The sequence below is a fragment of the Gossypium hirsutum genome, chromosome D10 (genome assembly GCF_007990345.1).
Source record: "Gossypium hirsutum isolate 1008001.06 chromosome D10, Gossypium_hirsutum_v2.1, whole genome shotgun sequence".
NCBI classification, from domain to species: Eukaryota; Viridiplantae; Streptophyta; class Magnoliopsida; order Malvales; family Malvaceae; genus Gossypium; species Gossypium hirsutum.
The window spans coordinates 8835175-8904932 of NC_053446.1; the positions used below are offsets into that span (position 1 = coordinate 8835175).

Here is a 69758-nt window from a genome sequence, read left to right on the forward strand (position 1 = left end):
AAGGTTTTTTTATCCTTTTTTTCTTTTCCTTTTTATTCTGAAATAGTGAATGGTTTAACAGTTTTTTTTTCTGTCTTTTAATACGCCTGTAGAACGACGTCGTTTGTGGCCAGTTTTAGTGGCCTCAAAATGACGTCGTATAGCCCTGTGACCCGATGATCCAATTTGACCCAGGAAGGATCCGCGCGTTCTGACATTTTGGTTTATTTGCACTATGAGCCCTTCTTCATTTGGGAGTTGTTCGATTCAGTTTTCTTACCATTTTCTTAATTTGTACCGCATATTTAACTTTATTTTCATTTGGATCCAATTTTAAACGATGTTGTTTCACGTGATTGGCATTGAATATCCAATTTTATGTTTAATTACTGATTTGGTCCTACAATATTGAATTTGGTTTCGATTTAGTTTAATTTTGGTTTCCTTTTTCTGTTTTCTTATTTCATAACAATTTTTTTAAATATGATTAATTTTACATTAACATATTATCAATATCTTTTAGTATTACTTTCATATTTAACTTTAGGTAGCTTTTTAAAATTCATTATTATTATAATTTTAAAACATAAAAAATTTATTATTTAGTTTGTATTTTATATTTTAATTTCATTCTATACCAATATTTTGAAATCTATTTGATATTTGTTTAATTTTGTTTTCTCTGTATTATTATTCTAATTTTATTTAGGTTTTGGAACTTTGGCTTTAAAATTTGTAGATTATTATTTTCAATTCCAAAAAACGTTTCCTTCGTATTTTGTTTTGTCTTTAAAGTTTTTGGATAAATCTATTATTATATTCATATGTTTTTAAACATTAGTTTTTCTTTACTATTGGCTTAATATTGTTTACAAACCCCCTTTTTTATACTTTTATTTTCCAATTTGATACATTATTATTTATTTTATCACACTTAATATATTTTTAGAATTTGATATATTACTTTATATTTCTCAATAATGTATTTTAGAATATAGTCCCAAATTTTATTTTCACCATGATTTTCGTGATTGCCATATCTACATGAATAATTTATACGGAATTATTTTAATATATATCCATATTTATAAAATGTATTATATTTTGAAATTTATATTGTTTTATGTTTTAAATTTTTATTCATTTTATTATTATTTCAATTGGTTTACTTGCGATTAAATTATTTTTATACTTATTTTGGCTATTTGTAAGATGGATTATTAGTTTATTTGATTATCATTGTTAATGCATTATACGTTTGGATGTTCCACATTGTAGAATTAATTTGTTATTCATCATTTGCTTTGTATATTGTTAATCAATCATATTGTTTGTAAGAATTTCATTTCATTAAGATATTATAATCGTTTCATTTCAAAATTCAAAAAAGGGCTTGGTGTTAAATAATTCTCGAGAGAATTGTGCCCTAACTTACTGGGCTTCAATTCTTCTCGATGAATTTATATCATTGAGTATCTATTTTTTTTGGTAAAACCATACAATAGTTAAAATAAAGCTCCTAAGATTACAAAATGTTGGATCCTAACTTACTGGATGTGGCATTTTGTCGTCTCGTTTTTAAAATAAAGGCAATACCCGAAATTTGGAATCCTCGAGAGAATTGAGTCCTAACGTATTGGGTTTTAATTTTTCTCGTTGAATCTAAATAATCGAGGATGTGCTTTAATCAAAATAAATAAATAGCTCATTCTCGAGAATTCGATACGTGGTGTCCTAACGCATTGGGTATGGCGTATTGTTTTCTTGAGACGAGGATTTTTCTAACAAATAAAAATAAAGGCAATATTCGATATTTGAGAATTTGGTGAAATCGAACCCTAACTTACTGGATTTTGATATTCTCTTTTGGCCCAAATAATCAGATATCCTTTTCAAAATGCATAGTTTTTAAAAGTCAAATTTAACTTCAAAATAAAAGGATTGTATTTTAAAATCTTTTTAAAATCTCGACATTAAGACATTAGACAATTGATTCGGTACCAATTTTGGGCGTTACGAGGGTGCTAACCCTTTCTCGTGCGTAACCGACTCCTGAACCTGTTTTCTCAAAATTCGCAGACCTAAAATTATTTTCAAGGTGATTCGATCACATCATAATAAAGGATCGGTGGCGACTCCGTTTTCATTTTAAAAGTCGATACCCGTTTTTCAAACTCAAAAAAAAAAAAAAGTTTCGACACTCTTCTAATCATATTTCAAATCGACTTTCCCACTATGCTTCATTGCCTTTAGAAGAACTGTATATTGAGAGCATCAATACACGATGCTTTAAGTGGTGACATATCAAACAGGATGAACAATATTTTTTCATCGGATACGTCATTCTGTAACACCCTCATATCTGTAGCATCAATAGAAGGAAAATAGCCTCATATTGAAAAGTCCCCTGGATTTAACCCTTCCATGTATAAAGTCCTTGGAAGTAAGAAATAACTTTTGATTCATCATAGCTCCACTCATCCCCATTCCGCTTGAGGGCACTAATCCTATTACGACTTTTCTTAACCAAAGTACGACTGGTAGTATTTTGTATTTTGATCTCCATATGCTAGCCAATCACATCTTAATTTTTGCTTCCATAATAATTCCTCCTATATTCCAAAATCTCCTCCCATTCCATCTGCAGTTATTCTCTTCCACCCTTTGTACCCATTTGATTTTTGCTATTACATTTCCCTTTTGTTTGTTTGTTTGTTAATGTCCCCAAAAACATGCATGTTCCACATCTTGACATCGTTAATGAACCTCGCTACCATATTTCCGAAGATGATCAGACTTCTTTTCGGGAGATGATACACCTCTGTGTTTCGAAACTTCTTATCCAATTCCATATTTGCGATTCCAAGAACATGACTCTTTGAAATCCATGTCACGCAAGGAATTATCAAAAAGAAATTGTTTGAAAAAGGACATCCAACACAATGCCCCACCTTTCTTCTTAGTCGAGGATAAAAACATTTTAATAGGCCGTCAACAGCAACCACCTTGCATGCATTCCTACAAATTTATCCTTTTTATTTTGCGTTAAGGACTTTCGTAAAATCTTGGCATGACTATAAATTACCTAACTCTATGTTGACTCATTCCAACATAGTCGAATCCTTCTAGAGAAACCAATTGCCTCAATTTGATGAGAAAAATGGAATCCCACTCTCTCATTTCTAACAATGCAACATGATCAGACTTATGCTCTTTCAAATATTATTTTAGAATTCTATCAAAAAATGAGGGTGTCACACCTGCGCTAGTCGAAATTAGAGCTGAAAAAATAAATTTACACTCAGAAATTTATCCGTGTGGATCTAAGTTCAAGAAAGTTCGAACTCGTAACAGATCCGAGCCCAAGATCGATCTGACCGGAACCTGAGATAAATTTAATTAAAAATTCGAAAAAGTCCGATTTTATAGCTGAACAATCATAATAGACATTAATAATTAATATAATTTTATGTTATTGTTTAAAATATAAATAATTGATAATTCTTTTTTTTTGAAAATATATTCATAAGTACTGTATATTTACATTAAAATTTTATTAATAGACAAAGTAATTAATAATATTTTTTTATGTTAAATTATAAAGTGAAATAAAATTTTAAAAACATTAATTTAATATAAAATATTTTTAATACTATAATTATATATGTATAATAAATATATAAAATTAGTAATTATTAAAATCTATAAAATTAAAATTTAATGGTAATATAATAATATATTATTAATGTATTAGTGTTACTAATACATAAAATAATATTATTATATATAAATATTACTAAAAATATTAATACTTATATAAATAATATTACATGATATTATAATGTTTAATCATCAATGCATATTATATGATATGATGTAACATTCTATAATATAGTAGGAGGGCTAAGTTTTAAATGTACAAAAAGTATAGGGACTTAGAGTATATTTTAACTAGTATAATAATAAACAATAATATATAATAATAAGTAATATATAATGTACTACTATTATGTATAACTCTTATTATAATATAGATTATAATATATAGTATTACATGACATTACAATGTTTAATCATTTATGCATATATATATATAAACTATTAATATATAATATGATATAACATTATATAGTATAGTAGGATGACTAACTTTCTAATATACAAGAAGTATAGGGACTTAGACCATATTTAAACTCGTATAATAACAAACAATAATATAATGTACTACTATTATTAACTATTATTATAAAATATAATAAAAGAAATAGTAATTACATGATATTATAATGTTTAATCATTAATGCATATATAAACTATTAATATATTATATACTACATGATATGATATAGTATTATATAATAAAGTAAGAGAGCTAACTTTCAAATGTATGAAAAGTATAGAGACTTAGAACATATTTCAACCAGTATAATAATAAACAATAATAATTGATATATAATGTACTAATATTTTATATAACTATTATTATATTATAGATTACAATAAAAGTTATAGTATTACATGATATTATAATGTTTAATCATTTATGCATATATATAAACTATTAATATATTATATACCATATGATATGATATGATATAACATTATAGTAGAAGGGCTAACTTTCAAATTTACGAAAGTATAGGGGCTTCGAGCATATTTCAACTAGTATAATAATTAATATATAATGCACGACTATTATATTATAGAATATTATAAAAGATATAGTATTACATGATATTCTAAAGTTTAATCATTGATGCATGTATATAAACTATTAGTATATGATATGATATAGCATTATATAATATAGTAGGAGGGCTAATTTTCAAATGTAAGAAAAGTATAGTAACTTAGAGCATATTTCAACCAATATAATAAATGATAATAATTAATATATTATGTATTACTCTACTATTATAGTATGTGATATAGTATTATATAATGAAATAATATATTTTATAAGTATTAATATAATAACTATTATTATGTTATAGATTATAATAAAAGATATAACATCAATAATTATGTGTAATTTAGTATATTAAAATACATGTTTATAATTATAACTAATAATACATAAAATACTGTTATTTTTAAATTAGATTTTGAATTGGGCTTTAACTTTTACAAATTATATTTGGGTATTTGGTTTAATTTCTTTTTATTTTGGACTTGAGATTTGGGTTGTAATTAGTTTATTTTGAATTTGAGTTTGAGTAATAATGAGTATATCATTTGGATTTGGGCTTAGTATAATTTATTCGAGTTTTGGAATAAATATTTTAGAATATGAGTATTAGGTTTATAAATTTAATTAGAAAAATAAAAATTTATTCAGCTTTCAATATAATATAATAATGAACAATAAAAGATATTTTTGTTAATTCATATAATATCATAAAATAATAAAATTTACCTAAAATAAGCACTTTAATTATTTTATATAAAATAACTTTATTAAATATATATAATTTGTGCTTTTTATAAGACAAATTTGAATTGCGTTGTTATTGTATAAAAGTAAAATGAATTATTACATTCAAAATTCAAATATTTATAACTTATAAAATTCAAATTATCTGAATCCGCCAGAGCCTGCCCAACTCAATCTGAGCCTAAATTTGAAAAAATCTCAGTCCGACAGGGCATGAGTTCGAGAAAATCCGAGCTTGTAACAAATCTGAGCCCGAGAAAATCCAAGGTCAAGAAAGCCCGAGTTGATCCGAGCTTGAAAATATCTAGGTCCGAAGTAAGCCTAGTCCTACTATAAAAATATATAAAATTACTAGAGAAATAAATGTTTAGAATCAACCTAGACGCATGGTTGTCTTGATTCATTTGTATCTAGAAATAAATTTGTCCAAATTCATTGTGCACGTGAAATAAAAGAAATAAAATTTTAAAATTCAAGAAATATTCTAAAAATTTAAAAAATAATTTTTTTATAAAATGGAGTTTATTTTTAAAAGAAAATTGTATTGTTACTTTTGAAATTATAAAATATAAAATTATTAAAAAAAATTCAGAGTAAACCTGGACAAATGATTGTCTAGATTCATTATGAATGCAAAATAAAAAATAAATACAAATAAATTTCATATTTTTAAAATTTTTTTATTTTAAAAAAAATATTATTATTATTATTTTTATGACATGTGTCACCATTCTATTGACCGCTAGCTTAAAATCTAACTGTGCTAATGAAGTACAAATAAAAAAATACCAACTTGACTTACTGTTTCCAAGTTTATGTACTAGTTAGGTTAAAAGGAAAGCTTAAGTACTAAGTAGGTAGAAGTTGTCAAGTTAAAATACTTTTGTACATATTAACCCTTTTCATTAACATGATTTATTAATTCTAATTATTTGGACATTTATGATATTCCTAAGTACGTATAGTATAGTTGAGGGACCAATTCCTTTAAAAAAAAAAGCCTTTGAAATGTCAGTTTGAAAAACGAGGGAACTCAATCCACCAACTTAATTAATACATATAACTCATATACTTACAAGTGTGGTACCACTTAAAAGAATGTATCTATGCAAGTATTAGTTGAAATAAAAAATAAAAAAAATCGAACTGTTCTTTTTCGAAAGAACATAAATAAATTTAGATTTGTAGGATTGGAAAAGAAGCATATAAGTATATACTTAATTATTCGAGGATAGGAAATGTATATGTACATATAACGAGTGAAAGGCTAGCTCCCCACCTAAACATATGCTACCACACATTAATTTATATAAATCTATTTATTTCTGAAAAGACAACTCATAACTAACATCCAATATGGGTAGACAGATGCGACGATACGGATATTTGTCAATAATATGTAATAAAAAATGTAAACTTGTTTTTTTCAAAAAAACATAAAAAAAATACATTATTCTATATCAGGACGATATATCATTATTTGTTTGATATAATTTTGTGAATTTAATACGTATTTTGTCTGATATTTTGTTTCTGTTATGTTTGAGATTGCCTTCAATACTTTCAAAAACCTGACATATTGAATGGAATTAATAGGGAGAGAGAGCAAGTAAAATTTTCATTACCATCACACCACGTTTACATAACCCATTACAATATCATCCTCATTTATCACAATCTCTTTCTCCATGCTATAGCTTATCTACCAATGGACCTTTATTTCATGTATTCAAAGCTGCTGCCATGGCTACTTCTGCAAGCTTTTGTAAGTTCAACTTCACAACAGTATCCACAAACATCTTAGTATCCTCTTCAGTGTTCCCTTGAGGTATCTCCACCGAATAAGACTCCAAAACAATACTATATACCTCTCCTCCTCCTCCTCCTTCCTTAAACTCATGAACCGATGTCACAGCTCTATAATTATTCAGCCTATGATCTCCCCCCACAACCCTAAAGCTCAAAACATGCTCATCGTCATTTAATACCTCTAGTACTTCGGTGCTCGTCGACGCCGGTAAGCCCGAAATAACTGTAACATCTCTCACACTTCCAACTCTTCCGTCTCCTTTCATCGTGCAACTCTTGATAAAGTGCTTGTACTTATTAGGGTTTTCGAAATCGCGAACGAATAGCCATATAAAACTTAGGGGAACGTTGATACGTTGTGTAAGTAAAGATGTGCATGTGTTTGAGGATGAAGGAAAGGTATGGTAGGTTTGGATGATGGACTCGAGCTTGGAGATTTCTTCTTCAGTTAGATTATTATTGGAACAGGTGATAAGACTAGGGTTCATGGCATGGGGTTGTGTTGCTTTGGGTGCTGAGCTTGGTTTGGGTTTTTTCTTGGAGAAGAAATTGTCGGTGATGAGGGATGATGGAAAAGAGTGAATTTCGGAGGATTTATTCTAATTCTTGTATGGTATAATCTCCCATTTCATCATGTATATATATTATAATGTATCAGAACATTTTTGTTGGAATGTTAAAAGATTAAATTATATATTTTTATGGAAGTTTAAATATAATTTTAGGATTAAATAAAAAAATTATCATTTTTGAAGGTTAAACTATAATTTTACCATTATTTACTCAGAATTTTATGAACTTTAAAAGAGTTAAAGTTGAAATTTTATATTTTAAGGAGGTCAAGGCACTTGCTTGCCCCCTTTGCCTTCGTCCCTACCTATACATACATAATTTATTGGTTGCATATGAATTTATACATGGTCACAATCTTAAATACAAACTCATAAATTGTTTTATTTTTTAATTATTCAATACATTAACAAAATTGGTTTAAAAGATGAATCCGATATGTTTAGACTTCAAATCTTAATATTTACAATATTTTTTTATATTTTATGGAAAAAAAAGTAAAAAAATTGTTGCTAAAAAAAATTCAAGAAAATCTTTAGGGTGAATGACAGCCACGAATTTCAAGTATATAAGGTTTTTCCATTTCTTCATTGAACAAATTTAAATGGGTGTTGAAAGAACATGGTATAGATTACATGAATTTGAGAAAGGTATTTCGGTTACTTCAAGTATTTTCCTAAAATTTCCATACCAACTTGGTTGTATTGTTTACATGATTTTTTTCTTGAAATGGCATGTAAACTTTAAGCAAAAATGTATAATGGAGAGTGACCAAGTTCATCTATTAGTATAATCCCATTATTAAGAACTAATCAATGACGTATCTCTGTCTTTGAAAATGATTATTCCAATTGGTTTGCGAGGTGAGAGCAATTACAACTAAAAATAGCTTCAACTTGACATAATTCTAATACAAGAAGGGGAAGCAATTAAGCAAGTGGGCATTTCATAAATGTAGAGTTGGGTGTTAGAACAATTTTGTCTCTCTTTATGTGACTCTCGTACATGGGAAAAATCTATTAAATCAAGTTGACTAAATGTATGTCACAAGTTTATTTAATGGTCTTGATGCCCCATAGCATCTTTGAATAATGGTGTGGACTTTCATTTCCTTTAATTATATATAATTATGTACTAGTAATAAAGTTATATGCAGATGATTTGCCAAAAAAATATACACATACTAAGTTGTGCTTTGTTAGACTAGTACAATGACAAACCACTTTCTCACCTCTTTTTTCTTTCTTTCTTTCTTTCAGCCCTATATAGATGTATATTATATATGCATCTCATGAGCTTATTTCGCATCCCACTACTCTCGCAGGTCAACGTCTTTTACTAAGAAAGATTATCGCACTAGCTACAAAAACATCTGCGAACTCAAGATCTCTTAATTTAAAGATTTCTTTGTTTCATACCATTGCCTTTCACATAGTATGTATGTCTTGAGATATGGAGGACAAAATCTCGAGACATGATCCTGTATCTGAAGATATTTGAATTCAATAATTCTAGTTTAGCTTTAGGGAAGATAAGTCTCGAGACAACAAGGCCTCTATCGATTCATTGGCCCAATTATTGGGCAGTTGATTCCTAATTTTTGTATTTTGGTCACTCAAGTGTTGTTTTAAGGGCTTGACTGAGTTTGATATTTGTTTGAAATGATCCATAGATGTTTGAATTGAATATTTTCATGCTTTTAACTCGTTAAATATGTTTTGATTGTTTGATTGAATATTTGAGTCACTTTAATGACAGAAGTGACATTCGTTATGTGATCGTGCTTTCAAACCGAGTAAGAAGTGTTGCAAGGGGGCCAAGACACTCACTCTCTCTCTCTCAAGTCCTTGCAGGTAACTCACACTCTGACCATCCTACCATCTCTACGGCTGAGTGAAGCGTCATGATGAGTCACCACAACCTCCACCTCTTTGTATATTATAAATAATTACTTGTTTATTTTGAATATATATTATACATATGCAAAAGTTGAGGATGTAAAATACCTTCTCCGTTGGAAAAACCATATTTTGGTCATAATCTTGAAGTTTCACATGTACGGTAATGTTAGCCTTTGATCAATTTGCTAACTTTCAACATCAAATTTTAATAAATATGAATATGTGTATATTTATATTTAGAGAAGTACTATAGTTGACATATTAGAGGTGTTGAAGTCTACTTGTGACAGGCTATTAGATTGGGGTAGAACAACGCTTTAGGTGGGCTGCAAGATAAAGAAACAAGTTAGCAGGTATCAGAGTTGTTACTCCGAAGCATCCTCTGAAGTCTGGTGTCTTAAGTTAGTTAAAGTCTTGAAGAAAATGGAAAACAAGAATTATGTTAAGAATTGGGATTAGTCATACTTTATTCGATTCCATGGCTTTTGGTATTTATAAGTTTTTGTGAAGCTACTCAAGCTTCTGCCTACATCTAACTATCAATTTTTATTTGCCCATTTGTTTATTTCGTATGTTTAGTGGTGTTAACCCTTATTCATTTTGCGGAGTAGTTGAGCTAGCGATGCTCTGTATAAGCTTCAAGACGCAAGCTTGAGACAGAGAACCCATATAAAGCTTTTATGCCTTATCCCAGTTTGTCTAGGTCAAGTATTTTGGGCCGAATTGCTCCTTGTTAAGCAACATTGTATTTGGACTTAAACCCATTTTATTTATAATTTAACATTTGTCTAGCTTAAGTTGTTTTGCTCCTTGATTATCAACATTATATATGGGGACTTAGTTAGCTCTACCATATATTTCATAAGGTGGGTTCGAATCCCACCAAGCTTTTGTAAGTGCTCACATTGTCTCGTGGTGAGTGATTGTACATTCATATACAGTGCGCTCCCTCCGTAAATCATATATAATTCTCCATGGAGAGAGATAAAACTTTCTATCATTGAGGGATTAGGTCGACATTCTCGAGGATGACACTTCAAAGACTTCTCCAAGAGGAGTCAATCCGCTCAACAAATCTCTTCAAACTTACGGGTTTGGGTATACTTTCATCTAGAAATATTGAAATTCCGATCCTATGCGAGTGATCATCTAACAGTGGCTTTCACCACCAAGTTTTTAAAAGAAGTTTGAATGGTCAACGAAGAAAAAATGAGACCAAAACACAAATGCAACTTGCATTGTTGCATTTAGACTCGACCCTCCACCCGATTAAGTCACTCAGACATGTACAATTCAATTCCAGGGCATTTAAAAATGAAAACACCCAATGGAGTTGAAACCTCAGAGTAGAAAATTTGGACTATTTATAGCAAGTAGTCATAAACATGGCTTAAATTAATCAGAACGCGTTTGACGAGAATAAACAAAAGGTTTATGATTAATCGAGCTTTTAACCAATAACGAATTCATTTAAGTAGATTTATTTAAATCAAATATACCCACCACGCTCCTCGTCTCCATTTCCATTTATGATGACTATAAATTAGACTCATCCTTGTTCTTCATCCCGTTCATTAATCACTCTTCCTCTCTTTCGATGCAATTTTCCTTAGATCAATCTACCATAAACTATGGGTAATATTTTCTCTTTTGAATTAATGTGTTGTGATAAAATAACCAGCGGCTGCTGGGATTGTGTTGCCGGCCAAGCAATCTACACATACCAGCTTGAAGAAAGCCTTTCTGAGTTGAAGACAGCTTTGGACGAATTAAAGGAGCAAAGGGCCGATGTGATTAAGAAGGTTAACATTGCTGAACAGCAATGTCTGAAGCCACTAAACCAAGTTCAAGGATAGCTTTCAAGAACTGCAACTATGATAAACGAAGTTGATCAACGAATTATAGATGGTAAAAAAGAAATGAAGAACCTATGTATGGGAGGCTGTTGCTCCATGAATTACAGGTCTACCCTCAAATTTAGCAAAACGGTGGTCAAAAGACTCCACGATGTTAAGGTTTTAAAGAGAAAAGGAGCTTTGGAGGTGGTTGCTATGGAGGTACCCGCAGCTCTGGCGGTTGAAAGACAGTGCAACTCTTCCGTAGGCAAGGAATCTATGTTGAATAAGGTGTGGAGCATCCTTGAAGAAAAACATGCGAGGATTGTTGGTATATATGGGGTTGGTGGGGTTGGTAAGACCAGCATCTTGACTGAAATCAATAACAAGATCAGTGTTCCATCCAATGGATTTGATATGGTGATATGGGTAGTGGTGTCTAAAGGGTTTAGGATTGCAAAGGTTCAAGACGACATTGCAAAGAGGATAGGCCTTTTTGGTGGAATGTGGGGAGAAAAATCTGCTGAAGAGAAAGCTATGGATATCTTCAGAGTTCTAAGAGAGAAGAAATTTGTAGTGCTGATGGATGATGTATGGGAACGAGTTGATGTATTAAAGGTAGGGATACCTCTCCCAACCTATGAAAGTCGTTCCAAAATAATCTTTACAACTCGTTCTAATGAGGTGTGTGGCCAAATGAGGGCCCATAAGAAGATTGAAGTTCAATGTTTGACAGAAGAACAGGCTTGGGAATTGTTTGAACATGATGTTGGCAATGATATCCTTGATGGTCATCCAAACATTCGAGAATGTGGAGGATTGCCTCTTGCACTCATCACCATCGGTCGAGCCATGGCTTGCAAGAGAACACCTGAAGAATAGGAATATGCAATTCAAGTCTTGAAGAGATCAGCTAATTCCGTTTTTCCAGATATGGATGAAGAGGTATATCCACTTCTAAAATTCATTTTCGATTGTTTACCAAATGGCTCGGTTCGTTGTTACCTTTTATATTGTAGTTTATTCCCAGAAGATTATCGAATTCCGAAAGAAATTTTCATAGATTGCTGCATAGTAGAAGGGTTTATGGATGAATATGAAAGCATTAGTCAAGCTCGAAAGCAAGGCCATCAAATCATTGGTTCTCTTATTCATTCATGTTTATTGGAAGAAGCAAGTGACTCGACAGTAAAAATGCATGATGTAATTCGTGATATGTGTTTGTGGATAGCATGGAGGCTTTATGCACACAAGTGGAAGTCTTTTGTTCGAGCCGGATATGAATTGACTCAAGTGCCTGAGGTTGGAAAATCGAGAGGTATAAAAAGAATGTCATTGATGCAAAATAAGATTGAAGCTCTAAACGAACCACCTTACTGTCCTGATCTTCAAACTTTGTTTCTCAATCAAAACCAGTTAAAGGTGATCCACAATGACTTCTTCCAATTTATGTCTGGTCTAAAAATTCTATGTTTTAGAGCTAATAGAGGTATAAGAGAATTGCCGGTGGGAATCTCAAAACTTGTATATCTAGAGCATTTGGATCTATCATATACAGGTATAAGACAGCTACCAACTGAATTGACGGGTTTAGAAAAGCTGAAATGTTTGAAATTGGAGTACTTACTTGATGGCATCAGAATCCCAAGAGGGTTGATATCTGGGTTCTCAAAGCTGCAAATGTTGAAGATGATGGGTTCTTTTCTTTTCGACAAATCGGCTGCCAAAGATAACAATGAGTGCTTAGTAGAAGAAATGCAGAGCTTGAACCACCTGAATGAGTTGAGCATGTCAGTGACAAGTGCTTTTGCTCTTGAGAGATTAATGAGTGCTGAAATGTTGCATACCTGCACCGAACAGATTGGTCTTCACTCGTTCAGGGACTCAAAGCAACTGAATATTCTATCATTAGCAAACTTCAAGTGTCTAAATTACATACAGATTAGTAAATGTGAGAGTTTGGAAGAAGTGAAGACTGAGATGGACATAACAAGGGCAAAAGCACCTAACCAGACTCAAATCCCTGTGGTTGAACCTCAAATGTGCTTTCAAAGCCTTGTCAAGGTATACATATCAGGATGTTCAACATTGAGGGACATAACATGGTTGATTCTAGCTCAAAATCTGAGGCATTTTATAGTAATAGATTGCCATAAAATGGAAGAAATAATCAATGAGATAAAACTGAGTCAGATAGCAGAGATGGTATGAACTTTAAGCCCATTTGCAAAACTCAAATCTCTTTATTTACAGTATCTACCAGAATTGAAAAGCATTTACAAGGATGCTCTGCCATTCCCATGCATGAAAGACATTCATGTGTATGCATGCCCAAAGCCAACGAGACTTCCACTCAACTCCGACAGTGCAAAGAGAAACAAAATTAGAATTCATGGAAAGGAAAAGTGGTGGAAAGAGATGCATTGGGAGGATGAATCCACACGAAATGCTTTTCTTCCCTGTTTCATTGCAGAAGTAATCTTACATTCACCCTTGTTGTTCTTCGATTCGCTGCATGTTTGCTTTCAGAAAGTAACTTTCTTATCATTTTGTTTTGTTCTTGAAAAACATGTAGATTTGAAGCAAGGCAATCATTCATGCAGCTATCCTCTGACATGCTTAATATGGCTGACTGAAGACGAAGAACCCTCAGAAAGAACAATCACCTATTGTTCTAAGTCAGCAGATCGTGGAAGACTTTAGGCACTTCTTCTCACTAATAATTTTCTTTGCAGTTTCTGTTCTTATACACTTTATTAATTGACAAATGAACAGAACAATATGGGGCATTTTTTCAGAACATATTCCCCAGAATCTTAGGAAAGCCTGTAATAATTTTAAAAAAAAAAGTCGCAATAAGAATGCATAAAACTACTAATTTAGCAGCCTTTATGTACCTTCCTTCACAGCTTGTTGTGCCCACTTGATAGTTGACATTGCCAATGCATCCATTGGGTCAAGACATTTCTTAAGAAGTGGATCATCTCGTGGCAAAAGATCACAAATATCATTGGACGCAAGGATAACAGTGTTAACTGCCCTCACCAAGAGGACTTGGAGAGCGATTCTCAGCAGATTTTGTGCCCCTTCCATGTCTTTTCTATTTATAGCATCAATTGCAGGGATTACAGTGTGCTCCATGGTTGCTTTGTCTGGCAGCACAACCTCAAATCCCTGTATGCGTACATAAGGTTTAAAAACAGTGATACTGAAGATCTCCATGGTAAGTGAGAGAACACCTTACAAAGGTTTCGAAAACACTGATATTGAACCTTTTTGCGAGATTATTTATGATCAAAAACATAAAATGCGCTCATATCATGCCAAACATATAATCTAAACTAGTTAAGAGATACCTACAAGCTATGAAGGATAATATATATGTGTATTTATACGTGTATATATATATTTACATCCACTTAGACTTTCCCTCTTCCACGCCCTGGCAGCGGCCAAATTGCCTCAATCATGGAAACCAATAATAGATTGATCATTATTTAAAATCTTACAGGTGTTATATTCTTATCTGCATTTCTTAATATTTTGAAACTTTTAGTTGGCAAATTTATTACCTAAACTTTAGTCGGTGCCTTCAAAAACATTCCAAGCATATGAAGGTCAACCATAAAGGATCTCCTTAACAGACAAAATGTATTCTATTTTTTTTGAATATATAAATATATATATATTTGCATTTACCTAAATGCATGTACTATTTCTCAGGGCAAACAATCAGGAATGAATTTACCTCATTCTGCAGTTTCTCTTGGTAAAACCCTGCTTTTAAAGTCGCATCAGTGGCAAGTACCCCTATCCGCAAAGGGCTTCCAGCTTCTAGTGGCTTCAACTTGGCTTCCTTAAGCTCCCTGGAAACACACTCAGCCATGTGAAGGGAAGGAATAGAACATCCCTTAAACACTTCATCGTGCCATGAGTGTGAAATATGACAAGGCACTACAATGCACTGAGCTCCTGATTTCTCAAGGAAAACTCTTTTACTTAGTAAATTTTCAACAATCGGGCTATGATCAAATTGCGAACGTGCATTTCTACTGCAGAGAGAAGAAGAATTCCTCTCCAGGGATAAAAGCTCCCTATTCAACACTGGATCAGAGCAAAGAACAAAGGGCATGCAAGTCTCTTCATTTTCTTTACTCCAATGAACAAGTTTTCTAACGAAACTGAGAGTAGAATCAACAGATCCTCCTCCCATTATTCCCACAGTATTAGGATGACAAAGCAAGGACCCAGCACAGCTGCTTAAAGAAGCATTACTTGAACTAGAACTGTTCCTAGATTCAGGAAATTCCCCACTTTCATCAGTGTGTAAGATCACTGAGGACGGGGGCATAGCTAGAACCGGATTCAACACTCTCTTACAAACATTTCTCTGCCTAGTTACAGACACTGATAAGTGAGATCGGCAATTCAGTGACATTTGCAAGCTTGTATTAAACATCTCTACAGGTAAGGTATCAAATGAAACCTATATACAAGTATAAAACTCTAAATTCCAAAGGCAATATCAGCTTCTGGAAACTAAAACCCACATCTAAAATCTATTGAAATTTAGCAAAATATGCATACTTCACTTGAGAAGGCCATATAGAAACCATCACAGCTTCTGGTTCTCAAAACAAAATTCCCAGCTTTCAGAAACTGGTAAGCTGAAAACTATTGAAAAGATCACTTGTAGAATCTTATCCCACGATTTCTACCCTCTACAACCAAAACCCACTTACAGAACTAGCCAAAAGTCCACCGTTGATCAACCTTTATCATAAACTATAATCCCAACAAAGCAAAACAAGTTCCCAGCGACAGAAACTACACTAACAATGCAAATTCCAGACACAGAAGTAAAACCCAATTCCAAACTCAGTAAGGCTTCTCTGAATAAGCTTGAAGAGTTTAAAAATAAAGCAAACAAAAAAAAGCAAAAAACAACAAGGGTAAAAATGAAGACAGAAAAGCTTTCGAATTCTGAAGAATTTCTCGATATGCAGCAGTGGGTAGTGGGAAAGAATGTTGGTGCTTTTGAGAATATGGATCTGACTATCTCACATTTATTCTCAAAGTAGTGTTAATTTGTGGTTAAATATAAGGTGGGAATTTTTCTAGAGAAGAAGACAAAGTAATTAAGGATAAACATACGTTAGTCTTTGTCTGTTACCTGGTGTTTGTAGAAACCATTGTTATGGAAGGATGCGTCTCAAACTTACTCTTCTTAATTTTCCAACTCAAGACCTTGGATTCCATATTTCAAAGTGATTGAACCAAAATATTGAGTTTCATCATCTTGTTTTTTCTTTTATAGAAAAATGGAGCAGTTCCTAATACAATATAATTACAAGTATAGTGTTGATACAAACATGTTGGGCAAATTATATTTTAGAATCAACAAGGGTAAAATAGTAATATATTGCATAAATTATATTTTAGACTCACCGGCAGGTCGGGTACAATAGTAATATATATTGAAGTTTTAGACATCACATTATTAAAAAGAACAATCACGAATCCTGAACATAAATCGTAAAATGAACATAAATAATAATAATTGCAGTGCAGAATAAACCTATACAAAACACACCTGACACAGGTACAAATGATTAAATAGTTGATTTCTAGGTCAACAATTTAACACTAAAGTGGAACAATGTTACTTCAATTTAATAAAGGCATACCAATTGGTACACTAGCTCGAACACAGGGTTGATTCTATTGATGATGTGTGTGACATGTTATTTTCTCAGCTGCAACTTTTTGACAGAAACGCTGCAATTTTAGAGAACAAATGTTGATGAAGTTATCAAATACAACAATGAACATTAAATATAATAAATCCTTTTTGCTTTAATACAGAAAAGGAAAGAAGCTAATAAAAAATTGTACTAGGTCTCAAAGCTGCTCTGAAAATACATCTCTGATGTTTTCTTTCCCTTTTCCAATGGTGGGCTAATTGTTTGCTTTTTTGGTTTCAAAACAGTATACCACCAAATTTTGCAATATCGCAGTATCATACTCCACCGATGATTCCATCTACCTTTCACGACAATTTGACTCGCCTTGCTCTGGGACTATGGATTAGTTTTCTTACATCCTTTTTAATTGACAAAAAAGCACAAACAACAGCAAGTATCAAGGTTGGGTACATTTGAATAGATTTTGTGGGGAACATGTTATGAAATTGTCCCAGAACGATATCTCTGACAAGACTCCATATTATAAGCATTGTCCCAAACAGGCTCATTCTTGCACGCCTTGAGAGACCTATAAAAGCTCCCACCACAGACAAGTAGCTTCCGGCAAGAATCTGCAAAAAGAAGTTGGGATATTTCTGAAATCATTGAATCACCAAAAAGTTTCTATCTAATCACAGATGGATATGAGTCCTTTTGTGAGTAAATGTTTACCTCTAGGCGCTGGAGATCAGATACAGCAGTAGATTTCCTCAAAGCACTGATGTTATATAATTTCAGCAATTTGCTATACCTTGGAAGAGTCCTTCTTTTGATGATAGCATTGGCAACAGCCCCTGGATATAGAAGGACTTAACTACATATGTAGGGAAGAGTTCACTGGCCATCAACTGAGAGGTTGTTACCTCAATGGGTGTTTTGCACATTCCAAATCTACATGGTACCCTGCACAGCAGACCAAATCAATAATTTGGGTATATTCTGATTTCGATTTTGGGGATTTTGGCATATATTTAAGAAAGTGTTTAGCATTGCTTTTAATTATTAAAAAAAAAACACTTTTTTTACCGTAAAAGCAAATCTTAAACAAGGGGATTTTGCCATTTGAGGCCAAACCCATAAAATAGTGCTAGAATGCTAAAAATGGTGTTTTTATCAGCTGGAGGAGAGTTTAGTGGAACCATTGGTGCATTATTTTGTTCATGCACATAACTCATTTTGTCTTCCCTTCCCTCAGACATGTAGGAGTTAGCAAAGCAAGAAGAACAACAAAATATATGAAAAAGAACAAAGGAAGTTAAAATGACACAGTTCCTAGCAATAATGTTTAAGCAAAATAGCACAATTGTTGTGCTAAACTTTCCAGTTTATGAAATGTGGTGACTAGAAGAAAAGAGAGAAGCAACAGATGGCATGGAATATTCAGTTTCTTTGAAATACTATAAAAGACAAAAAGGAAGGCCATACAAACTGGAGAAGAAAAAGGGGGGAGGTGAAATGTAATAAGTACCTGAAAAGAGGGATTTGGAAGATAATAAGAAGGAAATACATAAAAGAAGCAATGAAGGAGATGAAGTTTGCCCATTCCTTTGAAGAAGCCATTGGAGAATGGAAACTTTAGAAGGTCCCCCACGCAATGGGAAGGAAAAAGAAGAGGAGCTGCAGAGAGGAAATAGGAGATCTTGAAAATGGAAGAAAGCAAATGAATATTACTGTGGTAAAACTTTCTATTTTGAGGGGTTAGAAATCATGAGGTCATTTTGTTCACACGTTTACATTCTAATTTTGTTCTACTTTGGTCTTAATTTCAGCTTCATAATATCCAACAAGTGTTTTTTTCTTGACTTAAAATTACGACTTAAAATAAAATATAAACATAAAAGATAATATAAATACGATGTAAATACAAAAAAATGAATTATTAAAATTTTAATTTATTTGTTTTTTATTTTTACTTTATTAGTAAAATTTGTAAATGTGCATTATTTTTATTTAATATGACTTAAATTTTATCTCACGAGCAAACACCTCTTTAATTAAACTACATAAAATAAAATTCTATAAAAACACATATTTATTAGAGGTTTTTTTATTTATTTTAAATTAAAACAATATATTTTAAAAAATTGTTCTCTTTTTTAAAAAAATCACCCCAAAGAAAAACCCTATTCCCTTCTGTATATATATATTTCTTTTCCACCTAGACAAATGTGTCAATTCAAATAATATCTATACCACCTAATCTCACAATTATAATAATGGATATCAGCGTCGTTCTAAATTTTAACGCCTGGCTATTTGTTTTAGTGTTGCCCCTCAAAATCATCATTTATGAATACAAGTTGCAGGGTTATGGCAAATGAGATTGGCACAATGGCTAGTGGCCATCCAGAATTAATTCCAGCTTGCTTAAAAAGTTTCGTAACCATGAATTATTGATCCACCTTAAGAAGAGAGTAACCCGGGAATGAGAATGGTGAAAGTAATATTAATTAAAAAAACTTAATAAGCTATTTGAGTCGAGCAATAAATATCAGATAACTCACAGTTCTATCACCTTGTCTTGGATGTTATGCAGCCTTCCAAGTCCCTTACATTGATCCTCTCTAGTTACTATTTAAACCAATTACCAGAAAATAATCTAGATACAATATAACCTAAAACTTTCTTCTCTTTCTTCTTGTTCAAGGTACATCAGTCTTGCCAAGAGCTAGAGTGCACATACAAAGAATGAAGAAACAGGTCTGGTATTAGGGTGCTGTAGTGGCTGCTGAATTAATATTAGTATGAAACGTCTTTATCCTAAGAAGAGGGAGAATGCATCATAGATATACCTCTTTCAGGTTCAGCCTGTCAGCTCCTCCATTAAGCCCTATTGATACAAGGAAAATAATTAGAAATCAATAAGGATATACAGTCCCTTCTCATGATACAAGTAAAGCTAACTAACTGGAAAATGCCACCCACCCGTGCAACGTATTGCTCGGCATCAGTTCGTTTGAGAAAGTGCATTGAGTGACGAGCAAAATTGGCAGATTTATCACTGAGAATTATTCCACTACCCAAATCTTCAAGCACCCTTACCTTGATGTAGGGATCTTTTGGAGGCACCATATCCTAACAAACCAAGCAGTTTAGCCATTGCAATCTAATTAACAGTGACAGATGCTTTATAATGCTTTCTGAGAGAATAAAATCTGTATGGTGGAAGACAGTCCGTTTCCTGTTTAACTACATTGCAATTACTTGCTTAAATACGGTTTAGACTTACCAGAATCTTTCATTATTGGAACAGTATATTTGTTAGTTGTAACATCAATAACTAAATAATATTCTAAAGGGTTCCCTTTGTAAATTTTAATCAAAGGTTTGCATTGAGATACCCCAGAGCTGTAAGTTCTTACATGTAAAGTGTTTAATTCATAAGAGAGACCTTACCACATTCACATCAAGGCTCAGTTGTGACATGTATGATTTCAAAGACTTAGAATGATCTTTGAAATACTGTTCTTCTGAGTCACTGAACTTTTCCTGAATTTCACCTGGAAGTTCATGAAGCAAACCTACTTTCCATGCCAACTCTCTTATAATTTCTGCTCGGTTGTACCTGTGTAAAAAAATAGTAGGTTATGGTAAGAAACCGCATCTCAACATGTAAACTAGGGAATGACATCATAAGGTGTGAGAAACTTACACATATGCCATTAGGCAACGCTTGTTGCGAATTAGAGAAAGGTGGTGAATGAGTGCTCCATAGTGGTCTGCATTTCTAGCCGTTTGGACTTCCAGTCCCTCCTCTTGCATTTTCCTATCATAACATAAATCATGTTAAGGAGCTGAATATTTGGGCAACGGAAATTCGCTACTAAACTCTAAACCCAACCATTCTCCCCAAAATGAAAATAAGAGGCATCTCAAAGAGTGCATTGTACGTTCTGCAGTGTCAGCGCAACCAAAAACTTTAGACAGAATATCTCATTGCAATCACTTTTCAACCTCAAGATCTGGTAAAAGTTCATATATACAACCTACTGGAATTAGTATGCATAGAATTGAGAATAAAGATAAAAGTCCACTAGTTAACACGAATGCTACATTAAAGTTTTAACTACCATCATATCCAAGATTATTTTCTTTTTTATTTAAAGAAATTTCCAGAATATAGAGAATTAAATCTATAGAAGGTGCTATGAGACACTTGGAGCATAGAGGTTAAATCAGATGCTGGTCGGTTGACTAAAGAATGGACAAGGCAGTACCACCTAAGTTCAGCGGATGTAATTACAAACTGAGGGGATTAGGAAGGACCAACAAAAACAAAAGGATAAAGAAGCAAAGTAGCAAAACGGAATTACCTTATCAATGACTGAAGTGCATTATGATGTTCATTGCATTCTTCAATCACTCGTTCAAACAGCTCATTCTGCATGATCACATCCCATACAACAATAAATAGGAAGAAAACACTCAGCATGAATAGAACTTTGACACAAACGTTAATTAAGAAAAAAAAAGAATCCCTCTAGCTGAAGGTTCAAGAACAGCGAGTATAATGAGTTAGTGCTTGAATACCAATAAAACTGGGGGCTGGCAGGCCCAGGGAAAGGCGGACAGGCAAATCAGGAAAAGAAAAGATGGATGCATTCCAACAAAAATTGACACTTTTCAAGGAAAATTGTCTTGAAAATTGATGAATACAAGAATTCTCTCACCATTTCACACAGCAAAAAGAAAATGTTCTCAAAATTATGCTGTTATTGACGTGCTAAAATCTTGGAATCTATACCGATCATGTAAAGAATATATCTAAAACTAAACTACTAAGAATTTTAAAGATCCAAAAACTTGATCCTCCAGAGTTAACGTCACTTTGAGAAATAAACAGCCGATTTTCAGAAATATTGTAATTTAGCCTATAACTTAAGCAAATAGTGCTATGAAAGACACCCAAATTCAAAGAAAAAAGCATGCCCATCAAGCAAATTTTCTATTCAACTTTGTTCGTTCAACCCTGAAGCATTTTAAATGTGCAATTAAAACTAATTTCAAATGTGCAATTAAAACTAATTTCAACAAAATAAAATGAGCAAGCCAAGAGCCTTACATTGAAAATCTTGAGATGCCCTTTTTCACCATCGGCAAACTCTTTCACCAGCTCGTACGCCTTTCTTCCGTGCATCTTTCAATTATATATTTTACCTTCAAAACCCAATTTTCTTTGAGACATTTCTCCGAACATGTAGCATAATTATTTTTTTAAAAATTTATATATAATAATAATAATAATAAAGCAAATGATTATGATTTAAGAACTACGCGAACAGAGAGAACAAAGAAACAGTAAAAAATGGGTTTCTGTGAAACTGAAAAATGAAGTTTTAAATACCTATTTTGGGTGTTTGGGAGAAGATAAAGTGAAAAAAAAAAAAACTAAGTTTTGTTTTGTTTGGATCTGAAAGTAGGGTGGAGAATTTGGCGGGTGATGTTTTAATTTTTAAATTTAGCGCCATTGAAGGGTTTTGGGCCAAGTATTCATACTTGGATCACTGTCCCTATAGTAGGCTTTATTCTGTCTCTGTCTTATTGAAAAATAAGACTGATATAAAGTTAATTTGTTCTTTGTTAAAATAAATAAATCATAAAATTGCACTTAATTTAAATGTTAATCCATAGTGTAATACTGTAATAGTAAAGGTAATGTTTTATTATCTTTATAATATTTAATTTCTTGGATATAAAGAAATGCATAAAGTAAATAAATATTAAACCATCATGATGAGAAAAGATAAAGTTATCAGTGTAAATTCATAATTGTACAAACAATATCCTTGATAGCATTCTTTGGCTAAAGAATGGATAATTGAACATGGTGGGAGTGTTGGCCTTATGAAATTTCAAGACACAAATAAATATGAAGTTTCACCACGTGATATACATTATTAGCATAGCTATGTTGAAAATTTGAAATTTAGGGATGACGTACAAGCCTATTATATTCGAGTCGTCCATGATATAACATCAAATCTTAAGTTCAATGAGACAAAGACAAAGTACATCGTCTGTATGTGATTGCTAGCATTATAAAATAATGTATAATATATCATCACAAGGTACCCATAATGGTAAAGGGAATGATGAGTATTATACTCTTAATTACATGAACATTCTTGATGAGATATACCTATGTGAGTGTAGCCACTTTTAGGAGTTTAAGGGTTTGACTCTAACATTACTCATGAAAAGAGGTTACAAACAGATGGCTATGATAGTGTTCCGAGATAATGTGCACTGACTGGTGTTAAAATCATTGTGTGAGATGTGTTTAGTTAATCAAATAAAATAGCTGGTTCAGAACATAGTTTATCATGCAACTTCGATTAACTTTAACATGTTTTCATTAAATTCAATCGTGATCAGGCACCTTCATTTATGCAATTGATTTCCAAGATTATCAAAATCTAAAATATTTTGGAAATTGAAGTAGGTCGTTAGAACATTTTCAAGATATATATTTATATAGTATTCCAGTAGCTCCAAATGAAAGGTTATAAGTAACCAAATCAAGAGTTATTACTATTCAGAAGTGATGAGTTATGTCTTTTGTTATTGTACTAGATTATTAACAAATAGTTATATGGTTATTCAAATAATATCTAATGAATAATTATGTTGTGGATGTGACTATCTAAGTAGACATTTATTGGATAGTTATGTCTCTAAAAAGAGACATTAGAATTTCTATAAATAAGAGACAAATGTCATTTGCAACACATGCTAAGACACATCCAAAAAAACTCCCCACCTTCTAATATTAAAAGATTATTTTATGAAGAACTGTTACAGAAATTCTTTATAGAATTTGTTACTCTTGCCTTCGCTCAATGCTCGATGAATTGTTTTTGTCAGTACAAAACATAGACAGTTATTAGGCTTCGGATTCATTTGTCAACCATTTTTGTAGGTAAAGTAAAAAAAAAAACTTTAAAAAATTGACATTCTAACGTACCTGAAACTATCTATCAATTAGTTTGTCATAAAATTATTTTTATTATCGCGCACCAATAACTTCTCATATAATTCAATCATGTGATTAAGAAAAGAAAACTTTGACCAATGGCTTCAACCTTCAAGAATGACATGCCCACTGAGTAAAGAAGTTTCAACACTGGAATGATGAGCTAAGAATAATAATAATTTGGTTAGAACCCAAATTTCAACGAATTACTCAAGTAAGTAAATTCATGCAACATTTTCTAATTGTAAAGGACAAAAGGCCAACAAGGTCTAGTTTGTTGTCATTATCAATGAGCCCTTTCCTTTTTCCTTTTGATTATTTGATCAATCATGGCACCACATATCATTAATTTTATTACAAAACATGCCTTTGTTTTAATAGATGATGAATGATGATAAGGAATCGCATTTTATAAAAATTTAAACTTTTGAGATTTATAATTATTTTTTCAATAATATTATTTTTATGGTTTAATCGTCACATCCTACACTTTTATATTTGATTTTATATGTTTAAATTTTTAAATTTATTTCATATCATATTTTTATGTAACATCATTCAAAATATATCATTATTTTACAAATTTAGATATTATAAAAATAAAAATTAAATCATATTTATATTATTTTTATAATATTTTAAAAATATGTATTGTAAATTAAAACTTCTTGCTTGTCAATTTTCAATTTTTTTTTATTCTTAATGGTCAATAAGGGTCTGTTTGATTGCCAGTAAAATGTTTTCCGTAAAATGATTTCTGAAAAATGTTTTACTTTTCTGTAAAATGATTTACTAGAAAATATTTTCTGCTGTTTGGCAGATTTCCTGAAAATATTTTCCGGAAAAGTTATTTTTACATATATTAATATATATTAATAAATTTTTATATTTTAAATTGTTTTTACATATATTGCAATGATTTATTTATAATAATACTCAATTATTAAGCTACAATATTAATCGTTATAAATTGAAAAAAACTAATATCAAATAAATTATTTGTAATTGTGTTAAAAAACAAGTATTGAATAATTAAAAAAACAAGTTACTAGAAAATCGATAAACAGAAGCAATTTTCTACCGGAAATGAAGGAAGGAATGAAGGAGGCGATAGAGAGGAGAGCACGGAAAATGTCTTACGGAAATTGAAAGGGTAAGACATTTTCCCTAAAATGTAACCCATTTTCCCTTGTTTTGGAGTTTATTTTCTAAATGGAAAATGTTTTCCGCCAATCAAACGCTGGAAAAGTTGGAAATGATTTTCCGGAAAATCAATTCCGTCAATCAAACAGATCCTAAATCTAGCACAATAAGTCAGGGATGAAGACAAAAAGAATTATGCAAAGACCAAATAAAATTAAAAAGGGTTAAATATAAAATTAGTACTCAAGTTTGTCCACTTCTCTCATATTGTTACATATGATTTTTTTTGTCCCAGATTGGTATCCGAACTTTTTTTCCATCCACTAGTTTGGTACCGGAGCCTAACGGCGTTAAGATATTGCTAGCCACTCACGTGCCACCACGTGTCAGACTCCCAAGACCCTTTTGACCCGTGTTGACCCGACTCATTTGAAAAAAAAAGAATTAAAAACATCATTTATTAAAATAACAAAAAAAACAACTAAATGTTTTCCATCAGTTACTGAATCAATTGGAACAAAAATCTTTTCGATTGTTTAAGAAACCTTTTGGATTATTCTTGAACATAAAAAAGCCATATTTGATTTTATTTTATTGACATTGAATCCTTTCACTAGTCCCGTTTCCATCCTTTAATATTTGTGTGAGAAAGCTTTTCGGTTCCATCTTTTAGTCATCTGAGAAACCCTTTCGATTACCCAACCATCTGAAAAATTCTTCACCATCTCACTGAAAGAAACATTGTTTCATCACCGATTAGTCAGCCTTTTCGATTAAGATTGTCCTATTTTCATCATTGATTACAGGTATTTGACTTAACCTTTCTAGATTTTTTTGCGTCATTGATTACTTAGCATAACTTTTTATTGATTGCATTACTTTTTTACCCATATAGAACGCATTTTTCATCATCGATGTGCTTTTTATTGTGTGTTTTTTTAAAATAGAAACTTTTTGTTTTTGACTTATTCTCAGAAAGTGGCAATTTTTTTATTGGGAATGTTCGGTTTTCTGGTTTAAAGAATATTTAACAATTTTTTCTTATTATAACAACTTTTTGTTTTTGTTTAGATATTTTATTCGTATTATAACTAATTTCTAATTTTTGTTTTCCGTTGGCATTCATGTGTATGCAAAGAAGTCCATACTGAAGTAATTTTTTTTAAGTTTAAACCGATTGAGGCTGAAAGGTCAGTCTGTTATGTATGTATATTATGTATGTTATGCATATTGCTTTTTATGTATGTCTGTTATGTATGTATATTATGTATGATATGCATATTACTGTCTATTTATGTCAGTTATGTATTTATGTCAGTTATGTATGTATATTATGTAGTATATTATTGTTTATGTATGTATGTTATGTTATGTTTATTACTGCTTATAATATGTATGTATATCATGTATGTATATTACAGTTTATATTATGTATGTGCAGTGTTTTATTATATCTTGGGATAAATGTGTGGTACATATACACTTGGCTGGAACTTTTGTCACAAACCCTTGTGTAGCCTACGTAGGAGGGGAAGTGCTGCAATGGGATTTTGAACTAGATTTCTTGTGTTCTTACACTTTGTGTGAGATGGTAGTGGAAGCTAGGTATAGAGCTATGAGGAAATTTGTATATTATGAGGGCGGGATAGATTTTAGTAAGGGACTTAGTGTTTGTTATGATAATTCATCATTCATAGCAATGATTAGTCATAGTAGAAAAATAGGGTCCATACATGTATATGTTGAACACGAGGTAGATATATACACCTAATGTTGTTGATGATACCATGTTGCTGCCTACCTCTAGAGAAAGAGAAGTAAATATTAGGGTTGGGAAACCAAATTGTAATGACGAATTAAGTTTTAATGAGAGAGTTAATGATGGGGCTGGGGAACCATTTACCGAGTTAAGTGGGGAATTTAATATGGGGCCAGAGTTGGGTGAAAGTATTGATGCATGTGCTGAGAGTGGGGAAAGTTCTAAAAGTAGTGGGACCATTGATGCAGACAACTTATTGGGCAGTGAAGGGGTTTTAGGGGCAGAATCCGAGGATGAAGAGGTGAAAAATATTAAGGCTTAGTATAGAAAATATAAACGCAAGAAAAAGAACCAAAGAGAAGGAGCAAATAAGGTTAACAGTGAGGGTCCAAATGTAGGTGAAGGTAGTGAAAAGGGAGAGAAAAATGGTGAGGTTTCAGATCCATTATGTGGGGGAAATGATTATGTCGATTCATCGAATTTGGGGTCTTATGGAAGTGATTCAGATGGTGAGGTAGCTTGTAGAAGAAACTGACATGTATGTTTCGATCCTAATAACTCAATCCCACATTTAGAGCTCGGTATGATGTTTAAAAGACTAGAAGAATTCAAGACTGCTTTAGCAAAGTATGTAGTAAAAAAAAGGTTTGATATTATTTATCTTAGGAATGAAAATGAGAGGACTAAGGCTAGTTGTAGGGAAGATGGGCGCCCTTTTAGAATATATGTTACTGTAGATAATAGTGATGAGTTTTACAAGATAAAAACTTTTATAGAAACCCACGGGTGCTCAATAACTTTTAAAAATAAAAGGGCATGTTACAAGTTTGTTGGAGAGCATTTTTTAAGTAAAATCAAAGTAATTCCAAAGCTGAAGTTAACTGAGATGCAGAAACTAGCCAAGGAAGAGTTGAAAGTTAATCTGAGTAGGGGACATGTAGCAGGGCTAGGAGATGGGCATTGGAGGAGATCAATGGAAGGGTAAGCTATGATATCTGGATATGACTATACAAATGCGGTTAGAAAGGCAGATTGGTGTATGAAATCTGGATAGTCCAAACCAAAATCAGGGACATTGGTCCTATCTATCAACCAATGTGCCAAACAATGAGAAACACTAGTGGCTCACAAAAACCTAAGGCATCCATAACAATACAACCATAGAAAGATAAATCTAAAGCACGATCATTAAACTTGTTTATAATAAAAGTTAACATCTCTAGAAAAACTTTTTTCAATGGCCTTTTGAGCAACACAAGACAAAGTAAGAGCCTAGCCAAATGAGCATCAAAAGCCTTACCAATCATGCTAGTGAAGCTGACAAGCACTATCCCCTCATGGTTGCAAAAAATGGCACCATAAGTAGCAGTTCTCGACTCCACATTCATGCCAGGTCAACATTGATTTTGACAACATCTTCACAAGCTAGAATCCATCAAGCAACGAACGAATGTTTAGGTAACATCAGTGCGAACAAAAGGTTATGCACCATAAAGTTATGGTGAAATGGGTTAAGCACATAAAACCACATCAGACATCACATCCTTGGATCACAGTCATATTCCTAGCCTCCCACAGTTGCCAAAAGAGCACTAGAAAGCTAGTAAACGCTTTTACATCCTCATCATAGTCAACTCTAGCCAATTGATCACACTGAAAAGGACAAAGAAAGCAAATCATTATTAATACTACAAAGGGTCAGAGCATCTCTCAATACAGAACAATCTCTAGAGCATGCAAAACATCCTCCTTGGGCACCCCACACCTAGGGCACCTAGGGCCTGCTCCAATAATAAACATGACACATCTTTCAGCCGTATGGTGAATTCTATGGCCAAGTCTCCATCCAAAAAGTCGAATCTTGGAAAGAGTTCCCAACCTTTAAATTTCCTTCCAAAAAACCTTATGGGGGGCCATCCCTAGGGAATTTAGGAGCAATCAATTATAGCCCAGTTTAGCGGAATAGACATTATTCAGTGCATGTCCCCATGCCAAAACATCACCAGTTAAGGCATCTCTTGTAGGAAGCTAGGCAATCTGGTTGGCTATATCATCATCCTACAGAGACTGAATTAAAGGAAAATTCAATTGATAGGGTAATAAGAGGAATTTTCGAACCGATTAAGATTGGTGACATCCTCAGAGATCACAATGGTTTGTGGTTAATTATCTTCTCAAAATATATTAGTGTATCAAATCTAGCTTATGCAGAGGTGCTTGCTAAAAAGGAAGTCTACTTTACATTATTTATTTAAAAGTGGGTTGCCTTTCACAAGTTGTTGAGAATTAGTCTTCCCCAGCTAGAGCGTCTAACACATTCAAAGATATGACTATGGCATGCCATAGATTTGGTGAAGGCAACTAGTGGATGATAAAATTGACTCCAAGAGAAGACAATGATGTTTTTAGTAGACTAGCTAAGGTTGGGATTAAAAGAGGTTCGAATATGTTAAGTGTATGTGGTTAATGTGTGTTTCTTTTCTTATGTTGTTGGTTTTATGATATTGATATAATATTGCTTGGGGGTTTTGTATTGAAAGTCAATTATGGGATGCAAATGACAATATGTTTGTATGTTTGTACCTCTACTTTAGTTTGTCTTAATGAAATTTTACCTTTTTAAAAAAAGGAAAAGCATATAAACTAAAAATTATCAAATTGGAGAATAAATAAAAAATTTATAAATTAAGTATTGTATGAGACTAATAGTAGAACTAGACCTAACGAAATTAATTACTATTGTTTAGGTCAAAATAGAAATTTTAAAATTTTAAAAAAGTATAGAAAGTAAAATTGGCCAAATTAGATTATAGGAAATAAATTTACAACTTACACATAAAACATGGAATAATAACAAAATTTGTCTTCCCTTTTTTATTTTTGTATTTTTGTCCCGTTTATAAAAATATATATTGATTTTAGAGGATGGATGAAAGTGTGGCCTATAAAATTAGGTATTTTTGTAACACCCTTTACTCGATCTTGTAATATATCCGAATAAGGAATGTTACATTAAAAATTTTCACAACATTCAGGCATTTAATTTACTATTATTGAACTCGATTTCAACATTTGAAATTCAATTTTATCTTTGATATCAAAATTTATACATATATCTACCATCCATGCTTATTTCATAGCCTTAAGATTTAATTTAAATTATTCTTACTAATTCATCACAAATTTATATACACAACTCAAACAAATATTCTAAATCCCATACAAATCATAATCATTCTAACTCACAAATTTCAATAATTTGTTATCGTGTTTGATGGGACAGTTTATGTCCCTTGTTTGTGTTCACTTGGGTATTAATGGAGGCCAACTGTTTTATTAAAAAAAACAAACAAACTTACCAATTTCAAATTTCTATTATTTAATTTAGTGTATATTTATTTACCAAATATTTCATGGAATCAAGTATATAATTATTATATCCATATTTATACTTGAATGTTTTAAAATTTACAAAACGGTCCCAATGCTTAAGATTTTACAATCTTTTACAAAATAGTCCCTAAAATTCAAATTTTGTAATTTTTATGATTTAGTCTCTAAAATCCCAAATTTAAAAAATTTTATGATTCAACCCCTAAAAATCCTATTTCTTATTTTACAATTCAATCTTCAAACTCAAGTTTTGTCAAAATTGAGCACTTTATTCATGAAATTTGCAATTCTTTACATATATCAATCCTCTCAAATCTATTTAATATAATTAATCAAACTTCAATTCATCCTTGATTTACTAAATATTCTATTTAAGTTCCAACTTTCCTTATTCCAAATAATCATCATATATTCTTTTTCATACAATAATAATTTCTTTGAATAATATAACCATTCGTGATACTTAATAAATTTAACAACCATGCTTATTCTGAATTACGAACATAAAATCATCCATCATTCTTTCCAGACTTTTAACACAATATTTCCATTAATAATAACATACAAATTAAATCCACAAATATACATCAAATTATACACTTGAGCTGTTACATAATAATAATTTAAACAACTTACCTTAATTTCTTCACGTACCCATGCTTTTTTCCACTTCTAACATCCATCCATAGTTGATTTCCAATGATAAATAGCACTTGCATTTTTTTTTTGGATTTAAAATCTTACTTTATTTTCATAGAAATTTTTTTAAAAAAAATTAGGATAGAAAATATTTTTAATAAAAAAGGACCAAATTGAATAAAATAAAAATAATGATCTCTTCTTTTATATAAGGAAGAGAATGATTTTTCTTCTATCTCCTAGATATTTATTTATTTATCACTTATCATTTAATCAATTAAACTAATAGTTATGATATAATAATTAAACTTTAATTCAATGACTCGTATTTGTCTTTCATTTTAATTAAATATTCAAAAACAGTTTTTTATAGTAAAAAGATCAAAATGCACTTTTAACTATTTTAAATTTGAAACATAAGGGTAATTTCGTCATCTCACCTTTTTATAAAATAATTTTTTTTGTAACATAATCTACAATTTTTTCTTTTTCTTTCAATTTCATCCATTTATTTTATCAACCAATAAAAATTCAACAAATTTCAGTCTAACCACTACTCCTACTTAACATTATGTCCTTTGATAATATCTAACCATGGTAAAATTGCAAGTTAGGTCTCTTCTCTATAAATTTATAAAATTACACTTTAATCCTTAAACTTTTCATTTTATTTAATTTAGTCCATGCCTCGATTTTCCAATTCCACATCTCAATATATTTCCTTGTCACATCCATAAAAAACATTTATTCAATCACACCTTTTCTTCATATGATAAATTTACACTTTTAGTCCTCAAATTTTCACACAGGCTCAGTTTAATCCTTACTCAAATTTTTAATTTATTAATAACTCTTACTTTCTCATAAATTTTATTATTAATGACATCGAGATTTTTAAGGTGTTACAATTTTCTTCACTTATAATTTAGTTCATACAATGATCTTTAAGTAATAGCTTTAATAGATATCAAATTTTGCCAATGAAACATTAGCTTAATAGCAAAGTTGAGGCCATAAAAATTTTAAAGTTTTAGGTTCGAGTCTTACATGATGTAAATGAGTGAATTTTCTTAATTAGTAACAATTAGTTAATCAATGTAAAAACATTATATTCAAATTTGGACTTCATTTAAAAAAAGAAAAAGAAAAAAGAGGAGGCTTTTATTGAGCTTGACCATGATAAGGCCATGTAAATGCAAATACAAGTGTTGGAAAAAAGGTGAGCAAATGAACTGGCTGGAGCCAGCATGCACATGGACCCCCTCTTATTCATCAAGGTCAATCCATTCCCACCTCTTTTCTAACTTGCTTATTTTTGTCACCACCTTATTTATTTCTACTTCTATCTCCTTCAATATTTTCAACATGGCAGTTGCTGACTTTTTACCATCTATAATGTATGATAAAATAAGACTGATATGCTTCTAGTTAAAAAATGTATTCTTTTTTATAAGAATGTAAATGAGACATTGATCCCAGCAAAAATTTTCATACTTTTCTCCTCCCTTAAAGCAGCTTAAAAGATTTGTAAAACATAAACTATTGGTGGCCTAACACCTCCATCACCTTCAAACGTCATTGCCTCGTTTTATCTTTTACTTCTCTCACTTACAACTTTGGTTATACAAAAAAAGGTTGTGGATTTTAATTTAGATCCAACTGCGGGTGTTAGCGGTAGGAAGAGGCAAGAGTAGCCATAGTTTTGTAGTTTATACTTTAGATGAGGTTTAGTGTTTTCTTTAACAATCATCACTAAATTTATTATTATCAGAATTGAAAGAAGAAGAAGAAGAAGAAGGCGGTGCGGTGCGGTGGAGTCATCAAAAAAATTGAAACATAATTGGTTGATTTGTTGTGTACTTTACCCAATATTTTAAAATTATTTTTTGGATAAATTATTTAAATAAAAATAAATACTTTATATAGTACATATAATAATTTGTATTAAAATATTTAAAATGAAATTTTCAAGTAAAAATTATCCTTTTTTCCCAAAATAAATTACCTACACATAAATTTTAATTATTTATGTAAAACAACATACTAAATTTTTGGTTAAAATATGCTATAAGTTTTTGTATTTTTAAGAAATTAGGAATTCAATCCCTGTACTATTATTTCATGAAATTTAGTCCCTCTAGTTTTAAAATTTTAAAATTCAGGTCCAACTGTTAAAATTTTACTAGATATATATATCATTTGATATTTTCTTAAATATTGAATAAATACATGAAAGTTAATAGTAAAAAAAATATGTAGTCGACAATGCTAATATAAGTTTGTCTCCTTAAGTCGTATTTCTGGATCCGCCATTACTTCATAGCCATGTAATTAAAAAAAATGATTTGTACGTAACTTGAATTTTACAAAAAAAATAGTGTTAATAGTTAGACCCGAATTTTGAAATTTGAAAAGTAGAAGGACTAAATTACATGAAATACAAGTACATGGACTAAATTCCTAATTTTTAAAAAGTATAAGGACTTGTGGCACATTTTAACCTAAATTTTTAGAATCAGTATAAAATTTTATTACTTGTGGCAATGTATTCTTTTTATTCTACAAACATCTTTAAAAAATTGTCATATGTCTCTTATTTTTAAAATATTTATTTATTTTAATATTTTATTATATCCTTATAGTACACTTGTTAACCCCTAACTCTACTTGTGGAATTTAAAAACTCCATTAACAGTGTACATTATCCCTACAAATTAAATTAAAATTTAAAACTTAATTAAGAAGTAAAAAAGTAAATTAAATTTAAAATCAAAATACATTATTCCCACGTAACATTTATCACTACCAAATTAAATATTTATTTAAATAAAGAGAAATTATTTAGTACACTATCAGTAGAGTTTTTAAACTTCACAAGTAGGGTTAAGGGATTAATAAGTGTCCTATAGAAGTATAGTAAAATATTAAAAAAAATTTAAAATAAAGATACACATATCATTTTTTTTAAGGTTGATTGTGGAATAAAAAAGTACACTCTGAGTTAAGGATGACAATGGAGCGAGGTAGGGGTGGATGTGGCAAAATCCACCACCGCTCCATAATTGGTACACTTTGCTCCACCATTTGTCTCGTTTCACTGTGGATGTATAATTTTGAAATTCACTACCACCTCCATAGATGTGGGATGTATCCATCTTGGTTCGCTTCAATTTAATTTTTACTATTTTTTAATATTTTTAAAGTCAAATAAATATTTAAACATAATTCTTCCAAAAAATTTGAACATAAAACATATGAATTTTTTATAATACATTATTACCATTTTAATACTCATATACATATACAGAATAAAATGGTAATTTTATATAATGAAGTGGGGCAAGGTGGGGCAAGCAATTACCATAACTAGGGGTGTAGCTAAGGGGGGTTGGCAGGGTTGACCTCACTAAAATGAAAATTTTTTATTTAGGCCTTTTAACATTTATAAAATTTTAAATTAGTAAAAGTAAAATTACACTTTGGCTCCCCTAAAGATGATAAAAATTTGATTTAATCCTATAAAAATTATAAAGATATAGACTATTCAAATGGTAAAATTGTATTTTTATTATTGTAAAAATTATATTAATTTTGCCCACACTAAATTTTTTTTTGGCTTCGCCCCTAACCATAACCATTCTATACCTATTCACTAAAATAAAAAAATCTACCCCGTCCCACCACATCTACTTTTCAAAAAATAGGAAGCGAACCGATTTAAAATCCGTAAGATAATTTAAGTTTGATCATCCTTAGCATGACCTTAAACTCAAATATAGAAAAACCAATAATCATCATATGAAATTGATTGATAAGTCACTTGTTTTATTTTCTTTTCGTTTGAAATTATTAATAAAATTAATAAAAACAATAATCAAATTTATGAGGTAATGATAATTTTTTGTTTCATTTTTTTACAACATAAATCAAGTGATATGAGTCTTATCCACATCTAAATTATTAAATATATAATAAATTTGGTTTGCACAATCCATTCTGACCACATCTGGTTCCTCTTTTATTTTCTACAAATGCATTCTTTCATGTTTTAATTATTTCACTCTTTTTTTAACACAAAATTATTAAGATTGGACAACAAAATAAATTATTTCAATACCCAAGGTAATTTCAATTTATATATACTAAAGATCATTTTATAGCCCATGATTTCTTCTATTTTTAGTTCCTGATCTGTACTTACTACTTTTTGAATTAAAATATATTTTAATTTAAATAATGTATTTCTATAACAAACAAGTAAATAAATAAATGTAAAGGAGAAATTTATATTTCTTTCTTATAATTGAATAAATAAATTTAGGGTAAACTACATTGTTCCTAAATTTTGTTTAAAATTAGGTTTCAATCACACAACTTTCTAAAGTTACATAATAGTCATTAATATTACCAAATTATTACATTTTTTTCACTTGACTATTAACTTCCATTAAAAAATATATATCATTGCACCGTTAATAGCTAATTTGGCCTCTAAGCTATAGTTAAAAAAACATTTTGATATTTTTAAAAATTTCTTAATAATAATTGTAAGCAAATAAATATACATCTTTAAAATAAATAAAATCTCGTATAAAAATCAATTACAGCAAGGAAAAAACTAAGAATTTTGTAGTTAATTTTTCCACATCCAATGCCATAAAAATTAGTCTTTGATTCTTGAGACAAAATCAATCTATTAACTAGACTTACAAAAAATAAATGATGGGTTCAGAAAAGAAATAGGGTACTTTGTATTATAAATTAAAAGAAAAAAATCTCAAATTTCAAAAAATTTAAACTTACCAAAAAAAACCCCAAACAATGTCATAGAACATTTTCCCACTTGCCCTATTCTTTTTTAATCTTTTCTCTTTTTTTTTCATAATTATTAGAAAAATTAGACAGACGGGCCATTGGCGGTAGAAATTTTTACGATTCTTGTAACACTCCAAACCCGACCTAGACATTATGGTCAGATTATAAATGTTACAATACTATCCAAAAATTTGATCATTCAATTTCAAACAAATTCTTCTTTAAAACTTTTTAACTTTGATAAAAAGTGTTTGTCACAATAACGTATGGGTGTGTTTTGAAATATCAGCTTATAAAATTAGTTTATTGAAACCATTTTGCCTTAATTCCTTGTTTTGTAAACCATGTTCCCATTAAATATTTCCAGCGGAAAATCTCCTAGAGCTATTATTTTGGAAAATCATTTAATTTAATAATTTGTCCAATTGGTTAAGTTATCATTAATCATGCCAACTTTGGTAAAAACGATCAACTAATAAATTTTTAGCAAAACCCAAAGTAAACGTCCGGAAAAACAAATAGTTAAAAGTCCGTAATGTCTGAAATAAAGTTTCAAAACAAAACTAAAGTTCAAATGACCAAATCGAGATCCGAGATCACTGCCAAATCCTAAGTCTAAAGGTTACCTAAAAAATTGTAAATTAACAGAGTGAGCTAAGGAGCCCAGTGTGTGCCTTAGCCCACAACAAAATTCATATGAGATCAGGCTTATTTATCAGAATAACATATCAGAATGTCCATATACTCATAATTATATGACAAAACAGAACATAATAATCCTACCCCCATCCGCTACACTCCGTCCAACCAATCACAACAAATAAGACTATATGAGCCCATCCATCCGTCACACCATATTGTGGTCATATGCCACTTAGAAAATTTGTAGTTGAGCTGCCAGACAGATATTACGGATATACCGCAAAAAATGCAGTAATTATGCTAGAATCACACATCCTCCACCACGTATCATATCCCACCCCAATGCACATGCATTAATAAGCTAACATATATTCATATCGTAACAGAAAATATGACATGCTCATTAGTGTCATTAATACAGATTTAACACAAAACTTAAACAGAGTTACTAATCATGACCATGCTTACTAACATACAATTACATAAAATTACGATCTTATATACTTATAGAGTATCTAAAGATCCAATTTCAAAATCTTATTCTCAGCCCAAAATGGGCCCTATATCAGACCAAATGGGCCCACACGAACCAACAAACCAACCCTTGTGGCCTACAAACCCGACCTGATTTGCCCGTGTATTCGCACACGCCCGTGTGGTGCACACGGCCAGCCACACGGTCGTGTGACACAGACTGCAGTTTTAAACAACTTAATTTTCCAGATTTCTCGAGTTTTAAACAATGTTTTCGAGTTAGAAACACACACCTGATGTTTTCCTAATTATCCACACAACAGAGTACTCTTGAATCCTACATACGACATTAAATCACACTAATTAACAATAAAAAATTGAACCGGCACTTAACTTCGGTAGTTTCTTTTTACTAAAATCAATCCCCAAAACTAATATTCAAACACTTACCCCGCAAAAAAAGTGACCAAATAACAACTAAATCATCAGAGGATCACGAATCTCGCACCCTTCGCCTAATCAAAGATCACAGAAATGTTCAAAACAACAAAGAGTGAGAGTTAAACACCATTCACAACTCCCACCTTGCTCAAAGAACAAATTAAAACTTAATATCAGAAATTGATACAACGATACTTACACTACGCAACGATCACAAAAGAAAAAGGCAGTACCAACAACAATGGCAGAAAGGAAGACCGGAAGAACGAAGAAGGAAAGTAGAAGAACAAACAAAAGAGAAGAGAAATGAAGAAAGCAAAAGGAGAGGGGAAAACGTGAAGAGAGAGTAAGGGTATTGGATGGCAAATGTGGATAGAAAATTAGAAGAATAATATAAAAAATCTCTTGGTCGACATAGTAAGAAAGAACAAAAGTTACTTCGATTTTGGCAACAATGAGATTCAAACATGAAATATAAAAGTAACCTAAAGCCTTATCACTGAACCGACAGACTCATTCTTATCAGCAATTAACGAAATTAAAAGTAAGCCCTATGACCCAAGTCTGACATAACTCAAAATTAATAGAAAATTCCAAAAAAAAAAGAATCAAACTCAGGATCTAACATAGACAGTCAAGGCACTTAAACACTGAAACAAATTAAATCACTTAATATAATTTAACAATTTAAATTTTAAAAAATTTGGGGCATTACAATTCTCCACATTTTGTATTAAGAATCAAAACTATGATATTTTATGAGATTGGATGTGGAAAAATTAGTTGTGAAAATCTTAATTTTTCCTTGTTGCAATTAATTTTTTATATAAAATTTTTTTTATTTCAAAGATTTTTTTTGTTATGAATATTTTATTATTAGGTGGATATTCATCATGATTAAGATAAGTTTGATAAGCATTAGGGCTCTAATGTTCATTAGAAGTAGAGTTTTATGTTATTTATACTTCTTATATCTATAAATATAGACTTTGAAGAACCATTATAGACACCCTTTTGCTTTTCTTTCTTTTTTTTGTTCTTTACTCTCTGCCTCCTTATTTCATAATACGGTGTTAGCATTATTCCTTTTAATTTCGCTTCTAAATTTTTTCTTGATTTTGAAAAATTTTCCAAAAAGCTCGTCCCATTCAGGCACCCTGCAAATATTTGAAACTATTCTTTCTCTAGAAGAACAACAAAGCTAGAACCACCAGGAATCAAGCTTAGGACTTGCTGTCTTAACTTCTCAGCCACCAAAGGTTCACAATAATTTGAGCCAAGAACATTATAAATCTTATAGACTCTAGAGATGAATAGAAAAACAAAACAACCACAAGAAAGGTTTGAACCCACCCCCATTCAACAATTAACCAAGTCACTCACCACTCACTTACCCTCCAAATACTTGAAAAGTTTCATCCGATAATACCACAGAAGAAAAGAAAGAAGTGATACTTCCTTTGAATAAACTTTAAACATACGGCTGAAGAGAATCAAACTAGCAACCTCATCACCCAACAAGAACTCCCCAATCACTAATCTAATTAAAGATTTTGGATAATGTACACGAGAAAAATATTTAAAAAGAAATTACATCTGGATTCAAAATAAAATTTGATGTCAATGTAAAAGCTCGAATCTATGTTCTAAAGACACTAGTACAGCCTTTAGAAATATATAATATATTTTCTCCATTGTTTTTATTTTTTTTGTGAAAGAAAAAATATTATTTTAATGTTTCCTTTAAATAAAGAATTTATTAAGACGTTTAGAAGTCTGTCTAATTAGATTTATTGCATTCTCCAAAATGAATGCAAGTATACATTAAAAAATTGATTAGAGCAACATAAGATTTTATATCATATATGTGGTATTGAAATTTGGTACAATATGTATCAGATAATTTTCAAGCATCTTAAGCTAATATTTTTATAGTTTTATAAATGGTTTTTACTATTAATTTATAAATGACATTATGAAAGTAAAGTTGTTTTAGTACTTGTAATAGTGCTTGTGATAATAGTCAAGGTGATGACGATCATGTTCAATATATTTAGGTATATTTTAATATGGTTTATTTTATTATAGCATGTTTATTATAATTTAAGATTAATCATATGACAAAAACATGAACAAATAGATTTTGAATTGAATTGAATTGAAATTCATGCAAGTTTGCGATCGCAATTATGAAAAAAATTATGTCAGATATTTATATTTGAATGTGAGCTTCTTTCCATTCAAAAGTTTAACTATGAAAGATCCACCTAATTTGTGCATCGAAATATGATAAGCATCTAAGGCTCGTTATGATCGAATACATCTGAAGTCGCAAGACTTTAAAATGGTGAGAGTTTGAAGAAATATTTTGAGTTGATGTCATTTTTACTTGTGATGAAATAAAATATTGAGCTTTTAATGAAAAATCATGAAGCCTATCTTGTTGGATCTACTCCATTCCCTAAAGTCAATGCATACATAATAAATCCGAAAAATGTAATTGTGGACATGAATATGATATGTAAAACTATTATAATTTTCAAAGAGGTGGTCATAATAATTCTTTTCTCCACCAAAAGTGAAAAAATGAAGTTAAGCAAGAGAAGAACAAAAATTCTTAAGAATTCTCAAGAGAACCCTTTAAGGAGTTAAGATAACTCATGTTATCGATGTGGTTTGAAAGGCCATTTGTTGCATACATGTCATATGCCTAAACATTTACAGCATGTTTGGTTGGGTGTATTGGCTGCCAATACACCCCTAATCGGTGGGCCCCACTTAATCTCCTTTAATCCTTTGTTTGGTTCAAGGTATTGCTATTACGGGTCTAATCCCCAAAATCCACCGATTTCTAATCCCTCCCTTCTGCTCAGTTTAGGTGCTGCTTCAGTTTACCCTCCCGATCGGCTTCCCCTTTTCATCTTCTGTTCCTTCTTCTAGCTTGAGGTTTCTGCCGATTTGCTCCCTCTGTCTCTCAATCTTTTCTTTTCTTTTTCTTTACAACACAATTTACGCTTGGCCTTCTCAACCTTTTCTTTTCTTTTTCTCTCTGTCACTCTTTCGCTTGCTCTCAGTTGGTGGGTTTCCAAGTTACTGCAACTGAAAGGTAAACCGGTTTCTAACTCTCTTTTGCTCTCAAAATGCTTTAATGTTTGCAGCTCTAAATTTATCACTGTTTTTTTCCTGTTGATCCATTAGGTTCAAGAAATTGAGCTTTTTTCTGCTTCACATTTTATTTTGAGTGGTTTTTTTTCCTTCTTTACCATGTCAAATTTTAAGTTTGATTGGTTTACTTTGATGGGTTTGTGTTATTGGATTAAGTTTAATCAGCAATAGATTATCTGTTGAGCCATGCTGCCAATATGTGATGAAAGTGTATGAATCTTGATGAACCGTTGCTGATTCTGCTAAAGCGTTTTTCTATCAAATTCGGTGAAATGAGTTTTCTAATTATGATCAATAATCTTTTTTTGAGGTCCCTTTTCAAGTGTTTCATTAAATATATTTAGCAGTAGTACTGTTTAATTTGTTTTTAATTGTAGATCACTTGATTATCTCATGAAGCATACTGTTAATTTGCAAAGTAGAAAGTGCATTGATCTCAATGAACCATGCTGCTCTGCCGAAGCTTTTTTCTATCAAATTTGGCATAACGGGGTTAAATTGAATTTGCAATGGTCGTGTTAAATCTGTTTTGAGTGCTGCTCATGAGTGCTGCTCTTGTTAAGGCTGCTAAACAGGTCAGAATTTCTGGGAATCAATCAGTACTCTAATTACAGTTAGATCCCATGTAGGGATGACGTTAGTGATTATTGCTCCGGGTATTTCCACAGTTCGATGCATTGGTTGCTGCACTTCCACCTTCAGAGGGCGGTGAAAAAGCTCAACTTAAAAGGATTGCTGAACTTCAAGTAATATAGTTTGTTCAATAATGTTGTTCGTTTTAAATTAGTTGTTGGAATTTTCTGTTTTCATTTTCATTTACCCCTGTTGTCTAGGCTGAAAATGATGTTGTAGGCCAAGAACTTCAGAAACAACTGGAGGCTGCTGGTACCTTTCCCCCATCCGTTTTACATTCTTTTTTTATGTAGACTTGGCTTAGGTGTGATTTGCTTTTCCAAGTCCTTGAAAAGTTATATTCCCCGAATTCGGATATGCATTGAGTAGTAGTGTTGTAGCAAACATAAGCATCTTCCATCTTCTTATAGATAAATAAGAGAGTGAGTTAGGCTGCTCAATTTCAATATATGTTTGAGCAGTGGCTAAGTTTGCTTTGATTCTGGCATTTGTGTTGTATGCAAGACATAGGATGTTTGCTTCATCTCTCATTCTTTTAAATTTTCAGTTCATTTTGATCTACTAGTATATATGTTGTTTGGCCAAATTCAGCTATTAGACTTTGTACTTTGCTTAAGTTGTGGATTTAGTACATGTACTTTTTCGAATTCTGAAATTGTAGTCTTAACAGCAATTAAATATGTTTGGTTAAATTCTACTATTAGCCCTTTATTATGCTTAAAAGTTGTAGATTTAGTCCATGTTATCTGATAGGAACATTTTTAGTCATTACATTTTTCAAGTTTCAAAATTTCAATCTTAAAGCAAATGACAGTCATTAAATCTATTAAGTGATTTTCTTTGTTTTGAATAATATGTTAAAATAGCAAGCTGACATGGCATTACAAATGCAATAATCTATTTGTCGCTTCAAAATTTTAAAATAGCAAATCAAAGTACAGGGACTAATAGCAGATTTTAACCTATGTTGTTTTTTTACCTAGAGAAATTAAGCTCCCCAGTTTAAAGTTCTAACTATCTATATGTTATTTCCTTACCAGTGAAGGAACTGAAACAGGTTCAGGAGTTATTCTGTCAAGCAGCAGATAATAGGGGTGTGCATAATTCGGGTAAAACCGAAAAAATTCGGTTAACTGACCGAATTCGATTAATCGGTCGGTTAACCGAATTTTTCGGTTGGGGGTCGGTTAATTTTTTTATAATTTTTCGGTTAACGGTTAATTCGGTTCGAAACCGATCGGTTAACCGAAAATTTTCGGTTAACCGAAAAAATTAATAAATAAAATTATCCAACCCAGCCCAAACTCAATTACCCAACCCAATAAAACTAAAACTAAAGTTTACCCAATTACCCAATCCAATAAAACTAAAACTAAAAGACAACCCAATTTACTAAAGTCTAAAACCCAATTTACTTTAATTATTTATAAATTTTTTAAATTTTAAAAATAAAAAATAAAAAAAATTCGGGTAATTTGGGTATTTTTCGGTAATTCGGTTAATTCGGGTAATTCGGGTAATTTTTAACCAAAAATAAAAAATACATGATTTTCAGTTAATTCGGTTAACCGACCTTATTAACCAAAAAAGTTTCGGTTCGGTTAATTTTTTTAAAAAAAATCGGTTCGGTTAACGGTTAAATTTTTTGGAAGGTCGGTTAATTCGGTTATAGTAATTTCGGATCGGTTAACCGGTCGGTTAACCGAATGAACGCCCCTAGCAGATAATTGTCTCAACTTGAAGAACCAGATTGAATTCATTTCCTTGAACAATCCCTCCTTCCATGTTTAATTTTATTGTCTTTATATTCGTTTAATCCTAGGATTCTAAAGGTTTATTTATGTACTTAAAAAGTTAGTACAAAATGTTCCATCTGGGCTTTTGATTCTCTGCACTAGAATTCAATCAAATTACTCTTTTATGTTTGTAAAAAAACCATGTTTGCTGTTCCAATAGCAGTGTCAGTGTGCATCTAACAATTCAAATCATATTCATTTGCAAAGAATAGAATCTGAATCAGTCACACATACAACAACAATCACAACAATCACAATTGTAGTCTTAACATTTTAGCCGTCGGAAATTACTTTGAATTTTTGTTATAAGAATATTGATTATTAAGAATTTTATTAAATTAGATATTTTAATTAAAATATATTTAATAATAATTATGTTAAATTATATTTTATAGTATCATATATTATGATTTTAGTAAATTCATATAAGAATATTGATTATTAAGAATTTTATTAAATTATATATTTTAATTAAAATATATTTAATAATAATTATGTTAAAATATGATTAAATTATTTATTATTGATATTAATAATCTTATTAAAATTTAATAACAATAACAATAACAATAATCATTTACCTAAACAAATTTCTGCTAAGGGTATTCTAGTCATTTTAGTTTTTTCCCTTATGCTATTACACATCCATTCCATTCAACCAAACACAAGAATACTATTACGTCTCTATTCCATTACATTCAACTAAACAATTGAATTGCTATTACGCCTCTATTCCATTACAACGAACCAAACGTGTTGTTAGTTAAACTTGATCAAGATTCTATCAAATGGAAGAGAAACAATGTAGAAACAAATAATAAGAATGATACTGAGTCAAAATTGACATACTAGATTGATAATCATGGTGAATATAAATAATAAAGGGATATTGGCGTTGTCTTTATGATAATGTTGATCATTTGTATGCAATCTTGTGATCATGTCTTCTAGGGTTGTATGTATTTTATTAAGATGAAATTTCTAGTAGTGTGAATAGTATCCTTTTTATGGACTATGTCACTAAGTATTTGATTCTTGAATATCTTACTAATAATACTTTTTCTCACCACTAGAAGTGGAAACATAGAGATACATAATAGAACAACAAGATTTCTCAATATAACTCTTCAAAGAAAAAAGTCAACTTTTGTATGAAAAGTCATTGGTTATGTATCTATCGTACACTTGAGAATTTTATTATTTAATTAATATTTTTAAAGGAAGGAAACACATGTCTTGTAGACAATACGACAATGCATACTATCTTTAGGGATAAAAATAACGTTCTTCTTGTTTGGTAATGAATGAACCAATGTTTGGTGGTAAAAAATAATTCAATACTCCAAAAGAGCTAATATATTATTGCCCTATGTTTAATGTGTTAATGGAAAATATTAATCTTTTGTAGTACATGATTCAACGCTCCAGAAGAGCTAATACATTGTTATTTGAAGAAATAAAGCGATAACTAATGCATTATCTTCTAGTCAGTCTCAAAGAAATTATTATGCTCTAAAAAGATATGTAACGAATATCACATTGAGACTATGGATGAGGAGATGAATAATTTCTATATATTAAATATATTATATTGGGTAAGAATTTTGTATTGAAAAACTAATGTATTTTCCTCTAGTTTGTAGTAAGCATGTATTAGTATGGTTAAATCACATATAATGGCAAAACAAGAAGTTTACATTAGTATAATTGAATCACATGAGACAATAAACCAAAAGTTTACTAGTCCAAATATATTAATTAGTTGATATGATTAGTTAGACCATCCCGGTAAATAATGATGTGACAAGACAATAATTTACATGGTTATTTGTCGAAACCACTTTTTTATAATTTGAAAAATGGAGATCGACTTTGAAAATAAAATGGGAGTCGCCACCGATCTTTCATTAGGGTGTGATCGGTTCACCATTAAAAAGATTTTGGTCCGCGAAATTTCGAGAAAACAGGTTCGGGAGTCGGTTACGCACGAGGAAGGGTTAGCACCCTCGTGACGCCCAAAATTGGTACTGAATTGATTTCTTGATGTCTTAATGTCGAAATTTTGAAAAGATTTTAAAAATACAATCCTTTTAAATAAAAAAATTGAATGAAACGAATCGGAGGATGAAACTCATTTATTTCAAGGAAATAGATTGTCACACTTCAATAAGTTAGAGCGCAATATTTCAAATCCTCAAAATTAAGTTCATCTTTCGACCTTTAAAACCTATGCATTTTGAGAAGGATATCTGACTATTTGGGTCAAATGAAAAATCAAAACCCAGTAAGTTGGGGCTCAATTTCACAAAATTTCTAAATATCGAATATTGCCTTTTTTATTTAGAAGAATCCTCGTCTTGAGAAAATAACATGTCATATCCAATACGTTAGGACACAACATATTGAATTCCCGGGAATGAGCTTTTTATTTGTGTTTTAATAAAAGAAACACATGGCTATCTAATTCATCGAGACAAATTGGAACCCAGTAAGTTAAGGCACAATTCTCTCGAGAATTATAAACGCTAGGCCCCCTTTTTTTTTAAATTATGAAATAAAAATGATTTTGGGGGTTTTAGTGAAACCGAATATTTAAAAAAAATGCAATGGGATGTTAACATATAATGCAAAACAATAGGCTAAAGTATACTAATAATCATCGATAACCAATAAATACGAATAAATAATATAATACATATGCAGGCAAAAATATCAAACACACATTATGCAAACACGAATATCAACATTCAAAATAAATACTATAAAAAGATAAATTAAAATGCATTAAATCATATACATATATTAATTTAAATAAATAGTACATATATAATAATAATGTATATAAAAAAGAGTAAAACAGAATAATAAGTTTAGAAAGAATAAAATATTTGTGCATATAAAAATAAAATTAACGATTTGATGTTAATAACATTATATTATATATATATTCAATAAAATAATTTTTATATAAATTATATATATGAAAAAGATCCTATTGTGTTTTTTTAAATCCCAACGAATATATATATGTGAATATATGTATATATGAAAATATCAAAAATAGAATATTTACAATATTTAAGTAATAATATATAAAAACTTTAGATAACACCATATAATAAAAATAATATAAGCCATAATAAAATTAGGTTTATTATTTGAGAAATGATAATGATAATAAGAAATGATAATAAACTAATTAATTTGATAATAGGATGACAAAACAAAGGAAAAATTTTGAATTAAAACAAAATCTTAAGTTTGAATTTGAAAATAATGCACAAATGATGAGAACCAATTAATATCCAAGGGACCAGTGCAGCAATTTAACACAAAGCCAAGAATTCAAATCTCATCAGCGAGAACGACGCCGTCTGTCCCTGGATCTAAATGAAATCGAACTCAAATATGTGGTGCAAATTAAAAGAAATTAAATAAAATCAAATTGAAACAACCCAAAACACAGAAGGGCTTGTCGCGCAAATGGACCAATTAAAAAAATGTGCGGATCCTCCCCGGGTCGGGTCACACACCAGGGTTATAGAGCCAATACGGCGCCGTTTTGGTGGCCAATGACTCAAGCTCCAAACGGCGTCGTTTCATACATCATGTAAGGGCCAAAAATAAAACCCTAATCCGGCAGCCACCACCTCATTTTTCAAAACGAAAAGAAAAGAAAAAAAAAGAGAGATAAATAAAATAAAAATAAAAAAAAGCCCAAATGCTCTCCTCTCTGCGCCGCTTCAATACCAAAAGGCAATGGCCTTTCGAACCCCATGCACGACTCCGATTGCGACGGAGAGAGCACAGGGCCGGTCATCAGGTATGCTCACTCTCTCTAAACCCTCTCTTTTTTTGTTATTTCTCCTCTTCGTATCAAAAGAACAAAGGGAAACAGTAAGAAAATGTAGAAAAAAAATAAAAATGGCGAATCACCTTTTAAATCTGTTTTCTTTTCTCTGAATATTTTTTTGTATTCAATCTGTGTATGTAAAAAATTTACAATCTTTGTATTGGCTTTTTATAGCCAAAAATACAGAAAGAAAAAGAAATCAAAAGAAAAATAAAAGAAATCCCCAAAAATCCCCTCCGTTGCCCACTTTCTGTCGTTTTTGCTGCTCTTGTGTGTGTGTTTTTGCAGGTATTCGGCCAGCCTGGAGGCACGGAGGGGATGACGCACGCGCCTGGTGGTGATACACACGCGGAGTCTGGATCTACTGTTGCGGCGCCAGCGAAACCCTAGAAGCTTCTAGGGTGCTCCACTGATTAGGCCTGAGCTTGGAAGATCCGGGTGTAGGGTCTGTTGGGTCTAGAATTTTTCGGGTTTTGGTATTTTGAAATTGGGCCTATTGTATTGGGTTAGGTGTTATTAGGCTGTTTTTTAATTATTTCTTTGGACTTTTGGACTATTATTCTATTTTATTTAGTTTATATATGTGACGTATATGGGCCGGGCATAAATTGAGTATTACAGTTATTTATTTAAGAAATTGAATATTCTTCATTTATCAAGTGTTGCTTGTTCTCAAAGAAGATTTATTAAACCTCATTAGTAAAAGTCGAGAATGAATCCCTTGCATTTCTTAAAGAAATATGAGCTCATTTTATCTTGCAAGTGGGTGTTTTGATATGATTTTAGTAGATGCATCTATAAGATAATCATATGTGAGTTATCAATGCACAACTTGTAGTTTGCGAGATTACTTTTTAATGATTAGTGTAAGAATAAAACTTTTAGATTATACAATCGAGACAATTCTTACTAATGTTGGTGAATTTATTTCTCAGGCTTTAAATGATTATTGTATGCTAGATTGTTAGTGCGAATAATTATCGACAAGCTTGTTACTTATACGTATAAAATAGTTTAGCGGAATTAATTATTAAAATGCCTCTAGTTAGTAACTAAACCATTACTTTTGAGAACATTTTTTTTTGTATATGTACAAAGATATTATATTTTACATGAATTGAGACTTGTACGAATCATGTCAATAAGTTGTAATAAATACTCCCCATTACAATTGACTTTTGGTTAGGAGCTAAATTCAACCCGTTTTAAAATTTTTGAATGTGCAATATATGTTCAAGTTCCTCCACCACAATGCACAAAATGAGTATTCAAATAAAGTTGAGAATATATATTAATTATGAGTCTCTTTATATTATTAGATGTTTTAAATGAATTGGAGATTCAATTATGATATGATTAGTATTTTGATTTAATAGTTTTCTCAACATTAAAGGAGAGAAATTATAGGTGGATGAAATAATTACTTCACTGAAACATCATTATCTAGATCTTCATCAAAAGTAATTTGAACTCGAAGTTCAAAAAAATAATTCACTTTATTGCAAGTTAACTGTCAGATGTATTGATCTAATGAGAATACCAACTGACATGTTGAAGTCCTAGTAGGATAACTTGTTAGAATAAATTGAAAGTAATGCGTGCCTGAAAGCAGGATAGATCTATTGGTTTCAAATATGAAAATTCATGTAAAAGAAAAGAATAAATCTGGATGGTCATACAGTGGAGGCAGGTGCTTCTGAAGAGACCCAAGACATAACTAACCATTAAAACTCTAGAAGAGATTCAAGTATCTGAAGATGAAAATAATGAAAATAAAAAGATCTCGATAAGTTACATAAATATAAGAAAATATGGAATGCGGAGAATAGAAAGTTGTCAACAACTGTTTTGCATGCTATAGTATTATTGAGATCATAATGAAAGAAAATAAGGATCTTGAATAAATTTGTTGTGAAATATAGACATGGAATAGATTGGCCAAAATAAAGCCAGTGAGGTACGAATTAGTAATTTTGCAAAAATGAGATAAGAAATAGAAGTTTTTCGTTAAGTCCTGGCATTGATTAAGAGAAAATATAATATTATTTTGTGGTTTAAATATATTATTAGTCTAGTAGTTCATGAAAGATTTAACACTATACGTTTTACTAAACTATTGTTAATTAGCAAAAGAAAAGGTTTATAAAATGAATTATTAGCCTTTAGTGATAATTAGTGGGTCATTTACCTTTGTCCTTTTTAGAAGGTTTGATGATTAATGACAGGTCATCAATGTTAGAAGATGGAATTACAATTTAGATCCGCCTATTAAATTTAATTATTGTACATAGTACAACTCAACAAAAAATATTAAATAAAGGGCACTATACTTTTTGCATCATTATTAGATTAAACTGTTATTTCTTTTTGGCATAAAACATTGGTTCAAGAGGACAACAAATTCGAATTTTAAATATTATTTTTAAGGTGTAGGATCACAAACATTACATATGTTAAATTAAAAATCATGAAATATACCCAATATTTAAACTACAAATTAATCCGTAAAATAAAAAAATATATATATATTGGAAATGTTGACTGAGTTGCCTTAGTATGACTTTCCCTTAGCCAAATCTTCACCATTTCTCTTTTTATCGCGATATCCACACACATTTAAGAAAGAGTTATTTACAACAAATTGGGATTCATTGCTTTTTAGTTTTCGATTCAAGAGAGAGAAAAAAGAAAAAGAAAAGATCAAGTGAGAGGTGGCATCAACCATACCATGGCTGGTTTGCAAAGATCTGCAGTGTCGTTTAGGAGGCAAGGATCTTCAGGGATTGTTTGGGATGACAGGTTTTTGTCCGAGTTAACCCAAGCAAATCAAGAACAACAAGGAGACACCAAGCAAGAAGAACAAGCCCAGGTTGCGCAAGACAACAATAACCCTGAAAAACTCGATGCTAGTAAGGATGTTAAGCCCACAAGAAACCTCCCACCCATCAACACAATCGAAAGGAGCCGATCTAATGGTGAAAGGCGAGGTTACCGTACCGGTAAGGTATCCCCTGCTATTGAGCCGCCATCTCCCAAGGTTTCAGCTTGTGGTTTTTGCAGTGCTTTTGGGAAACAACCCAAGAATCATAGGAAAAAGCCTGGTAAGCGTAGATCAAGATAGGCCCTTTTTTATTATCTATTCTTTCTCTTCTTCTTTTTTAACTCTCTTGTATTTTCCGGTGACCGGAGTTGGAAAACTCCGGCGAACTTGTTGGATAGTACTGGGTATATTGATTTCTGCCTTGTTAGGTTCTTTTAGAAAGATTTAAGTATAAATTAAAGTCCATCTATATGAACAGAGATGTGGAGAATATCTATATTTTTTTTCTTTCTTTCTGTTGGGTGTTTAAAGTTTTGATCTTTCCTTCATCGTGTTAATGGTTCTTGTTTCTGTTTATAATTTGTGGATTTAGTGGATGTGTAAATCAAATTTAATCTGTAAATGTTCTATTTGGATGTTGTTTAAGACAATTCTCACATGTACAAATAGGGACAAAATCTAGATTTAAAACTCTTTCCTTTTTTTCTTTCCCTCTTGATATGTTGTGTTTTCCAGAGTAAGAACAAAAGTTTAATTTGTTATTCGTTGAAGATTCTTTTATGTTTTCTTCCAATGGGAAAATGTAGAGGTGCTAAAATTAGGTTTCAGAACTCTGGGATCTCTGATTCTGTGTCTGAATTAGTGGAAAAAAGTGAGTTTGGAAGGGAATCTTTTCCTGTTATGTGTGTTGTGTAGTAAGTTTCATTTTGGCAGAGAATTTCAGGAAATGTAGGGATCATGAAACAGTGTGTTTGGTTATGGATTCTTGTTGGCATCCATTGAAGTTAGTTCTTAGGTGTTTTCGTTCCCTTTCTATTGAACCCAATTATACGGCATGTGTCTCCACTGATTAGCAAGGGGTTAGGGTTAAGGGAAAACCGACTCCAATGAAAGGGTTTGAATGACTTATAAAATGCAACTATTTTTATTTAATTTTAATTTTTATTATATATTTGAAATAGTGAAAACATTTTATAAAAATCTTTGAAATTTTGTCTAATATTTGAGGAATCAAATGTAAACTGGTAACAAATTACGATTAATTATTTGTGTTTTGTGCTGATAATTTATTAAAAAATAATTCATATTGAAATTCACAAAATTTCTGAAAAGTTTCAATTAAATATTACATATTTCTAACCTAAATTTTATCCGCCGTTTAAATTAAGATTTTCAAAATTAGATCGATGATCAAATTGATTAAATTGTTAACCTTTTATTTGATTGATCCTATTGATTTTCGGTTCAATCAATTCAACCGATTAACTTATTTCGATTCGATTTAAATTAGTTTCAACATATATTTATCATGGTTAAAAGCTAATACAATAATTATAGGAAAAATATTTAGTAACAAATTAACAACATTTGAAAAAATGGTTTTTTTAAAGAAAATGGATATTATTTTTATTTCTATATAGATTTTTATTTTTTAAATTTATAATGCTTTATTTAATTATTATAATCACCTAATATGAAAATAGATAAATAGGTTTTTTATTTTTAAATAATAGATAAGTTGGTTTTTGCACTAGATAGAGAGAAGCAAAATAGTCATTTTGTTAAAATTTTGCTATTATGCATATTTTTGTTTTTATATATATAAGACATAATAATGAATTTACATTTATTTAATTTGACTTCTATTTTTTTATTTCCAGCAAATTGGCCCTCATTTTTTTTATTGTTAATATGACACTATTTGTCTTATATTCCATGACAACAAATAATTTCTGTTCAAAATTTTAAAAATTAAAAAAAATGTAAAAGTTTTTAAAAGTTTTAATAAAAATTCCAATTTTGAAAAAAGAAATTTAGAATTTATAGATTTAATTTTACCTTAAAACAAAAATCTTACTAGTGAGAGTGTTGGATGAATATTTTGACAGTTTGGTGGAAGGAGGGAGTTGAGTTTGTGATTTTTAGTGCAAGTAAAAACATTATTGATATGAGGGTGAGAGAAGGGGAAAGAGGTGATTGGGTTAGAATATGCTGGGTGTATGAACCGATAGATTTTAAGGATAAATCTGTAGTATGCGAAGAAATTGTTGAAAAATCTTAAGGGAATGGGGATTTCAATGTTTATTTGCTTCATTTCGAGAGTGAGGAGTGAAAGGATGATTGTGCCTCCACTCCACGTGTGTGCAACGAGATAGAGAATCAACACAACACTATTAGAATTAAGGCGGTTTTTTTGCAAAGGTGACATGTTGACTGTAATATTTGTATTATAACGGAACACAGAGTATTCTGAGAATCAAATCCAAACTATAAAGTGTTTGACGGATAGTGTGATAAAGCTCCGATAAGATTCCAATCGATCGAGCTTTCCGAATATCTACAAGACAGAGAAAAATAACTACGTAAACAACTAGTGCTTCGTAAGTTCATATAAAAGAAATTCAAACTTACCAAATAAATAATTTCATGATTAAACCATTCAAGCATTGTTTATTCCCTATATGCACATTTCTTCCTAACCACACCACTTCACAAGTTAGTAACTATGTACATAATATAAGAACATGTTATTCATAATATGTAACATGTCATATCACATAAAAACCTTTACTAAATAGTTCATTCCATGATATCCTTTTCAAATACATCATTTTCACTTGTTATCCAGTCATCCTTTTCAACCTTTTCATTTGTTATCCTTTTCAGATAACATTCTTTTCAACATTTTCATTGATTCAAAAATGCCGAATGTAATATCATGATGTCTTTCAACCATGGTCTTTTCCTTTTCAAGTATAATACCATGATGTATTTCAATCACGGTTCTTTCCTTTTCTCAAATCAAAACAATCTTAAACATCAAGACATATATATATAAAGATATGAGTCAATATTATAAATTCAAATGTAAAATTTTAAAATGAAATACGAACTTACCTTGACAAAAACGATTGTAAAAACGAAGCCGATGACTACTTTATATCTTCAATGAATAAGCTTTTCCTCGGTTTAAATTCGGTTGATTCGTTTCTTGATTTAAATAATAATTTAACTCAATTAAATAATTCAAATAGCTTAACTTTATAGATGCTAACTTATAACCCATTTTAATGTAAAATTATGAATTTACCCCTAACATTTTAACTTTTATGCAAATTCATTAAAAATCACTTAACAAAATGTGTCTATTTAACAAACAAGCTTAATAACCTATCAATTAAATTCACTAACACTACAAAATCATTCATGAAAAATCCCTAAATTTTAATAGTTTTACAAATCAACCATCAGGCTAACTAGATTAAGCTAATACGAGATAAAAAACGTAAAAATCATTAAAAACGAGCATCAAGTACATACCATGCGAAACGCTTGGTCGAAACTTTTGCTTCTCAACTACAGTGGAATCGGTTTTCAATAGCAAATAAGGAAGATGATACAAATTTTTACCTTTTGTTTTGTTTAACATGTCTTTTAATTATTAAATTACATGATTAACCTTTAAAAACTACTATAATTATACTAAAACCTATTCATAAACATCCACTAACTTAGAATATGGTATAATTACCATCCAAGTTCATTAATTTACCTTTTCAAAGCTATTTGACCCTATTGGCTAGTGGGAATAAAATTTTTCACCTTTTTCAATTTAGTTCTTTTTACTTAATTAACTATTAATACTTTAAATTTTTTTAATGAAAATTTAATAAGACCCTCATATAACCCTATAAACATTAAATAAATAATAAAATAATGACCTACTTATCGAAATCGTGGTCTTGAAACCACTGAAAATGGGTTGTTACAATATTGGCTCTTTAAATCGGTTTAAACTAAGGTTTTCAGAATTAAATTGATGGTCAAATCGATTAAATCATCAATTTTTTATTTGACCGATCCAATTGATTTTTAGTTTAATCAATTCAAGTGGTTGATTCAATTTAAATAATTGGTTTAAACATAGATTTATATGGTTAAAAGTTAATATAAAATTTATATAGGAAAAACATTTAATAACAAATTAAGCAAATTAGGAAAAATGGATATTATTTTTATTTCTATATAACTTGTTCTAAAAATATACAATGCTTTGTTTAATTATTATAATCACCTAATATAAAAATAATTATGTTTTCATGTTTTATTTTTATAGTCCAATAAATCAAACTCTATATTATAGCAATAATCCGGATAAACTTATCATACTATACCTGTATTTTTGGTTTTTTTATTAAAAAAATCATTTTTTTCACTGAGATAAAGGAGTAAAACAATTTTTTTGTTAAATTTTTTCTATTAAATGTATATTTTTTTATCTTTATTATAAGATATAATAATAAATTTAACTCTTGAACTTTACTTATTTATTCAATTTGACCTCTATTTTTTTATTTGAAGTAAATTGTCCCTCATTTTTCATTGCTAAAATGACATTATTTGTTTTATATACCATAACAATAAATAATTTAAATGTAAAGGTTTTAATAAAAAAATTCAGTTTTTTAAAAAGAATATAAATCAAAAATTTATTTTTCAAAATTTTGAAAAAAGAAGAGAATTTTTCAAAAATTTTGGGTATATATATAAAGCTACTGAGTGTATATATATATATATGTTGTTTATTGGGGACATGACGTCGACCTCTAATAATTGAAATGATAAAATAAAAGAAATTAAGAAGAAGATAAGAGTTGGGGGCTAAGACTCCAATGTCTCATCTCTCACGTGCACCCACCTTTAAAATCACAGAATTCTCTTATCTATCTATTTATGAGCCATATATATCCTCAAACTCTAAACAACTCATAAATAATGCTATATTAATTATAACTTTATTTTATTTATTCATTTTATAATAAATAATGGAGATAGGGCCGGGTAAAATCTAATTCGATAAAAAGTTTAAATTTTGAATTAAATAGTTGGAGTTAATCGAGTTATTCGGATCAACTCGAATAAAAAAATCAAAATTTTCAACTCGAATATGAATTACACAATTTGAGTTATTCGAAAATCCGAATAAGAAAAATCAAAACTACATCGTTTTGATAAATATTTACCCATCAAACTTACCTATGTAATTAAATAATCTTGTACTTTGTCTACTAGTTAAATAATCACTCGATGTAAATGCAACATTGAGTATAAGTAATAGGATTCGTTAACTCGATTTGAATTTTTTTTACTCGATTCAAGAAAATTTCAAATTCAGTTCGATTGCTAAGATAGGATTTGTCAACTCGACTAACTTAAAATTCTTTTACTCGATTCGACTCGTCGCGATCGAATACTCACCCCTTATTGGATATATTTGATAAATATTGAAGAATTTTAATGCATAAAAAAAGTTTGGCATTTATTATTTTTAAAGCATAATAATTAATTTGACTATTCAATTTTATAAAAAATTGCTATTCTAGCCCTCATTTAATTTTCACTTCTTTTAATTTTTAAATTTACAGTTTTTGTTAAATCATTTTAAAATCAATAAAAAATTATTTTACTAACGTAATATACACGTGAATTACCTTGTTCAGCTCTGCCATGTGCTTTTCATAAAGGTAACCATCGACTCCCTAGTCTGGTTAATGGATTCATGGACTAATTTTTTTCTAGAGGTCCACAATGCCCACATTGAAACACAGAGATACTGTTTAATATTGGGCTCCTCACCTGTAAAAGATAGTTGAACTAGTCAACTAACTTGCTATCATCCATCTGTGCAAGCCAAGAAATACCCTGTCCCTCCCATTCGCTATGAGCAAAATAGCAATTCTTCACAACATGCACACATGATTGCGGATGTAGATGGCATCTTGGACATAGCGGACTTGAAGTCATCCATCGGTTATATAAATTAGCCATAGTCGGAATAAAATTCCTAAGAAATCTCGGGCAAGTAATCTTTATTTTTGGTGGGATTTGTAGTGCCCATAAGGCTTTATAATAGAAATTCATGTTCCGATCCTGTTGAGTAGTAGCATTAGGATCAAAACTATCTGATGTAAGCAGCTTGTAGCCGCTTTAGACCGTGTATATTCCCTTGTTATCCTCCCACCATACTTGCACATCTTCCTGACATGATGAAGTGGGATGCATAATACTTTCTAGGCTTCCTCTTCCAAAAACAAGCTTCTCACCAACAGTACATTCGAGCTCCCCTTATTATGTAATATCAGATCAGAAATCATATCAATTCAATTTCTAATTTGATTAGATTGAATTCTATAGTTGCCTTCTCCTGACAGCCAAAAACCATTCCAAATTGATATGGATCATCCATCACCAATGTTCCATCTAATCCCCACCTCCAGTACTCTCCGAGTGCTCCAAATACTTTGCCAGGTATATAAAGGGTTTGCACCCAGCTCTGCCCTTAAAAAGTCAGTAGAAGGGAGTATTTGCCTTTCAAAATACGTGTCGCTAATGAATCAGGAATAGTCAATAGCCTCCACCCTTGCTTAGCCAACATGACAATATCAAATTTCCCCAAATCTCGAACCCCATACCTCTTATTTCTTTGAAAACACAAAGCTAAGTCCATGAGCACCAATGCATACCTCATTTATGACTACATTTAGCACACCAAAAGCTGCTCAAAATTCCTTCCATCTCTTGGCAGAATGAAACCAGTAACAAAAAATATGTCATAGCAAGCCTGAAAATTGTAGAAAAAATCCGGTTTGAAAACAGTTTTCCTGCGTTGTGGAAAAACAAAATTTTGAAAGCTGGGTTGGTTTATGATATTTATAGCATTTAACTTTTCTCGAAATCACACCTATGTTTTGGACTAGATGGATTCTTATTGTTCACGACTTTTAACTGCTGTCACGGACTTAGAGTTTTCCCACGCGATCCGTGTGGCCTTAGGCAGTTTCTCTGCATAAAACGCCTAAGTCAGCCTAACTTGAAACAAAAAAGGATTCAACAGTAAAAACACCCAAGTCAGCTTAACTCGCAACAATAAAGGATTCAATAGAATTCCCTTAAAATTTTCACGAAGAATAGTAGAAGAACGAAGTAAGAACGAGCCTTGAAAGATGAACAAAAGAAAGAACACTTGAGAGAAAAGTTTGAGTGAATACTTCTCAAAATTCTTATTAACAACTGAATGAATTACAATGAGTAAAGATGTCTCTATTTATAGTTGAGCCTCAAAGTACATCAAAGGCTACAATTAAAAGCTGTATACAATTAGAACTCTAAGACATAATTAGAAGCTGTATACAATTAGAACTCTAAGATTAAATAATCATATCTTCTCGGGTCCCTTCCCTTATTTATCAGGCTCTTGGGATGGGCTTTTAATCTCTTCAGACAACGGGCCAGTTTGGTTGGGCCAAATGACCTCTTTCAAATACGATGGATCGCACAAGTTTGTCATGGTTGCGTGTTCCCATGCGCAACCCATGACATTCTCCCCCACTTGTTCTAGCGACGCCCTCGTCAAATCTTCCTTATGGAACTGGTCAATCTTCCCTTGGAACTGCCACAATGCCTCGGCAGGTTCCCAACTTGCTTCACTATCAGGAAGTCCCTTCCATCGAACTAAGTACTCATTCCGTGGTCGGTGGTACTTTTGTCTAATTACCCGATCTGCCTCAATGTTTTCAACTCACGATCGTACGACACCTTTACCCCCATCGGTGCTCGTTCGGACTTGCCTCGATTTGGATCCTCTTGATCCCCATGAAAGAGCTTAAGCATGCTTACATGGAAGACTGGGTGGACTTTAAGTTTTGCTGGCAGCTCAAGCTTGTAGGCCACATTGCCTACTCTCTTCACAACTTTGAACGGCCCCTCATACCTTCGCACAAGACCCTTGTGCAAGCCAGTATATCGTAGAATCAAGTGTAGTTTAGCGAGGACTGAGTCACCCACTTGAAACTGCACATACCTTCGTTTTTTATCAGCCCACTTCTTGTTACGCTTACTTGCCTTGTGTAAACAAGCTCTAGCCAAGTCATTCTTCTCTTGCCAATCTTTTGCGAAACGATAGGCTGCCGGATTTGGTCCTGTATAATAGGTCACAACAGCGTTAGGTGTGAGTGGCTGTTGACCCGTCATTATTTCAAATGGACTTTGATTCGTGGCCCCACTTCGTTGCAAGTTGTATGAAAATTGGGTGACATCCAACAACTTTGGCCAATCCCTTTGTGTGGCACTTACGTAGTGTTGAAGATATGTCTCCAACAATGCATTTACTCTTTTAGTTTGCCTATCGGTTTGTGGATGCATGCTTGTGGAGAAGTTCAAGTCTGAGCCCATTGACTTGAACAACTCCGTTCAGAACCGGCCCGTAAATCGTCCATCTCAATCACTGATAATAGAAAGTAGCACTCCCCAATATTTCACCACGTGTCTAAGGAACAACCGAGCTGCTTCCTCAGCAGGGCACTCCTTGGTCGCTGGAATAAAAGTCGCATACTTTGAGAACCTGTCCACCACAACAAGAATACTCCCAAACCGGCCAGACTTAGGCAAACTAATAATAAAATCCATGGATAAACTCTCCCATGGCCTTTCCGAAACTAGCAAGGGTTGAAGCAAACCGGCTGGGGTCTTTAACTCAACCTTGTCTTGTTGGCATACTAGACAAGTTTTTACATAGGTTTCCACATCAGCACTCATGTTAGGCTAGTAATAACGTTCCTCCAAAAGGGCCAAAGTGCGATGCATCCCTAGGTGGCCTGCCCATTTCGAGTCATGACACTCCTTCATGACTTCCTTACGGAGTTTCCCATAATGGGGTACATAGAGCCGTGTCCATGGGTGTATACTAGCTCCCCATCAAGCCAAAATCTTCTTGTTTTTCCCTCCTTGGCAAGTTCAATCAAATTTTTGGCCGTAGGATCATGGGACAATCCCTCTCGAATGCGTTCCAACAAAGAGCCATCAGGTTGACTGATTGCTGCGAATTCCATCTTTCGACTAAGTGTATCAGCCACATTGTTGGCACTTCCTGGTTTATATTCCATTGTGAAATCAAACTCTGCTAGTAAAACCTGCCAACGAGCCTGCTTGGGAGACAACTTTTTCTGGGTTAGAAAGTAACTATTGGCAACATTATCGGTAAGGACCACGAACCTGGAACCCAATAAATAATGTCTCCATGTGCGCAAGCAGTGTACTACCGCAGTCATCTCTTTCTCTTGGACCGTATATCTACGTTCCGTCTCATTAAGCTTTCGACTCTCGAAAGTAATTGGGTGTCTATCTTGCATCAGTACTCCCCCAATAGCATAATCTGATGCATCTGTACGTACCTCATAAGGCTTCGTAAAATCCGGCAAGGCAAGTACGGGCTCCCTCGTCATTTCTTGCTTCAATTGGTTGAAGGCCTTCTCACATTCTGGATTCCAATCCCATACCTTCCCCTTCTTCAACATGTCCGTCAAGGGAGTGGTAATTTTGGAGTAGCCTTCGACAAAGCGGTGATAGTAATTTGCCAACCCAAGGAAAGATCTCAACTCTGTTACCTTGGTTGGAGGCTCCTACTCTGAAATGGCTCGAATCTTATTCTTATCCATTTGGATCTTACCGCCTCCCACAATGTGGCCTAAGAATGACACCTCTTGTTGGGCAAATAAGCATTTCTCCTCCTTGACGAACAGCTCATTTTCCCTCAAAGTCTAGAACACCTCCCTCAAGTGTCTTATGTGCTCTTCCAGCGACTTGCTATACACCACAATATCGTCAAGGTAAACAACCACAAAACGATCAAGAAAGGGTTGAAGTACCTTATTCATTAGGGTGCAGAATGTAGCTGGAGCATTCGTGAGTCCGAAAGGCATCACAAGGAACTCATACGAACCGTACCGTGTCACACAAGATGTCTTTGGTTCGTCCCCCTCGACTATCCGAACTTGATGATACCCCGATCTCAAATCTATCTTGGTAAACCATCTTGTACTACCAAACTGATCGAACAAATCTGCAATAAGAGGAATAGGGTACCTATTCTTCACAGTGATCTTGTTTAGAGCTCAATAATCGATGCACATTCTCAAGGACCCATCATGTTTCTTTTGAAATAACACTGGCGCACCATATGAGGATTTAGATGGTCTAATGAATCCCGCATCCAAAAGTTCCTTCAATTGTTTCTGTAACTCTTCTAATTCTGGCGGAGACATATGATAGGGGGCCCTTGCTGGCGGCACCACATTGGACACTAACTCGATTTTGTGGTCCACCTCCCTCTAGGGTGGCAAACTTTTAGGCAACTGAGTAGGCATTACATCTCGGAATGATTGCAACAATTGTCTCACTTCTTTCGGGGTCTCACTAACAGACTCAGCGGTCTCTTCGATCTTCAAGGTGGCTAAATATGAGACTTCATTTCTCCGTACACCTTTAGCAAACTGAATTGCTGACAGTGTTTTTCCCTCAAAGCTTCTCTTCCTTGTCACTTTCACCATGCATTGATGTTTCGCGTCTAAAATCACCATGTAATTGCTCGAAAGGGCAATAAGAGCATTAACATGATCAAGGAAGCTTAATCCAATCACAAAGTCATAGTCATCCAGTGGTATTACCTTAATCGATACCTTCCCGGACCATTTGCCGAGTTGAAGATCCACTCCCTTTGTAACCCCTTGATTGGAATACTTTTGAGTTTACTGTTTTGATCTGACCCACTTCATTTTCTATCTTTAGGCCCAGTTTACAATCAGCCTCCTCTGATATGAACAAATCAGAAGTGCCTGTGTCAATGAGCGCATTCAATTTTCTGCCGGCCACAATGATGTCTACAAACATCAAACCAGGGCTTATTCTATCTTCGACACCCCCTAGTATCGAACCAAGATTGTTATCCTCTACATTGGACTCCCCTTTTGCTTCCATGGCCGTACCATCATAATGAAAGCAACTTATAGGCCCACTCCTTGCCCCAAGGCTTCTTACCATTCCCGTTCCTAGTGGGCCTTTCTTTATCTCCCCCACTATTACCCTTTTGATTAAATCTGGGCTTAGAAGAATTGTGATTATATTTCTTCCCATCAAATTCAGCAAGCGATTCTGCTACTGACATAGCATTGGTAAGTTCTTGAACTCTTCGGCGTTGCAACTCTTGCTTCGCCCACGGTTTTAATCCATCCATGAAGGAAAAGAATGCCTCTTTCTCCCCTATATCTGAGATTTGGAGCATAAGCTCGCTAAACTCCTGCACATACTCCCTCACAGTGCCTTGTTGCGCAAGCCGACGCAACTTTGCCCGAGCCTCATCCTTGGCATACTCTGGGTAAAACTGTGCTTTGAACTCACATTGAAACTCCTCCCATGTTTCGATTTCGGTCCCACCACGTCTCACAACAGTGGACCTACGACACCACCACAAGAAAGCAACGTTAGATAAATACATTACTGTAACAACCCGGTTTTGACCCTAATCAGAATAGTGGTTTCGGGACCACAAATCTGAATCAGAAAAATATTTTAATATTATTTTGTGTGTTTATTTTGTGTGCATTCGATGGTGTGAAATTTTCGTGTTTTAATTTCGTTGTTTAAGTGTCCGATTTAATTAAAGGGCTTAATCGCATAAAATAAAAATTTGATGGCTAAGTATGAAAGTGCTTAATTATTTTTATCTTTATAATTTGGAGGTTTCATGTTGAAATTTAGCCAATATTAATGGTAGTGGACGGCAATGATGGCTATTATATATATTATATATATATATTAATTATAAAAGTAAAATAACAATGATATAATATATTGAAAATAATAAAACTTAAAAATAAAAAAAAAGCCATGCATGTTGTCTTTCTCATTGCCGAATATACAAAAGAAAAAGAAGAAAGAATAGCAAGCTAGGTTCGGCCCTTATTTTGCTTGATTAAGGTATGTTTTTGCTTCGGTTTTTGATGATTTTTACGTTTTTGAGATCGTTGCTTTGAATACTTCAAAACCCATGTCTTAATTTTGTGAATTGATGAATATTTTGAATTATGCCATTGATGAATATTTGTGTTTTGGGATGTTTGATGATGAATAATGGAAGATATGTCTTAGATTAACATGTTTTGTATTGGTATTTTTGATGAATTTGAGTATTTAGGGCTAAATTGTGAAAATAAATTTTTGAGGGACTAAAATGTGAAATAAATGCAATGTGTGGACTTGTATGAGAACCATGAATATTCGGCCCTTGTGTGTTATGGGCAAATTTTGTGTATTTTGTGTTTTGTGCAAAAAGGACTAAATTGCAAAAGTGCAAAATGTTAGGGGCAAAATGGTAATTTTCCCATTTATGTATTGTTGGACTCAAATGAATGTTTTGATGAATAAAAGGTTAAATTTGACTATGTTTAGATCAAGGAACGAAGAAACGAATTTGGATCGGGGGAAGTCGAAGGTAATCGAATAGTCGATCGTGTTTGCTGATATCCGAGGTAAGTCTATTAGCTATTTAATGTCATAAAATCAGTATATAATAAGTATATGAGCTGTTTTTGGATGAATTATAATTAAAATATGATAGTTGAAATAATTAAAAGTATGAGTGAATTATATATATATTATGCAAATCTACATCTATATGTTCTCGTATTGAACTTAGGTATGCCATTTATACAAGTTTATAAGGGGTTCGACTATGCAACTATGCATGTATATGTTCTTGTGATAAATTTAAGTATGAAACTTATATATGAAAAGGGAGATTCGATTAGGTATGTATGTTCTTGTAAAGGTTCTTGAACGGGGTTGAAGAGATGAAATTATTAGCTTGGATTATCTTAATGTGTTCGAAAGTACGATATTAATAGTATGCTTCAATGCGTTAAGTTATATATATATATATTCGGATGTATAATTTAGATATTGAGTTGAATTTGATGACTGAACTTTTTATACCGATGTGGGTTAAGGATATAGTTTATAAATTATTGAGCTGAATTTTTATGTGAATTCTATATACCATTATGATATACAACTCCTATGAATTGAGATTCTTTTGTTAAAGCTCAGTATCATTCGGTTTATCGTTAGTGACATAATTCAGACTTTACGTCTAGCAGGCTTAATGCCGGTGAAATTATTCAGACTATAAGTCTAGCAGGCTTAATGCCGGTGACACATTTCAGACTATAAGTCTAGCAGGCTTAATGCCGGTGACACATTTCAGACTATAAGTCTAGCAGGCTTAATGCCGGTGACACATTTCGGACTATAAGTCTAGCAGGCTAAGAGCCGGTGTATTGAATCAGGTTTTAAAACCTAGCAGGCTAAATGCCGGTGAATCCGTTTAAAGCATGTGATAATATACAATTGATACCTCTATGATTTTGATTATATGAAATCGATGTATACATAAATGTTCAATCACATGATTTTAGTCATATTAACTTGATGAGCATATATATATACATATATTTGGTCTAAGCAATTGATAGATATGTATATATATATGTTGCATTCGGCATAGGTGGATATATTTATGTGTATGCATTCGGCATAGGTGAAATAAGTGTATGTATCTATGCATTCGGCATAGATGGGTATAGGTGCATATGTGCATTCGGCATTTATGGATGATAAGCATAAAATTTGGCTTTTGATATATGTAGTTGATAGTTGTATTTAAATGGATTCGATGAAGTGCGAACAATAAGTACTCTAGAATCAGTATATGCTGTTAAGGATTATGCTAGTAACTTGATTATATGCATATAATGTATATACATTTGTCCGTTTATGTGTATTAGATAAATATACATCCTTTTAGACTTAAACAAAATGACTCAATAAAGTAGTGTTTGATTAGTAATCATATTTGATGATTGTAATTTCAATAAATTTACTTAAAGAATTATCTGATTCTTTTATATGTATTTTAGATATGCTGTAGACTTACTAAGCTATAAAAGCTTACTTTGTTTGCTTTTGTTCATTCGTTTTTATAGATTTTTTTGGAGACGCGTTACGAGCTCGGGATCATCAGCACCGCCCATCACACTATCGACTTCTTTTGGTATTTTGTTAAATATTTGAACTCGATCTTATGGCATGTATAGGCTTGATAATGTTTTGGATAATTTTGAATCCTATTGTGTAAATAGCAATGCGAAAAGAGTTTAACTTCCATGCTTGAATTTGATTATATATGTTCATGAATTGGACTTGCATTTGGAATTAGATATTAAAGTTATGTTTATGTGAGCTTGGTTTCGTAATGCCTCGTAACCCTGATTCGGCGACGGAGACGGGTTAGGGGTGTTACATTTTATTGGTATCAGAGCTACGGTTTAGTCGATTCTCGGAACTAGCGTAGCGTGTATGAGTCTAGCTATACATGCCATATTTTTATATCGAGATAGTGTGATGACTGCTGACGTCTAAAAATGTGTTTCCGTATAGTAATGGATCCCGAACGAGCCGTAGCTGATGATGTTGAGAGTATAGCGCCTGCTCCCGCGCAAGGGACAGAGCCAGTAGATTCTCGACCAATCTCGAGTAACCAGGAGGGAGAGGCTAAACAAGCCTTCTACCAAATGATGAATGACTGGTTTACTCATTATGTCCGAACTAATCCGGTTACACAACAACCTCCACCCCCGACTAATCCATCTTCGATTCCTGTTATACCCCAAGTAAGTGATCCGATGAGATTACTTAAGCCTCCGGTTGACAAAATTCGAAAACACGGGGCCGAAGAGTTCAGAGCTACTGATGATGATGATGCTGAGCGAGCTGAATTCTGGCTTGATAATACTATTCGAGTGTTTGATGAGTTGTCTTGCACCCCTGATGAGTGCTTGAAATGTGCCATATCCTTGCTACGGGACACTGCATATCACTGGTGGAATACACTAGTATCGGTGGTTCCGAAAGAGCGAGTGACCTGGGAATTCTTTCAGACTGAGTTTCGTAAGAATACATCAGCCAGAGATTTATTGATCAGAAACGTAAGGAATTTCTTGAACTGAAACAGGGTCGTATGACAGTGACAGAATATGAACGGAAATTTGTGAGACTTAGTAGATATGCTCGAGAGTGTGTTTCAACTGAAGCTATCATGTGTAGAAGATTTGAAGATGGGCTGAATGAAGATATTAAACTGTTAGTTGGTATACTTGAGATAAAAGAGTTCGTAGTACTTGTTGAACGAGCTTGTAAAGCTGAGGAGCTCGGGAAAGAGAAGAGGAAAGCTGACTATGAAGCTCGAGATTCTCGTAAAAGATCATTCAGTAAATCATTTCAGTCGACCTCAAGGAAATTCAGAGCGGATCATAGCCAATCTAAAGCTACTGCAGGGTTTCCTAAGTATGATCGAGATCGACCCCCTGTGAGTTCACGAGCTACTTCAGTTGCTAGCGTTGGTAGTGTTCGACAAAATAGATCAGAGTGCAAGCATTGTGGGAAATGGCATCCTGGGGATTGCAGATTCCATGATCGGTCTTGCTTCAAGTGTGGTTCAAAGATCATTTCATTCGAGAGTGTCCGATGGTAGCTGAGCAAAACACTGTGCAGGATACCAGACCGAGTAATGTGCCAGTCCGAGGTAGACCGCCGAGACAATTGAGTAATGTAAGTGGTAGTCAGAGAGGAACCACGGACACAGCAATTCGATCTGAGGCCCGTGCACCTGCCAGAGCTTATGCCATCCGTGCTCGAGAGGAGGCTTCTTCTCCAGATGTTATTACTGGTACTTTCACTCTTTATGATACTAATGTTATTGCATTGATTGATCCTGGTTCGACTTATTCTTATGTGTGTGAGACTTTAGTATTCAGTAAGACTTTGCCTGTTGAGTCTACTGAGTTTGTAATTAAAGTATCGAACCCCCTGGGCCGGTGTGTTTTGGCTGACAAAGTGTGCAAGAATTGTCCGTTGATGATTCGAGATTTATGTTTTCCAGCTGATTTAATGTTGTTACCATTCGACGAGTTCGATATAATTCTGGGTATGGATTGGTTAACTCTGCATGATGCTATTGTAACTGCAAACGGAAAACTATTGATCTACGGTGTCAGAATGATGAGATTATTCGGATCGAATCTAATGATCTGAATGGTTTATCAGCAATATATCCTCGATGTCGGCTCAGAAGTATGTGAGAAGGGGTTGTGAGCTTACTTGCATTTGTTCTTGATAGTAAAGTGACCGAAAAGAAGATTGAATCTGTACCAGTAGTGTGTGAGTATTCAGACGTGTTTCCCGAAGAATTACCGGGTTTGCCACCTATTCGAGAGGTAGAGTTTGGTATTGAGTTAGTACCAGGGACGACTCCATATCGATAGCTCCGTACCGTATGGCACGACCGAATTAAAGAATTGAAAGTACAGTTGCAAGAGCTGACTGATAAGGTTTTGCACGACCGAGTTTCTCTCCTTGGGTGCACCAGTTCTATTTGTGAGAAAGAAGACGGAACGATGAGAATGTGCATTGATTACCGGCAACTCATAAAGTGACTATAAAGAATAAGTATCCGTTACCACGGATTGATGATTTGTTCGATCAGTTGAAAGGGGCTACTGTGTTTTCAAAGATAGATCTGAGATCAGGCTACTATCAGTTGCGAGTTAAGACTCTGATGTGCCAAAGACTGCTTTCCGAACGAGGTACGGACATTATGAGTTCTTGTTATGCTTTCGGACTTACTAATGCACCTGCTATTTTCATGGATTTGATGAATCGGATCTTTAGGAAGTATCTGGATCGTTTGTGGTAGTATTTATTGATGACATTTTGATCTACTCTCGAGATGAAAATGAGCATGCTGAACATCTGAGACTTGTGTTACAAACTTTGCGAGATAAGCAGTTGTATGCAAAGTTTAGTAAATGTGAGTTCTGGTTACGTGAAGTCAGTTTTCTGGGCCATGTTGTATCAGCATCGGGTATTTGGGTTGATCCGAGTAAAATTTCAGCTATACTTGATTGGAAACTCCGAGGATGTTTCGGAAGTTCGAAGCTTTCTGGGGCTCGCTGGCTATTATAGACGTTTTGTGAAAGGGTTCTCTATGATTGCGACCCGATGACAAGGCTACTACAAAAGACGTTAGTTTGAGTGGTCAGAAAGTGCCAGAAAAGTTTCGATCAGTTGAAAGCTCTTTTAACCAAAGCTCCAGTCCTAGTTCAACCCGAATCGGGTAAGAGTTTGTTATCTATAGTGATGCATCTTTAAATGGTTTGGGCTGTGTATTGATGCAGGAAGGCAAGTTGTAGCCTATGCTCGAGACAGTTAAAGCCGCATGAAAAGAACTATCCGACGCATGATCTGGAATTGGCCGCTATTGTATTTGCGTTAAAATATGGCGTCACTATCTGTTGGCGAAAGATGTCATTTTTATTCCGATCATAAAAGCTTGAAATTTTGATGATAGAAGATCTGAATTTGAGACGCGTCGATGGTTAAATTGTTGAAGATTAGAGCTCTGATTACTATCATCCGGAAAGGCTATGTTTTGTGATGCTAAGTCGAAATCATGTTTGCTTTGCATGCATGTCAATTGGTTATGTCTGTGATGTCGATAGTAGCTGGTTGAAACAAGTATTTGTTCAAATTTTGTAAAGCGTTGATTATTCAAACGAATCATGTGCTAATGTTATTAGTTTAGTTATCTGAGATTGTTTGAGATTCAGAAACCGATTATGTGTTCCGAAAATCCAGAGTTAATTCAGATGATTTTGAATGAAGCCCATAATAGTCGATTTTCTGTTCATCCGGGTAGCACGAAAATGTATAATGATCTGAAACAACACTATTGGTGGCATGGAATGAAACGAGACATTTCTGACTTTGTTTCGAAATGTTTAATATGTCAGCAAGTAAAAGCCGAGCATCAGGTACCTTCTGGATTGCTGCAGCCGATCATGATACCTGAATGGAAATGGGACAGAGTTACGATGGATTTTGTATCCGGTTTACCGTTAACACCCAGCAAGAAAGATGCAATTTGGGTTGTTGTTGATAGATTGACAAAATCGGCTCACTTATTCCGGTTCGTATTGATTATTCGCTTGATAAACTTGCTGAATTGTACATTTCTCAGATTGTAAAATTGCACGGAGTGCCTATTTCTATTATTTCGGACAGAGACCCGAGATTTACATCGCGGTTTTGGAAGAAATTACAAGATGCTTTAGGTACGAAACTACATTTTAGCACAGCTTTCCATCCGCAAACAATGGTCAATCGGAGCGAATTATACAGATACTTGAGGACATGTTGAGATGTTGCTTCTCGAGTTTGAAGATACGTGGGAACGATATTTACTTTGATTGAATTTGCTTAATAAACTTTAATTAAATGCCTTATGGCTTTGTACGTTAATGTCGTAACCATGTATTGGAGAGCTCAGAAAATAGGAAACGGGGAGAAAAGAAAAAAAAGTGAAAGATTCGGGACAGGATCACAAGCGAAATCTTATGCGGATTGAAAAAAAGATAGATTCACGGCGATAAATTTGAAATTCACCGGGAAAATCGATCTAAACAAAGATCAAGATTATTGACGAGAGTTATAGACGTGTCGGACGGTTGCTTATAGATTGATGTTACCACCTGAGTTAGAAAAGATTCACAACGTATTCATGTTTCGATGCTCCGTAGATACCGATCTGATCCTTCACATGTGACTTGTCCGACGGAGATTGAAATTAACCCTGATTGTCATATGAGAGAACCGATTAGCATTCTGGCTCGTGAGATCAAGGAATTACGAAATAAGAAATTCCGTTAGTTAAAGTATTGTGGCATAAACACGGAGTTGAGAAGTAACTTGGGAGTCAGAGGATACATGAAGGAGCGTTATCCAACCTATTCACCGGTAAGATTTTCGGGGACGAAAATCCCTAAGGGGGGGAGAGTTGTAACAACCCGTTTTGACCCTAATCGAATAGTGGTTTCGGGGACCACAAATCTGAATCAGAAAAATATTTTAATATTATTTTGTGTGTTTATTTTGTGTGCATTCGATGGTGTGAAATTTTCGTGTTTTAATTTCGTTGTTTAAGTGTCCGATTTAATTAAAGGGCTTAATCGCATAAATAAAAATTTGATGGCTAAGTATGAAAGTGCTTAATTATTTTATCTTTATAATTTGGAGGTTCATGTTGAATTTAGCCAATATTAATGGTAGTGGACGGCCAATGATGGCTATATATATATTAATATATATATTAATTATAAAAGTAAAATAACAATGATATATATATTGAAATAATAAAACTTAAAAATAAAAAAAAGCCATGCATGTTGTCTTTCTCATTGCCGAATATACAAGAAAAGAAGAAAAGAATAGCAGCTAGGTTCGGCCTTTTTTGCTTGATTAAGGTTGTTTTTGCTTCGTTTGATGATTTTTACGTTTTTGAGATCGTTTGCTTTGAATACTTCAAACCATGTCTTATTTGTGTGATGAATTTTTGAATTTGCCATTGATGATATTGTGTTTTGGATGTTTGATAAAATGGAAATATGTCTTAGTTATACATGTTTTGTATTGGTATTTTTGATGAATTTGAGTATTTAGGGCTAAATTGTGAAATAAATTTTTGAGGGACTAAATGTGAAATAAATTGCATGTGTGGACTTGTATGGAACCAATGAATATTCGGCCCCTTGTGTGTTATGGGCAATTTTTGTGTATTTTGTGTTTTGTGCAAAAGGACTAAATTGCAAAAAGTGCAAAATGTTAGGGGCCAAAATGGGTAATTTTCCCATTTATGTATTGTTGGACTCAATGAATGTTTATGATAAAAAGGTTAAATTGACTATGTTTAGATCAGGAACGAAGAAACGAATTTGGA

The 69758-nt window shown here is 32.2% G+C and overlaps 5 protein-coding genes and 1 pseudogene across 7 annotated transcripts; 2 read left to right on the forward strand and 4 right to left on the reverse strand.

Annotated features, from left to right (window-relative positions):
• Window positions 1-6752: 6752 nt before the first annotated feature.
• Window positions 6753-7931, reverse strand: LOC121222372 (abscisic acid receptor PYL3). The gene has a single exon (XM_041103046.1). The coding sequence runs from the start codon at window positions 7708-7710 to the stop codon at window positions 7135-7137; it is 576 nt and encodes a 191-aa protein (XP_040958980.1). The 5' UTR covers window positions 7711-7931; the 3' UTR covers window positions 6753-7134.
• Window positions 7932-10481: 2550 nt separating this feature from the next.
• LOC107914170 (broad specificity amino-acid racemase RacX) lies at window positions 10482-16675 on the reverse strand. Of its 2 annotated transcripts, XR_005919614.1 has the most exons (4): window positions 15277-16675; window positions 14426-14702; window positions 13156-13375; window positions 10482-12399 (listed from the first exon to the last, which is right to left on the reverse strand). XR_005919614.1 is itself a non-coding variant. In XM_016842966.2 (3 exons), the coding sequence occupies exons 1-3, from the start codon at window positions 15985-15987 to the stop codon at window positions 13350-13352; spliced, it is 1014 nt and encodes a 337-aa protein (XP_016698455.2). In that variant the 5' UTR covers window positions 15988-16675; the 3' UTR covers window positions 12845-13349. The 2 variants fall into 2 exon arrangements, 1 of the variants encoding a protein (XP_016698455.2); XM_016842966.2 differs by lacking the exon at window positions 10482-12399 and having other exon boundaries at window positions 12845-13375.
• On the forward strand, window positions 11352-12410 carry LOC107915304 (probable disease resistance protein At4g14610). Its single transcript, XM_016844472.1, has 2 exons — window positions 11352-11517; window positions 11599-12410. Exons 1-2 carry the CDS (start codon window positions 11352-11354, stop codon window positions 12408-12410), a joined length of 978 nt encoding a protein of 325 aa, XP_016699961.1.
• Window positions 16676-17167: 492 nt separating the features above from the next.
• Window positions 17168-18933, reverse strand: LOC107915943 (uncharacterized; annotated as a pseudogene).
• A 771-nt stretch (window positions 18934-19704) lies between these two features.
• On the reverse strand, window positions 19705-22754 carry LOC107914874 (DNA replication complex GINS protein PSF1). Of its 2 annotated transcripts, XM_016843922.2 has the most exons (8): window positions 22617-22754; window positions 22335-22429; window positions 21586-21653; window positions 20925-21038; window positions 20669-20837; window positions 20198-20347; window positions 20065-20102; window positions 19705-19940 (listed from the first exon to the last, which is right to left on the reverse strand). In XM_016843922.2, exons 2-7 carry the CDS (start codon window positions 22407-22409, stop codon window positions 20076-20078), a joined length of 603 nt encoding a protein of 200 aa, XP_016699411.1. In that variant the 5' UTR covers window positions 22410-22429; window positions 22617-22754; the 3' UTR covers window positions 19705-19940; window positions 20065-20075. The 2 variants fall into 2 exon arrangements, with proteins under 2 accessions (XP_016699411.1, XP_016699410.1); XM_016843921.2 differs by having other exon boundaries at window positions 22335-22641.
• A 26788-nt stretch (window positions 22755-49542) lies between these two features.
• On the forward strand, window positions 49543-50334 carry LOC121222373 (uncharacterized protein At1g15400). The gene has a single exon (XM_041103047.1). The coding sequence runs from the start codon at window positions 49727-49729 to the stop codon at window positions 50117-50119; it is 393 nt and encodes a 130-aa protein (XP_040958981.1). The 5' UTR covers window positions 49543-49726; the 3' UTR covers window positions 50120-50334.
• The last annotated feature ends 19424 nt before the right edge of the window (window positions 50335-69758 follow it).

Excerpts from the sequence above, each read along its gene's own strand:
- LOC121222373 (XM_041103047.1), top strand. The coding sequence starts at position 49,727 with ATGGCTGGTTTGCAAAGATCTGCAGTGTCGTTTAGGAGGCAAGGATCT.
- LOC107914874 (XM_016843922.2), bottom strand. The coding sequence starts at position 22,409 with ATGCACGGAAGAAAGGCGTACGAGCTGGTGAAAGAGTTTGCCGATGGT. Across the intron at positions 21,039-21,585 it reads GCACTTCAGTCATTGATAAG|GAAAATGCAAGAGGAGGGAC; the intron begins GTAATTCCGTTT and ends ATGTTATGATAG. Across the intron at positions 20,838-20,924 it reads CGTTGCCTAATGGCATATGT|GTACAACCGAGCAGAAATTA; the intron begins GTAAGTTTCTCA and ends TTTTTTACACAG.
- LOC121222372 (XM_041103046.1), bottom strand. The coding sequence starts at position 7,710 with ATGAACCCTAGTCTTATCACCTGTTCCAATAATAATCTAACTGAAGAA.
- LOC107914170 (XM_016842966.2), bottom strand. The coding sequence starts at position 15,987 with ATGTTTAATACAAGCTTGCAAATGTCACTGAATTGCCGATCTCACTTA. Across the intron at positions 14,703-15,276 it reads AAGAGAAACTGCAGAATGAG|GGATTTGAGGTTGTGCTGCC; the intron begins GTAAATTCATTC and ends GTACGCATACAG. Across the intron at positions 13,376-14,425 it reads ACAACAAGCTGTGAAGGAAG|GTATGCAACATTTCAGCACT; the intron begins GTACATAAAGGC and ends TGTTCGGTGCAG.
- LOC107915304 (XM_016844472.1), top strand. The coding sequence starts at position 11,352 with ATGTGTTGTGATAAAATAACCAGCGGCTGCTGGGATTGTGTTGCCGGC. Across the intron at positions 11,518-11,598 it reads TAACATTGCTGAACAGCAAT|ATGGTAAAAAAGAAATGAAG; the intron begins GTCTGAAGCCAC and ends AACGAATTATAG.